The sequence below is a fragment of the Xenopus laevis genome, chromosome 4S, assembly GCF_017654675.1.
Source record: "Xenopus laevis strain J_2021 chromosome 4S, Xenopus_laevis_v10.1, whole genome shotgun sequence".
Lineage (NCBI taxonomy): Eukaryota > Metazoa > Chordata > Amphibia > Anura > Pipidae > Xenopus > Xenopus laevis.
In genome coordinates this window covers 107078421-107139368 of record NC_054378.1, presented here as the reverse complement: position 1 = coordinate 107139368, position 60948 = coordinate 107078421, and the positions used below count along the sequence as shown (strand labels likewise).

At 41.3% G+C, this 60948-nt stretch overlaps 2 protein-coding genes and 1 long non-coding RNA gene across 4 annotated transcripts; 1 reads left to right on the top strand and 2 right to left on the bottom strand.

Annotated features, from left to right (window-relative positions):
• Nucleotides 1-2155: 2155 nt before the first annotated feature.
• Nucleotides 2156-7329, bottom strand: LOC121393358. Its single transcript, XR_005961017.1, has 3 exons — nt 7204-7329; nt 6754-6840; nt 2156-4397 (listed from the first exon to the last, which is right to left on the bottom strand). It is a non-coding gene; the product is annotated as an uncharacterized LOC121393358 (long non-coding RNA).
• Nucleotides 7330-7374: 45 nt separating this feature from the next.
• rrp9.S (to ribosomal RNA processing 9, U3 small nucleolar RNA binding protein S homeolog) lies at nt 7375-21712 on the top strand. The gene is made up of 15 exons (XM_018261323.2): nt 7375-7545; nt 11461-11552; nt 11633-11742; nt 11835-11896; nt 11982-12023; nt 12246-12372; nt 12457-12581; nt 12665-12757; nt 12839-12939; nt 14205-14339; nt 19337-19399; nt 20074-20219; nt 21156-21235; nt 21349-21422; nt 21534-21712. Exons 1-15 carry the CDS (start codon nt 7486-7488, stop codon nt 21616-21618), a joined length of 1395 nt encoding a protein of 464 aa, XP_018116812.1. The 5' UTR covers nt 7375-7485; the 3' UTR covers nt 21619-21712.
• Nucleotides 21713-21863: 151 nt separating this feature from the next.
• Nucleotides 21864-42110, bottom strand: grm2.S (glutamate receptor, metabotropic 2 S homeolog). 2 transcript variants are annotated; one of them, XM_041561693.1, is made up of 6 exons: nt 41661-42050; nt 33361-34198; nt 29279-30342; nt 28581-28749; nt 24386-24451; nt 21864-22355 (listed from the first exon to the last, which is right to left on the bottom strand). In XM_041561693.1, exons 1-6 carry the CDS (start codon nt 41949-41951, stop codon nt 22282-22284), a joined length of 2502 nt encoding a protein of 833 aa, XP_041417627.1. In that variant the 5' UTR covers nt 41952-42050; the 3' UTR covers nt 21864-22281. The 2 variants fall into 2 exon arrangements, with proteins under 2 accessions (XP_041417627.1, XP_018116813.1); XM_018261324.2 differs by lacking the exon at nt 24386-24451 and having other exon boundaries at nt 41661-42110.
• Nucleotides 42111-60948: the final 18838 nt, after the last annotated feature.

The window sequence follows — 60948 nt, the reverse complement described above, 5'->3', positions numbered from 1 at the left end:
TTACTCTTATTGTTTAGACGTTGAAGCCCCCAAGGCGGATGTAGCGTAACCCTCTTCCGTTTTTTAGTGGGGGTGTTTTTGCTTATGTAGACTAGGCCCGAGCCATCCTGGCCGTCCCAGGTAAATTTATTCATCATGGCTGTGGAAAATGTACCTACAAAATCTTTAGCTATATTTTTTGCTGCTGTTTTTACATGTGGCTTAACAAAGTCTATAGCGTTTCAGTAGCGGAATGGCACGGCGCAAAAGAGCTCTAAATACACCGGCAAATCCAGCTCCATGTTGGTACGCACCCCCGTGGAAACCAGAAATTCTGTGACCAGCTTGCACTTTATAATAAGCGCTGTAAATGTTTGGCTCCCCATAGTTTTATATAGCCACCATAGTATATTAATAGATGCCTCCACGCCGCGGGCGAAAGTGTCGTTTCACTATGGCTTTCCAGTATTTAAATGAAACATTTCTGTTCTGATCATTCTTTATCTCTATCGTGATGTTGTCGAAATGATGCTTACTCACAGGAATGTAATCCGGCTTTATAACCTGCTGCGTAATAATTTCATTGTTGATACCTAATATTGGTACGTTCAAAGCAACGTTGTATAGAAATCACCAATCCGCTGGGGTCTGATGATGTCTGAGTATACAAATAACGTGTAAAATCCCGCTTTTATATCCGCGCATACTCGACCATTGATGCTGTTATTAAGATGGTTAGAATCAATACCTAAAATAGCAGTTAATTTATTACTAGCCAAGAATGTGTGTGTCCCTTTTACAGATACTAATCGTTCTACTTCATCGTAACTTAGCTTTACATCGTACACTGGCGATTTTAGAGTTTCAATTTTATCATTTATAGCTTTTATCAGATCTCTTACAGTGCTGTACAAGCCAGGCTTTATATTTAGTTCTTTCAGGGGTCCTCCAGGAATTCCTACATATATGAGTCCTTCATCAGCTTTAATATTGTTGAATATATGAGGATATTGTATTTCGGTCATTTCAACTTCCCACTCGCCTTTGAGCATAACGGGTTTAGATAATTTCACAGTGTAGCTGGATATTTCATTTTGAGGGTATGTGTTAAGCGATGCATTACTGGGTAGTGTTATATAAAATTCACTTTCCTCCATTATCACTGAGATTTAAAAAGAGGTTAGTTGTTGCTTTTTGATACAACTATTGAACTTTGCAGGATAGCCTAACCATTTAACGTAGTAAAGAGTCTGTCCTCTGCCAATTTTCTGTTTCAGTACCTTTTCAATTCTGTATACACGACTGTAATTTTCAGGTATCTTCTGTATTTCTTCAGCATAGAATGTGCCTTCAATTGGTTCCTCGTATATGTCCTTTAACTTGTAGACTGGCCTCATGCCTCTAGTGTTCACAGCGGTAATGATGATGAAAATTTCATCTGTAAAGCTCTGTTCATAACCTTTACTAAAAACGTCTTTGTATTTTGAAATCCTCACGTGATCCCCGAGTTTAAAGGTTGGTTTAATTTTTTTAGATTTAAAGTAACAGGCATATATATTTTTCCAGACCGTAAGTGAGTTTGCATTTATTACAGGCCTGGTGCGTGTTGTTCGATGGACAGTGGGGTTATAACTATAAACTAAGTCCTTTAATATGTATTGTTTTTGTTAAAATAGCGCCACATTTTAGATTTTAATGTCCTATTAAATCTTTCCACAATTTCCGCTTTTACATTATTGTTAGTCAAAAAGTGGTGTATAGCCTGTTTTTTAAATAATGCTTTTACATTCTTATTTAAAACTCTTTAACCACAATCAGTTTGTAGTTTGCAAGGTTTACGGCCACTGTTAAATATAGTCTCAAAAGCGTTTGTAACACTTTTGCCTGTTTTATCATACAGCATAAAGACCCATGCATATTTTGACAAAACATCTATGACTGTATGTATTTAACACCATTGTTGTATTTTGCAAAATCCGTCATTGAGACCAAGTCTGCCTGCCATTGTGCGTCTATATCTGAAACACAAATTCTATTTCTTTTGAAATACTTACATACTGGTTTGTGTAGCGTATACAGATCCTGAGTGGCCAACCACTGTCTTACAGTATTTTGTTTTATGTCTTTATTTTTGAACACCACCAAAACTGCCTGTATTTTGAGGCATATAGTATGCTTTCTTTAACACATCTTTAATGTTTTTCGATAATGACGCCATTTCACAATGTGAAAGGCAGTGTTTTAAAATGTGTCAGTTACTTATCAAGCATTTAGATTAAATGCATAATGAACCTGAAAGCTCATTCCCCCTTTAGATCAGAAGTAGTCCGCGATTGCCTGACAACCCTGTTACATAATGAACTGTGCATTTCAAAAAGGTTCACAAGTAATTGCCAAAGCAGTCAATAGTTTTGGAGGAATAAAAACAGTCCTTGTTGTTTTTTTTTTCAGTTTCACAGTTGCAGAGCAGTCCAAATGTCTTGTTTTCTCGTAGTTATTTTCACATTGGAATGTGTTAATTTAAAAAGAACAAACATTTAAGTAGTTATCTGGTTTTTTTTGGGTTTTTTTCTGTATTCATCGGTAGTTATAGCAATAACCGCATCATGGCCCTCGCAGTTACTCAGTGACCACATATAGCTCTTGTAATATCAAACATAACCACCTGGTGGCGCTCACAGTAGAAGATAGCTAGGGTTTATGGGCATTACACAAAATGGCAGCTGCACAGTGGGCGGGGAATGCTTTGCCGCTGGCTAGCTAGGGTTTATGGGTATTACACAAAATGGCGGCTTAATTTCACAAAATGGTGGCTGCGCAGTGGGCGGGAAATGCTTTGCTGCTGGCTAGCTAGGGTTTATGGGTATTACACAAAATGGCAGCTGCGTGGGCATGGCTATATCAGGTCAGAAAGACCAGATCAAACTTAGCTCCGCCCATTAGGGGCGGTCCGATCTGTCAGGGGGCAGGGACCTGTCAAGTTGCTTGATACTGTAGCTGTATCTACTACAGGCTGCAGAAATGCAGTGTGTATGTATGGGAAATGTGATGCACAGGTTACAGAAATGCAGTGTGTATGTATGAGAAACATGATGTACAGGTTGCAGAAATGCAGTGTGTATGTATGAGAAACATAAACATGATGTACAGGTTGCAGAAATGCAGTGTGTATGTATGAGAAACGTGATGTACAGGTTGCAGAAATGCAGTGTGTATGTATGAGAAACATGATGTACAGGTTGCAGAAATGCAGTGTGTATGTATGAGAAACATGATGTACAGGTTGCAGAAATGCAGTGTGTATGTATGAGAAACATAAACATGATGTACAGGTTGCAGAAATGCAGTGTGTATGTATGAGAAACGTGATGTACAGGTTGCAGAAATGCAGTGTGTATGTATGAGAAACATGATGTACAGGTTGCAGAAATGCAGTGTGTATGTATGAGAAACATAAACATGATGTACAGGTTGCAGAAATGCAGTGTGTATGTATGAGAAACATAAACATGATGTACAGGTTGCAGAAATGCAGTGTGTATGTATGAGAAACGTGATGTACAGGTTGCAGAAATGCAGTGTGTATGTATGAGAAACATGATGTACAGGTTGCAGAAATGCAGTGTGTATGTATGAGAAACGTGATGTACAGGTTGCAGAAATGCAGTGTGTATGTATGAGAAACGTGATGTACAGGTTGCAGAAATGCAGTGTGTATTTATGGGAAATGCAATGCACAGGTTGCAGTAATGTAGTGTGTATGTATGTACAGGTTACAGAAATGCAGTGTGTATGTATGGGAAATGCGATGCACAGGTTACAGACATACAGTGTGTATTTATGGGAAATGTGATGCACAGGTTACAGAAATGCAGTGTGCATATATGGGAAACATGATTCTCAGGTAGCAGAAATGCAGTGTGTGTATACTGGCCATGTTATAAACAGGTTACAAAAATGCAATTTGTAAATATGTGAAACATGATTCACAGAAAACAGAAGTGCAGTTTGTGTGTGGATACTGGCAATGTGATGCAGAAATGCAGTGTGTAATTTATTGGAAATGTAATGCACAGGTTACAGAGTGCAGCATCCACGCGAACCTCTGTTTCTCGGTTAACGGACCAAACGTTCAAGATTTTCAGTGCACAGTAGAGGGGCCAGTATCCACATAGGTTTGTGGCAAATTACAGTTCAGTTACACAGACATGTTTACTTATTGGCTGAAGTCATGCTGCACCCCCAAATTCTATATGTTTCACCATGTATTCTTCAGACTTGGTATCCAGGAGACTCAGATCACACTTGAGGAGCCCATAATCAACATCCAAACGGTGGGGAACTTCTTGTTCATTTTCCTCCTCCTTCTTCACCTTGTCTGTCTGCAGGGTCTGAGCTAGCTCTATGTCTGCCAGCACCTTAGGACAACAGAGTCTGTTACTGAGCTATTAAATAAGTATTGAGACAGAGGTTGTATGGGATAAATTACTGTATTAGATAGACCAAAATAAAGCAATTCATATATTGCACACACAAGTTGCACACAAAACTTGCACACTCAAGATGAAAATGGTTTATACTGCCCCTTTAATATTAAAGTGTTCTGCATGAGAATAGAATGATTTGGGGTTATACTGTAATTCCTTCTTGGCTAGGCGCACAAAAAAATCATTTTGTGCACACATTTTATACTTGTGTGCACAATTTTTAAAAACTGTGTGCTCAGGTCAGAACTAGTACAAAAACAGCCAAACACAAACGTCTATTTTAATGTAAGGGGAATAATTATAACTGCAGGAACAACCTAACTCTGATCACATCATGCACAGATACCATAAAGTGCAGTGTAGCATATACATTTCACTTTAAAAAGCACAAATAAACAAGAATACTGATAGTTAAGTGTACTTTTAAAGTGGAACTAAAGTGCCGCAGTGAATATGGGGAGAGAAAACACTGTACAATACTGTAAGAGTGCTGCCTGCAGCTCGTCCAAAGCCTCAAAGCCATTTGCTATCTGTGACTTGCTCAGCTTCCCCAATGGCATCTTTTTAATGTCTGCAAGCAGCCATGTCTATCACCAGTGACCCCTTCATGTCTGCATGCCACTGTCCCTGCTGTACCCTTCCATGTACACTTGTACTTTGTACTGATCTCAGTGGAACTCTAGCGCTGTAATTATTTTTGATTTCATTATGTCTACATATCATTGCATAATTAAAGATGATTAAGAATTTTAATAGACAACGAAGTATAATGCATTGGGGTTTGGCAATATGTTATTTACCACCCAGCAGGCCCGGACTGGCAATCTGTGGGATCGGGCAAATGCCAGAGGGGCTGCTATAAGGTGCCATAGAAAGTCAGTATTTAGTGGGCTGTTTGGGCCTCTGTTTGGGCTGATTGGGCCTCTGTGTACCTGAAATGCCAAGTCTGGACCTGCCACCCAGCAAATTAAATTATGTTTTTTGCCAAGGATTGGTGCTCCCTTTACGTACCCCACATCCAAGTGAATTAGTCTTTCTTTGCCACTGAAAGTTATGTGTAAATGTAACTGATATTGAAATTGATGTGTAAATATTGAAATTGTGTGTAAATGTAAATGATATTGATGTTGAAAGCAGTATCTGAATGGCTAATCTCTGCACTTCTGGCTAGTACTCAGAAAACAATGTAGCCGATGCCAGCTGAATAGCAAACCTGGAGGAGAAGTGTTTTAAAAATCAAGCCTTTCAAAGCCAATACTACCAATATTACTTTGATTACAATTAGCTTTGAAACTATTGAAACATGCTTAGTATAGGTATGGGACCTGTTTTACAGAATCCTTAGGACCTGTGGTTTTCTGTATAATGGATCTTTCTGTAATTTGGATCTTCAAGTCTACTAGACATCATGTAAACATTAAATAAATCCAATAGGCTGTTTTTTCTTCCAATAAGGATTAATTCTATCTTAGTTTGGAACAAGCACAATGTACAGTTTTATTATTACAGAGAAAAAGGGAATTGTTTTTAAAAATTTGGATTATATGGATAAAATATATCTATATTATCGAGTATATATTGATATGCCTTTTTACCGGCCTGGCCGGTAAAAATGATGCTTGACGCCAATGTTATTAATAGGAAAAACAGCAAGAATATAGGAAGGCCGGTATTTTTTTCCAGAAAAGGTGGCAAACCTAGGCCTAGGGTTGCCATCTTTTCTGGAAAAAAATACCGGCCTTCCTATATTCTTACAGTTTTTTGCTATTAATAACATTGGCATAAAGCATCATTTTTACCGGTCAGGTGGCAACCCTACCTAGGCCTCACTGATACTATCCTGGATACTCTCATTTGAACTGCAAATTGCAATGAATTACAGAGCACTAGAGCGAGTGTGAAATGCTAATATCACAAAACTGCAGTTTAATGGCACCTGAACACAAGTTACAAGATAAACTGGAAGGGCAATGTGCAGTAATCTTGGTTAGGCTGATTGGGCTCCATTCCTGTTGACAAGTGAGCTGCAATTTTTAGGACTGACCCATTTGTGGTGGTAGAGCCTTTGAGCAAGTGCCCCAGCCGGCATGAAATGCGTTAGGCTTGTCCTTTCACGTCCTAATAAATGTTTTAGTAATTTTAACTTTTTCTGTTTATATGTTTTTCTAAGACTCGCACCTTTGTTCTGTTTTGCTTCTACATAAGCACTTGAGGACCCATGATTAGCGTGGGATGAGTCACCTTTAAATGAACTTAGACATCCATATTTTAAAACATTGGCAATTACCTTTTCATTTTGGAATGGTTTTTAATTATTCAGCCTTTTGTTCCGCTCCCAGCCAATCCCAGGTTACCCTAGAAACCATTAGAGGGCCTGAATAAAAAGAGAAGCAATAAAAAAGTGACTATCATAAAATTGTAACCTTTTACAGGCTGTAGTTTTTTGGCTACTGGGGTCAGTGACCCCAATGTGACAGCTGGAAAGAGACAGGTGGGGTTGCCACCTGGCCAGTATTTTATCGGCCTGGCCAGGAAAAATGATGGCTAATCCCAATGATATTAATAGGGAAAAAAGATAAATAAATAGGCAGGCAGGTATTTTTTTCCAGAAAAGGTGGCAACCCTAGAGACAGAAGAAAAAGACAATTCAAAAACTATAAGGAAAAAAATGAAGACAAACTGAATAGCTGCTAGGGCATTCTATAACATACAAACTGTGGTATTATTATAACATTACTGTTGCCTAGTTACTAGGGGTAATTAGAGCCTTGGGTTATTAAGATACTCGGCAATTTCCGCCCCTAACTCCAAATCCTTTTGGATATCAACGTCATGAACGAGCGTTCCAGGTCTCTTTCTCACTGGCCAATGATTGCCTCCGGAAAGAACCAGCGCACAGGACACAGACAGTATTCTACTAGAGCGGATTTGCCGCGTTGTAGCCAATAGGGTTGGAGTGGGCGTCACCGGAAGGAGTGTGGACCTTTCTCACACGTGGGTTCGGTGCTGTCTGTTGATCATGTCCGGCCTTTTCATCAAAAAGAAATCTGGGGTAACCCCGCGGAGGCGGCGGGCAGAGGTGAGGGGCTGTATGTTGCCAGTCGGAGAGGTGACATGAGCTGTGGAAGCGGGCGGCACTTCTGGGCGCTCTTAGCCTTTAGACGTAGCACCCGGCCGCTTATCATATACTGTTAATACGCAGTAATCGCTTGTAGGGTTATTCTATTAAATGGTACATTGGGTAGGAGGCAATGTATAAAGGTATCCGCTTGGAACCGTAATAGGAGTAGTGGGGCTTTCTGTGTGGTGTCTCAGCTGAGCAGGGTTGCCAGGTCTAATTTTCAAAACCACCTACAAAACTAGCTAAGAGGCAGTTCAAAAGCAGCCCAAAAATAGCACAAAAGCTGCAGTGAAAAGAAATATGTGAATATACGCCTTTTTCAAATTTTCACTGATTTGCACATTTTTCCATGAAGTAAAATGGGACAGATTTGCCTTGTCCCTAGGGCGTAACTACAGAGGGGGGCCCAGGAGGTATAAGGACCCCATAAGTCCCCAGAGACTTGGGTACAGAGCCCAAAATCTGGTAACCTCTACACTAGTAAGTCCCATTGCATGCTGAGTATTGTAGTCTTGCATTAAACTTACATTAAACTTGGCAGTTGGCACATTGTTCAACAAAAACGACATTACCCAACATGCATTGGGAGATACGGGCATGCCACATTAGGGCATCAAAAAACTTTGGCTGGTTTGTACTTTGGAAACCAACCAAAAGTTTTTTTTTTTTGCTGCCCTAATGTGCCATACCTGTGTCTCCCAAGGCCCAAAAAGCAGCCCAAATCTGTACCTTGGCTAGTTTGTACTTTCAAAACCCGCCTGGGATTTAAATTAGTAGCCCAATTTGGCTGGAAACCTGCCGACCTGGCAACCCTGGCAGGGAGCACACTCGTTTCGACGTGACACCCCCTTAAAACTAAAAGCACATAAACCACGTACTAAAAAAATCTGATTGGCTGGGCAAAAAGGACTGCAGCCTTTCACTAGTTAAATAGCTGATTATGCAGATTGTGGATTTGATATGTGTCCATCATGTGTCGTTTTAAAGGGATGTGATCTTATAGCAAGATGCTGATTTTAGTCTGAATGTGAGACCTTCAGTGCCTTTAAAGCCATGGCTGGGGGTACTTAACCCGTTCTGTTAAAGAAACTATAACTTTGCCCCCTTTATCCCAGGGTAAGTTTAACATCTGGGCATAGATTCCTTGAAATCTGATTTGTAGAAGACATCCTCTAGTTAAAAGGCATGAAAGGAAGCTGTATACTGAAAGTATATAATGATGCCATTGATGTGTTTTGGAAGTGTTTGATTAAAGAACAGATCCCTCTATAGAAGCACCATGAAGTTGATACACAGTCATATTACATTAACATGACAGGAATATGAATAATACAGGCAGGAAGGTTTAGCACAGTGTACATGTTTATATCACCCCAGTGGTACCTGGCTCAGGGATGTATTCGGTATGGGATTAAGATAAGGGACATATGGGAAAAGGGGTTGGAAGGACTCCACAATCAGAGGTGCTTGTGGCACCACCGTGTATAATGGATCTACAGCTGGAAAACAAATGTACATTTATTAACGTAGGAGCTTTCATAATGCTTGCTTTGACAAGATTTAAATGAAGGATTGCATATCCACATGGATACCAAATTCATGCTGGACATAGATGCTCCAGTCATCGGGTCGTAATAGAAATTCTTTATATAAGACACCAGGAGCTCCAGAGCCTTTCCAAACAGGAACAAAAAGCCAACTGTTAACTCAAATAACATAACTATAAAACCAGCAGACAAGGAGGAAACAGGCCTCATCATGGGAAAAGTGGTTAACGTACAAGAAGCCCATAGGCTGTCTAATAGCATGCACTACTGTAAACTGCAGGAGGATCCCACTGATCTCTATAAAAAGGCAACTAAAGAACATAGTGAACAACATATCTCTAATATCATGGAACATATAAACTCTCTAATTCCTGAAGATCAAAAAAAAAACAACCCTGATACATGCTAAAACCATAAAGTGGGCAACCCAGGAAGCTTATCAAATCTGAGGAAATGGCATACTTACAGAGAATATCTCTGGATGCATCCTAAAACACACCCAGCTACATTCAAGACACCATTGACCTCCTTAAGCTTGCTGCCTTAGATCCTATATCCAAGGGATCCATCTTGGCAACAGTGGATGCTGAGCCTATGTACACTAACCTCCTCCATGCTGAAGAAATCCAGACTGGCCAATTTTACTCACAAGAACAACGTTTACCTGCTGAACCAATCATACAAATGATACTTCACTCACATAAAGCATTTTCAGGAGAGGAGAGCTACTTACAACAAATGGGCACTGCCATGGGATGTCAATTTGCGACACAATACACAAATGTATTCGTGGGCAGATTAGAGGAGAAATTTGTCATCCTGCACATTAAGCCATTGATTTTTCTCTGCTACATTGATGACATCCCGTTAATCTGGACTGCCAGAGGACCTCCTTTCCTTCCACAATCCCTACAAACCTCTCCATCCCACCATAAAACTTAGTATTGCAATTTTTTATTATTTACCGTGTTTGAGTTATTTAGCTTTATTTCAGCATCTCTCCAGTTTGCAGTTTCAACAATCCGGTTTCTAAGAGTCCATATTACCCTAGCAATCATGCATTGATTTGAATAAAAGACTGGAAAATGAATAGGAAAGGGCCTGAATAGAAAGAAAAGTAGCAATGACAAATATACATTTGTAGCCTTACAGAGTACTTGTTCTTTGGTTGGGGTCCATTTAGATGGATAGGGTCAGAAGAAAAGGAAAATTATTCGAAAACGATAAAGAAAATAATGAAACCCAATTGAAAAGATGCTTGGCTATTTTAAAATATACTAAAAGTTAACTTAAAAGTGAACCACCCCTTTAAATTAAGTTGATAAAATACAACAGGCCGAGTACTTATACCACAGTGCCAGCAGGAACACAACAAAGGTATCATTCTTCTGAAAGTCATCCAATATGGACCTTATCCTGTGTGTGAAATACCCAACTACAGGACTATATGTGCGTTTAACTGGACAATGCTAAGAGCCCTTACACTTGACTCAGGACTACCGTCACCCCACAACTAGGTGTTAATTACATTAACTTCTACAGAGGAGCCTGGCTGAGGACATTAATAAAAAATGTTGGTGTTCATCTGAAGGTAGCCAGTCAATAGAGGTATCTTATCTTAATGTTCCACACCCCAAGTGCTGGGCAGTAGTATCCAATGTTGAATCAGAGACCAAAGCAACATTTGAGTATTCAGAGTCTCTTTAAACAATAGCTGCATTTCTGCTCTTGAATAATCTGATCTGCTGAGATTTATTATTTAGTTGGACATAACCAGGTGAATATGCATGTGGTTACATTAATGGGCTTATTTATCATAATTTGTGAGGGTTTTTTTTTCTTTGAATAAACTCACAATTGAAAAAAACACGTTTGCTTATTCATGAAAAAATCAGAATGTAAAAAAACTCGATCGAATACAAAAGTAAAACATACTCAAATTTTTTGACTTTTTGGCTTAAACTCAAATTTGTGAATTTACAAACTCGAAAACTCAAATTAAAACTCGAATGAAAAAAATGGTTTTGAAATGGTTCTTAGGACAGCTCTCATTGACTTCAACATAAACTTGCTAACTTTTTAAATGCCAATTTTTTTTTATATTTGAGTTTTTGAGGGGTTTTTTCCTAATAAATACCAGACATTCACATTTTTTAAAATTGAATTCGAAATTGTGATTTATTTATTTTTTTCTTTTTAAGTCACCCCCTTAATGTTTGTATTCAAGATACCAATTTGAGTATGGGAAATTCATATGCATTCCACTGTGAATGGATGGTTTTGTTGTATGTTTGTTTAATAAGGGACTACTTCCATACTGTTTCAGGGTAATGATGCCGAAGCTACATCTCAGAAAAAAAAGAAACCAAAAGACACTCATCTAAGGGAAGAAATTGAAAGTGATTCAGACACTGAAATGTGAGTGATCTGTTCGCTTTGCTTTGTGTCTGGTCTTTCTTTCTCTTGCCTCTGACAAACTCCCTTCCGCTCTCCCATAGTGCCCCAGCTCGGACAAAACCTCGGCAAGATGAGGAAGACTTGGACGAGACTGCTCAGGAGAAGAAGCTCCGGCTGGCCAAAGAATATCTAAAACAACTGCAGCAGCAAGGTGAGTACATTAAGATACATTTTATTGGCACCACTTTGCAGTGGTTTTCCTGTGTCAGTTTGCACTGTGTTAATGTTAATAATATTCTTCAGAGGAAGAACAGAAAGAAGACGAGGATCAGGATACCATTGCTAACAGACTGCAAGAGGATGTGGTAGGTTCCGTGACAAGCTGACAGATCGGGTCTCTTGTATGGGAGATTTGTTTCATTGGCTGAATTATATGTTTTCTCTTGGTAGCTTGAGCAGCGAGGAAGACTTCAGCGTCCCTTGGCCAAAGAGGTAGTTCCAAAATCATATCTACTGCTGTTATTTCATCCAATGTCTTATTTCAACCCCAGTGTGTCTCTCTTTTTCTGTGATACCTTAACTCACCCAGGTCTGCCTTTCAAGCATTCTGTTTTTGTTCTTTCATTCCCTTGTTTGCCTTTCTCCTTCCCCATATTCTATACCTGTTATAATTGTGTATACTATAAACCTTAAACTTCATTCTCTACATTGCAGTTGCTCCCTCCAGAGCCTTCAGAAATTCGCCTTCTCCGTGGTCACCAGGGTCCAATTACCTGCCTCGTGATCTCTCCTGATGACAGCTACCTGTTTTCTGGCTCCAAAGATTGCTCGATCATTAAATGTAAGTTAAGTGGCAGCTTTTACCAATTAAGCCATAAAAAGGCCTCAGCAACAACACCCACTCACTCAATTGACGTCTATTCAGGGTCTGTGAGTGATGGGAAGAAGATTCACAAGATCCCAGGTGGAAGGAAAGGCACAGAGAGCACGCATGTAGGACACACGGGTCATGTATTATGCATGGCTTTGTCTTCAGATGGGAAGTACCTGGTATGTGCAATGTGATTGGTGTTCCTTGGTTTTTTGTGTCATTCTTGGCAAGTTATATGCTCAATTCCTTATTTACCTATTAGGCATCTGGTGACAGGAACAAACTGATCTTTATCTGGGATCCCGTGACATGTCAGAACCTGCACAAGTTCCAGGGACATCGAGATGCAGTGTCTGTGAGTGTCGCCTTTCCTCCCACTTCGACATAATGCATTTGCAGGTTTCCCAGTGTTCTCATGCATTAACTTCCTTTGCAGGGACTCTCCTTTCAGAAGGGAACCCACCAGCTGTTCAGTGTGTCACATGACCGTTCTGTGAAAGTGTGGAATGTAGAAGAAAATGCTTACATTGAGACCCTGTGAGTTTATTTTTTTGGGGGTGTTGTATAGATTAATAATCCTGCTTTAATTTCTACTGTCACTAGTGAATGTTTGTGTAATCCTGTTGTCACAACTGAAGCGCAGGTAAAGTGTAATTGAATTTAAAAAAGTACCCCTGAACACGTATGTCCTGCCGTTTCAAGCCAGAAAGGGACTGATTATAAGGCTCAGTATTATAAACATTCCTGTTTTTGGATAATATTGTGAAAAATCCACCTGAAACGTGCCCTCTCTTTGTGTAATGTCCCTCTGCTGTGGTTCATTGATTGCCCATATACTGTTTTTTTTTTTTTAGATATGAAATGTTCTGCAGAAAAATACTAGCCCATGTTTATTACTACTGTAATGTTAAAGGACAAGGCAAGTCTAGTCAACTATGGGGTGGCACTTTTTCCCTGGGGCTGTTATTTTCTTTAAGAAAAATTACACCTTCCCAGAGTCCTGTCTATGTCACACTTTTCCCAAGGAAAGACTAGACTTGCATGTGTGCAGTACGGTACATTTTTCTATATGAACTGTACAAGTTTGCTATGGCGCTAGGGATCCCTGGGAAGATGGTGGCGTGGTGCTTACAAAGAAAGAACCTCAGACCGGTCCATGTTTTTTTTAATTTATGTATTAGTTTATTTATTTTTAAGATGTTACCATTTTAATACCTATAGTTTTTAAAAGGAAGGATGTGTTCATATCAAAGGTTCAGAATCAATATTAAATGCCGCAAGGCAAACCAAAGCCTTTGAAGGAACAGTAACACCAAAAAAATTCAAGTATTTTAAAGTAATGCAAATATAATGTAGTGTTGCCCTGCACTGGTAAAACTGGTGTATTTGCTAATTAAACTCTACAATAGTTTATATAAACAAGCTGCTGTGAAGCCAGGGGGCAGCCATTCAAAGCTGAAAAAGGAGAAAAGGCACAGGATACACAGCAGATAACAGATACGCTCTGTAGTATACAATGGGATTCTTCAGAACTTATCTGTTATCCATTGTGTATCCTGTGGCTTCCTCCATGACTACACAGTAGCTTGTTGATATAAACTATAGTAGAGTTTCTGAAGAAAACACCCCAGTTTTACCAGTGCAGGGCAACACTACATTATCTTGTCATTCCTTTAAAACACTTTCAGTTTTTGGTGTTACTGTTCCTTTAATATCAAGTATAAGAAACACGTTATTTGAGTATTGTTCTGACGACCATTTCCTTTTTAATATATGGAATCATATTGCACTTCTGTCTCCAGCTTTGGCCATCAAGATGCAATCACAGGTTTGGACAGCCTGAGTCGGGAACGCTGTGTCACTGTGGGAGGCAGAGATGGAACCATGAGAATATGGAAGATCGCAGAGGAGACCCAGCTAGTGTTCAGCGGCCATGAGTGAGTAGTCAGAATACCTGTTGGGAAATGCATTTCTGTGCTCTTTATGCAGTTAAAGAGCTCTCTGTAGGACTGTCTAAAGGGCTGGGTTTGATTTTTTTCCTTTTGCTAGTTTGCTTTTTCAGACAGGTTGCAGTAAAGTTTTAAATGTGGTTGAGGAATAGGCAAGGGTGAAACAGACTGTTAGGATAGAGTAACAGTACCCAAACCTTCTTTCACGGATCTCGAAGCTTATGTCTCTCCATTTGGAGAGCTTAACAAAGAGGATGCAAATCTGTCTTACTCATTTAGTCTCTTGTGTGTCTTTAGCTTGTTGTTGTCCATTCTACCATAGTGGCATTTATTACTATTAGAGCTTATTTCTGCCTATGGCAAAAAGGTACATTAGAGACTGGGGGTTGTTGTATGAGAATGGGGATGAGAGTCTACAAGGATGAAGGGGACTAGAAAGAGAATGGGTAAGGAAGGGCATGTGGTTTCCAAGTGGCACTCAGCAGTCGGGGGTTACATAAATAACTATACTTGATCTAATACATCTTAGTCCTATATATAGTGTAATACAGTTACTTGGGATGGGTTGGGAGGTCATGAGTGATCCACTTGTCCCAGGTTTAAAGCTTCTCCTGTATGTTTATATGTATAACTATTTGTAAAGCACTGTAAATGAGCCGCAGCGCAGTACAATATAAATAAAAGTACGATATCTAAATGTACACAATAAATATACACAGAACTCTTATAAGGACACAGAGCTTTAAGTGCTATGTGGTAAGAGACACAGTGGGAAGTTGAAGGGAACTTTAGATATTTGCATCAGTTGTGTGCCAAGCAGGTTTCAGACATCAGTATTCGCATAGTTTTGTTTTTTTTTCTCTCTATAGCTCTGTGATTTCATTAAATGCCCTGGAGATGGCACTCTCCCCTCACATAAAAATATTTTGAAATATTGGCTTTATTTAGTCCACATTCATTTGCAAAATGTAGTGAGCTGATCAATTTGAAAAAAAAGGTGCATTGTCCCTTTATTAGGATTTGTTTGTCTTCCCTGTGCAGTATATCGAGCTGTTAAGCTAAATACATGTAATAACTATTGAGGTCATAATTAAAGCTCCAGGAAAAAACATCCAGTGCTCCCAATGGTTTCTCTCAATTTTCTATCCATTTAGAGGGAAATGTGCCGTTGTTTCACATAAGCCCAATAAACAGTAAATGCTTTCTGCCTATTATTTTAAATAAAACAAAATCTTAATTTTGGTCGTTGTATAGAGGATCAAGCTTGAAGGCAAAGTCTTTGTCGCACAGGGTGACCAATGCAAGTCCACTGACTGGTGGATCGGCAAGAAGGTAACGACTCCACTTGTCAGTGTGGTTAGGCGCCACCAAAGCTGCACCACTGCACTGTGCGGGTCTTTGTAGGTGCTAATAAAGCAGGACCGCCATCAGAAATCACAGGGCCCCATACGACAAAATTTCCTGGGCCCCCTGAGCTGCGCCCACCGCAAGCACCACCCACAGGTCCTCCCCCCACCATACAGTAAAAAAACAAAAAGAAATATTGGTGGCTAGGGTTCCCACATGTTAAAAATAAATAAAAAGATATCGTGGTCAGGGCCCCCCATAAAAAAACATTTGTGGCCAGGGCCCCCCATTAAAAAATATTGGTGGCTAGGACCCCACATGAGAAAAAAAAATTGGTGGCCAAGCCCCCCCCCCCTCCACATTATAAGAAAATTGGTGGCCAGAGCCCCTTAAACATCCATGCCTTCCCGAAGTCAGCCGCTCTCAGAAAGATGGGGGCCCAGATAATCAAGTAAGTGTGGTGTGGCCGGGCCCCCCCCCTTACCCTCGGGCCCCCCTACAACTCTCCCCCCTGTCCCCCCCTGATGGCGGCCCTGTAATAAAGTCACCACAAAAATGATATTAAAGGAACAGTAACACCACATTTTTTTAAAGTAATGAAAATATCTTGTATTGTTGCCCAACACTGGTAAAACTGATGTGTTTGCGTCAGAAACATTACTATAGTTCATATAAACAAGCTGCTGTGGATAGTGGATAACAGATAACACCATTATGTTCTACTTATTTAGATAAACAATAGTAGTGTTTCTGAAGCAAACACACTGGTTTTACCCGTGCAGGGCAACAGTGCATTATATTTTTATTACTTTAAAACTTTTTCATTTTTTGAGGTTACTGTTCCTTTAAGCAGTACTGAGGAGCTTTCCTGGTTGATTTTATTGTGAAGACTCTCATATGTTAAGATGGAGAATGCAAGATACTGGTGGAAAGAAGTACTATAAAGTGTCTGTAGTCTGTAGGTATGCTCTCTGAGTAACTCAATAATGACACCTAAAATATCAGATATCAGCTGGGGCTTATAACACACAGCATTTTATGTGCACTGTCCCTATGTCAGGGCAAATTAATTAGGGAAGCCCATGGGGAGTTTTGTGCTGAAGGAAAATGTTGGTCAATACTAAAGCTGTCACATGATGCCAAAACGTTATTTTTCAGTTTGATGATGAGTTACCTTTATAAAATCGGAGTCTGAGCTTGAACTGTGGATAATTGGTTTAAAACTAACTTGAACCTCCAAGTTTAACAATTAAAGGAATTGTTCAGTATAAAAATAAAAACTGGGTAAATAGACTGTACAAAATAAAAAAAATTCTAATATCGTTAGGCAAAAATGTAATGTATAAAGGCTGGAGTGACTGGATGTCTAACATAATAGCCAGAACACTACTTCCTGCTTTTCAGCTCTCTTGGTTTCCAGTGACTTGAGGGGGGCTAAATGGGTCATAACTGTTGCTTTTGAATCAGAGCTGAATGCTGAGGATTAATTACAAACTCACTGAACAGATATGTACCATGTGGCCCCTCCTTTAAGTCACTGACTAACTCAGAGTTAGAGATCTGAAAAGCAGGAAGTTGTGTTCTGTTCTGTTAGACATCCAGTCACTCCAGCCTTTATACATTAAAATTTTGGCTTACTAACTATATTAGAAACATTTTTTATTTTGCACAGCCTATCTATTTACCTAGTTTTTATTTTTATACTGAACTGTTACTTTAAGAACCATCTGAAGCCCCTCAAGGGGCCAACTGTGACCATTGGTGCTCTCTGTGGCCCCCACTTTATTAACAGTCTCTTTCTGTGCTATCTGCTTTATCTGTATTAATACTGTAGGCATAAAGCCCAACTGTCCCGTTTTTAGAGGGACAGTTCCTCTTTTGACATCTCAACTCACAGTCCCTCGTTTGTACTGTAAAGTCCCATTTTTCTCTGCACTGAACAGCCAGATAAAGAAACAATGTTTCTAACTTAATTGGCTTTCGGCAGAGAGCCCACAACCAGAGAGCACACAACAGCCACATCTTCAGATAAGATTCTTTTGTTACAGTTTTGAGATAAGAAAATAAGTAATTGTAACAATATAAGATAACTAGTCCCTTAGGAGAAGTTACTCACAGCTTAAAGGGCAATGCACCTTCATTAGCAAAACGGTAATAACTGAAAAAAAAGACAAATATGTTCAAACTTTCATAACCTGGCAACATTTTAGTGGCCACAAAAATTGGCGTGGTCAAAAAATTTTGACGTGCCAAAATGTTGGGAGGTATGCTGTATATTGCATCACATATTGGGGGTTTTACATTAGAATCTATAATAATAATAAAAAAGTACTATATTCTTTATATGTTAAAGTACTATATACAGTATTATCCAGAAAGCTCTGAATTATTGGAAAGCCATCCCCTATCACAGGGCTGTCCAACTGGTGGCCCGCGACCCCCCCCCTCCCTTATTTGTCCCCCCACCTATTTGCTGTGTCTGTTTACCATATGTAAACTTTAAATGGTATCACTACAGAGATTAACTGGCACTAGCATTGTTTAAACCTCAAATTTAGACTAATCTCCTGCATTGTTCACATTTGTGACACCTCTATTGTTTATATCCTAAAGCCTGTACTGTTCACACCTGAGACCCAGACTGAAACTGCCCACATTGTTCACCTGTTCACACTTTATACAAAATGCTAATGGGGCACCAGCACTGTGTCATTGTATGTAGTACATATTAGACTGGTCCTGATCAGCGGAAACTGTCTCCTGCTCTGTTCTGACTTCCCTATGCTCCCTGTGTGTGACATACTCTGCCTGTGTGTGACATACTCTGCCTGTGTGTGATCTCTTATTCAGAAAACCCCAGGTCCCAAGCATTCTGGATAACAAGTCCCATACCTGCTCTTTACTGTGTTGGTTCGATCTATAGCATTAGTATTGCAAGAGTCAAGTATACAAACAAGGCACACATTGCTGTATGTTCCATTGAATCTTCTGTTTACCTTCCCAGTCTTAAAGCAAAACTGTAACACACCATGAAAGGTTCAGTGTTAATTCCTGTAAGATAGAAGCCTCCTTGCTCCTTTGTAGGGTCTATAAAAATGAGGCATTGGCAGAACCTGATTCCTACTAAAGAAATTCTGCTAGAAATATGAGATGTGTCCATGTGAAGCCTGTTCTTCTGCACCATCATGCTCTTTCATGGTGCAGTGTTTGTTGTAGGGGGCGCTGTGTAAAGGAACTCAAGTCATCCTCTCCAGCAAAGAAAGTAGTTTAGTTTTCCAGATCACCAGCATTTTTCATTATTTGAACCCCTATATGTTGGCACAAAGACACAAAAGACTTGTGTGATTTCATTCCCTTTTATTAAAACAAACATTTCAGCAGTGTTTTGGCACAGACTTGAAGCACCTGTAGGGATCACTTATTCCAAAAGTCAGTCCATTTAGGGATCACTTATTCCAAATGTCAGTCCATTTAGGAATCACTTATTCCAAATGTCAGTCCATTTAGCGCTCTCTTTAGCTGAATGAGAAACTAATACAAAAGAAAAGTGAGCTTGGCTGTTACTTTTGTTTTACTTAGGGGATCCATGGATGACTCCCAGGCTTTATTTAAATTCCACCCTTCTTTTCCTTTCCCAGAGGCTCTATTGACTGTGTGCGGCTCATAAATGAGGAACATATTGTGACGGGAGCAGATGATGGGTGAGCACCCCTCTTATGTGACTTTTCTTTTGTATTTTGTTTTTTTCTTCTTTCTGGGAACACGCCTTTTTTGCATAACCCAGAAATACTCATGCACCTGCTGAAAGCCCAGAGTTTGCACTTAGTCTATACTTAATACTTACACCACATACCATTTCCACTTTGCTTCATTTTTTTTTGTCTAAATATGAGACCCGTAGAGACATCACAGGTTGAAAAATAAAGTGCTACTTGCACCTGCAGGTATGTTTAATACATTGTTTAGATTTTATTTTACAATTGTTTTTTACATTTCTGAATTCAATTTAAAGGAGAACTAAACACTTAAAATGAATGGCTAAAATGCCATATTTTTTACTTTTTGTATCAGTCTAAAGTTTCAGCTTCTCAATATCAGCAATGATCCAGCACTTCAAATTTGTCACAGGGGGGTCACCATCTTGGAAATTGTCTGCGACACTGACATGTTCAGTGAGCTTTGAGCAGCTGTTGAGAAGTTAAGCTTAGGTGTCATATGAAATCATCAATATCATTCAATAAGAGGATAGGCAAATCCAAACACCTACTGTGTCGAAGCTCGTGATTTGTATAGTGGCAAATGGTGACGACAACAACTCTCCTTTTACTGCTTCTTAGAATCCATTTGTTATTAAATGTTTGTATTTGTTGTGCAGTTCTTTAGCGCTCTGGACAGTGGGCAAGAAAAAACCACTGACGCAGATGAAGTGTGCTCACGGGAGCCACGGGGACGCTGGACTGGAGCAGCCATACTGGATCTCCTCTATAGCAGCTGCTCTTAACAGTGATGTTGTGGCTTCAGGTATGAATTATGTGCAGCCAAGGGGGAATCATGGGGCCAGCTTGTTATTAATAGATAAGAACAGATGCAATTATTTCTTTGTGGATTGGAAGGCTCCCTAATGACTCCAAACAGAGAGGTAAGAGAGTGTGAGTGCTTTATTACTTTATTATTTGTATTCAAGTTGTAAATAATCTTTGTTCATGATATGTGCAAGACAAGTTTCATTTTGTGTATTATTCATCTTGCTGATGAACTCAATTATATTGTGACCAGATAACTTTCCTACAGCCTGTAGTTTTCCTGAGGACCATGGGCACATCCATTCCTTTGCTCGCAGTTCCTGCAGGCTTAGTTATTTCTGCAATGTTGCCCACTTCATCTTTCAACACTAAAACTCACTGCTCTCCATCCCCCAGACATCAGCTCCAATAGTTCTTATGTGCTTATAGTTCTTATATGCTTCTTATGTGCATCGCAGTGGGGTTGTTATGAACTGCTTAAAGGGCATGTAAAGGCAAAAAAATAAATTCCCATTTTTACTTTCTTTAATGAAAAAGAAACCTATCTCCAATATACTTTAATTAAAAAATGTGTACCGTTTTTATAAGAAACCTGACTGTATGCAGTGAAATTCTCCCTTCATTTACTGCTGTGGATAGGAATTGTCAGATGGTCCCTAACTGCTCTGCAGGGAAACAATTAAAGTTACAAGATGGTGACCCCCCTGTAGCCAACTTTGAAAGCATAAATTATTTGTTTGATTAGGCTTGTGGTGCAGTAAGTTCATGTTTATATTTAGTATACAAAATACAGAATTTCTAGCCTTATTCTATTTTAGACTTTACATGCCCTTTAAAGCATCCTGGAGAACTGGAGGGAAGCAGCTTCTGGGAGCTGGTAGAGGGGTCATGTTTTGATGATGCAGAACATCTAAAAGTCTATCTCTTTCTCTAGGTTCTCATGATGGATTTGTACATGTTTGGCGCTGTGGGGAAGGATTCCGCAGCCTGAGCCCTCTCTTCACAGTACCCGTGGTGTGTAAAACTGCACTCTTCTATGTATATTTATTGCCTTGATATCTTCTGTGTGCTACTATGATCCTCTTGCTCTTTGTCATGTCTTAACATCCTTCTCCATGTCTTCTCAGGTTGGCTTTGTAAACAGTCTACAGTTTTCCTCCTCTGCAAACTTCTTAGTTGCTGGTGTTGGCCAGGAGCACAGGTAACCCCATTGGTTTTACAGACGCCCAGAAATCTCTATCTTGTTTTTCATCCATTTTTTCATCTGTTTTCTTGTTCACAACGTGTCCTTTCATTCTGCTCATTTTTGCAGGCTTGGGCGTTGGTGGAGGAAGAAGGAGGCCAAAAACGCGCTGTGCATAATTCCCTTTAAGAGGACGCTTGTGCTAGGCTCTTGATTCCATGCTCCCTTCCCTTTATAGAGGCATATTTTGTTGACCCTGTTGCACCCTGATTGTTATATTTTATAAAACTCTGTAGTTTTCAAACTCAGCACGACCTTTGTTTTTTCCATTGAGAATTTGTGTAGTCTGGCTTACTTGTGTTCATGATTGGGAGTTTGACTGCTCAATCTACAAACAGAAAATGTATTTACAGAAAATCGTTAGCAGCTTTACCACGCAAACTGAATGTGATTCCTACAACACCATACAACCAATGGGAAGACAAACTTAGAACTTCAAGGCTGGCAGCAGCCATAAAGTACAAGGCTGCAGTTACATCCAATGTATTCTTGGCTTGCTTTTACAGACCTCTGCAGAAGCTAAAACAGGCTTCCCAAAATTTCCTATAGGGTGTCCTAGTTTTGGCATTTCCAATAATCCAAATGTGAAGAAAACGCCCACAATCACATCCAGTTTCGTACAGGAAAATATCCAGTGCTGAGTTTCAGGCCCACCTGACCTGTCCTTTCTAGGTCACCTTGTTACAGACAGAATGCTCTTGCTCACTGTGACTATAGATGACCCTGTCCTCGCTGTAATATGCTGTTAGAGAAGAGCCCCCTCCTGCACCGATGACATCAGTACGCATCACATGGCACCCCCTTTGTTCTGATTGCATCACAGGGAGGAAGTCGTCGAGTCCACCACTTCACGCCCATTACAGACAGTTGGGACATACTGCACAGCTGAACCTGCAAACATACAACATGTAAAGTTTTATATGAAGAAGTTGAGCATTGTACAATACCAATACACACCCTAAATAAATGCACATATATTAAGTATTTGCTGTAGAAACATGGTTGAAAACGAAATCGTTATTAGGGTCTCATTGTTGGAGATTCTTCCCAGAGCTTAACTAAAAGGCAGAGAAATACTCAGCATCTTGTTAACTCCCTGGTTAGTGAGGATGTGGAGTAAATGGGAAGCCAGAAGCTTCTGTAGGGATGTGAATCTAAATCAACCTATTAAAACAATCCCCGGGGGTGAGAGATTCATCAACCAGGGAAGGTGGATAGGAGGTCAGCAACAGAATGCTTGTTAGGTAGAAATGCTAAATAAGAAATTCTTTTCATTAATGGTAACTGAGCATGAGATTGGTGGAACAGAAAAGTAAAAAAAAATATATATAGTACATTTTCAGCAGATTACAACATACTGAAGCTTGTACAGTTGCTTTGCCTATTGGACTTCATCATTTGATCTCTGCTGCAGATGTGTAGATAAAGGAAAAGCTTGTCTTCCCTTTTACTATACCAATGGGCAGCAAACCACAAATGAGCCCAAGTATATCTATGATGTTAAATAAATGGTGTCACTTGGACTACTGGTCCAGTCACAAGCCAAATAAAAACTGAATGAAAACGTATCCAGTTAAAGAGAATTTAAACCAGAAAACTTACTCCATGCCTTTGCAATTTACATGCATTTCTTTTTTTGTTGTTGTGTGATATTAGCAGTTTTATAACAGGTCATCTGCTCAGCAGCCCTCTCTGTTACAGTGAGAGTGTCGGTAAACTTAAAGGAACAGTAACACCAAAAAATTTAAGTATTTTAGAGGAATGACAATATAATGTACTGCTGTGTTTGCTATAGAAATACAACTACAGTTTATATCAACAAGCTCCTGTGTAGCCACAGGGTCAGCCATTCAAGCAAAGAATACTTAGTTAAACTCTGTCGTATACAATATTATTCTTCATATCTGTTATCTGCTGTGTAGCCTGAGCCGTTTCTCCTTTTTCAGCTTAGAATGGCTGCCCCCATTGCTACACAGCAACTTGTTTATATAAATTATATTTGTGTTTCTGAAGCAAACACACCAGTTTTACAAGTGCAGCACAATACTACATTGTATTTTCATTTGTTTAAAAATTTTTTTGGTGTTACTGTTCCTTTAACTGATTGTGGGGCATCATTTAACCCTAAAGTTGCTGACACTGGCTCTTGAAAGCTGTTCCAGACTGACAATGCAATTTCAGCATCTCTACTATCTCAGAAGCCATTAAAAACATTGTATGTATATTGCAAAAATAATTAGAGGTTTTCTTATGGAGAAGGACTCTACTCCATACTCTGTTACAGTTAGGTTGGTGAGCACAGAAGCCGCAAACACAACACTTCTATTAAGAACAAATTAAATGTGTGTGAGGAATGGGTTAATCATATAAAAAGGAATGGGAAACACAAGGCAAAAAGATGAAAGTTGTGCCACCATTTCTGCGGTAATGAATGTTTCCTTTCCAGGTTACTGTCAGAGCAGTGGGTCACATGAATGTAGCCCCCCCTCGTTAAATGCACAGTTAATTAGAAATCAATTCCCTCCCCCAACCTTCCTCTGCAAGGCTTAAGGCAACCCCTTAAATACTATATAAGGAGTTAAAAAAATATCATGTATTTCACTGACGTGCAGAGATTGCTGTTAGAAACAAAATAGAGTGGAAGAAATGGGTTGGGGGGAAGCTCTAATGAGCAGGGCCCTCTATGCGCCTGTATTAGTCAGTATTTGTGAGTAATTGTATATTTCATTAAGGCAACATTCTATTGTACAGCCTTGGGAAATATGTTGCCACTGTATAAATACATGTTAATAATGGGGGTAATAAATCATTCATCCATGAGTGTAGTCTGTCCCATGCGGTTTGATGACTCTTGGGATTGTTCTTTTTCATTCATGATACATAAAGACAAATTGGGCTGATAGCTTTCCCTTTAATCTTACTTTCAGGCCTTTGTTGCTCAAGGGAGTTAGCTGACCGATCAAAGTGCTCATTAGAAGAACCCCTCCCTGAAAAAAAAAATTAAATTAGGTTTTTTTTTTTAAATGACCCACCTGTCTGGAACGTACAGAATCAAAATCTCCACCTTGGGTAGAAAACATGCCTAGGAGAGGGGTAGGTCTGTATTCAATGTGATTTGTGTTAGCTAATTAGTCTTGCCCAATCAGTGAATGTTATTTATATGAGGCCAGACGCTCCAAGTCAAGTAGATAACAGTGGTAAGGGCTCTTACACATGAGCGTTTTTACCTGCGCTCCCCTGCGTTCTGTTTTTCGGCGTTCAGCCGCAGGGGAGCGCAGGAATAGACGCAAATTTCATTTTTTCAAATGGGGCTGTACTCACACAGGTGCATGTAGGCGCCGAACGCAGGTTGAGACGCAACATGCTGCATTTTTCCTGCGTTCGGCGCCTACATGCGCCTGTGTGAGTACAGCCCCATTTGAAAAAATGAAATTTGTCTATTCCTGCGCTCCCCTGCGGCTGAACGCCGAAAAACGGAACGCAGGAGAGCACAGGTAAAAACGCTCATGAGTAAGAGCCCTAATGCTCATCTTCTTCCTGAGTGATTGAATGATTATATAGTGAATAAAGTACCCCCTTTTGTAAATTATAATAGGGATGCACCAAATCCAGGATTCTGTTCAGGATTTGGCCTTTTTAAGCAGGATTCGGTTTTGGCCGAATCCTTCTGCCAGGCCGAACCGAATCCAATTTGCATACGCAAATTAGGGGCGTGGAGGTAAAAAGTAAAAAATGTTTTCCCCTTCCCACCCTTAATTTGCATGTGCAAATTAGGCTTCGGTTCGGTATTTGGCCGAATCTTTCAAGAAGGATTCAGGGGTTCGGCCTAATCCATAATAGTGGATTCGGTGCATCCCTAAATTATACGGATATTATAAGTTACCAAGGAGTTTCATGACCATAGTGTTTTTATACAGGTCATGGTACTCCGAGGTGACTTCTAATATCCTTATAATTTACAAAAGAGAGTACTTTATTTATTATAATACACAGGTTTTAGGGAGTCGTGACAAAAATGACATCACTACTCACCATTTATAACTGATGACATCAGTACTCAATGTATATAAGGATATAATTTACAAGAAATTCATGGCTTTTGTGTATTTTATATATAGTATATATGCAATATGGAAACCAGTTTTCTCCTCAACCAAATTTGGATCACTGCTGTAACTTGGACTTGATTATCCCTGATCTTCCTTGTAGTTTTTGAGCTAAATATGAAATGGGAAATTCAAATGGAATGTCCAGGGAAACAAGAACATGCTGGTTTGGGGACAGTCAGGATTTTGTTATTTGTTGATGCTGAATTATTCTGAATATTTGGTCGGTCATTGGTTGTGTCCCTGTAGGGTTAGTTCTTGAGTCATGGCCGAGTAACATAATACTTGCTGATAGTTGCCACGGGGGCTCTTTTCGAAATGATTTTTGATAGGAGGAATAATGTATGTGCTAGAATCCTATGTGTCTTCAAAACTTGCCCATGTAATCTCAGAATTTGGTACAAGTCTACTTTCAATTTATCTGCTCAGATGAATCGTGTTTACTGACTGTCTCTCTTGGAGATGTTGGAAGGCCTACAGAAGCAAAATTCAGTGTGAAGTGGCTAGCCCTAAGGGAAATAATAATTAATACTTGACCCAAAATGTACATCTTTGGAATCTGGGTGAAGCCTGAGTAGTTATGTTGCCTTTTATAATGTACATCCAGCTGGTTAAGCAAATCTACATTCCCTACACTTACCCCCTTATGTAATTAAAAACAGCTAAATTTGCCCAGGAGCAGTAACCCATAGCAACCAATAATATGTATGCTTTTAATTAGGTGACCAGAAAATGCTACCTGCGGATTGGTTGCTATGGGTTACTGCCCCTGAGCTAACTTACTGTCTTATATTATACAATCCCTGTGTATGCTAGCAAGGCTACTTCATTGGCAGCATACCACTAGGAGCAAGTCCTTATAATACTAATAGGAAACAAGTAAGGAAAAGATGTGTATTCCCTGTGGATTGTGTGATTTTAGTTAACAAGGGAGCAGTGTTGTGCTCTCAAGCCGAAAGCCAAGCCAAGAATCGGTATCTCTCAAAATATCCACCATTCCTGTTGGGGGTCTTAGTCTGAATGTTTTGTCATGGCAATCTCTATAGGAGAGCTGACCCCCTCTCTTTTGTCTTCCTCTAACTATATTAACAAACTCTAGGGCTTGTTTTTTAATGCACTGCGCACCTGGCCCCAATGCATTTTTTCTGCTCCTTTAATAGAATACAAATATTTGCACATCATTCAGCATGCAGCAGTGCCTGGGACAGAGATGTGTGCTGCAGATGGCCACCCCTAAGCGGTGCAATTTTATGCCCCTTGGAAATCCAGCACTTTTGCCTGTGCCATTGGTAAATGAGTTCTCAAGTGTTAATTAACAGTGTTGATTTGTATTAAAAAGGGCATCCAGATATATAGAAACACGAGCAGAGTCTTCACTGTCTTCCCTTAGTGTTGGATTCACTAGATCTAAATAGAAAATCTAAAGGTGGCCATACACTGAGAGGTGGGAGATATCGTGCTAGGCCCAACGATCGGATCATAAAGAAGGTTAACAGGGCAGTCAGATCGTGGGACCACATCAACAAACAGATGCGGCCGCAATCCGACAAGATTTTTAGTCCTGTCCGATCGACATCTGGCCGACTTTAAGCCAGATATCGATCAGGGAAGCCCGTCGGAGGGATCCATACACGGGCCAATAAACTGCCCACATGGTCTGTCGGCAGCTTTTATCTCCCTGTGTATGGCCACCACCTGTATTTCCCAGGGCCTTATGTGTTTGGACTCTTTTACTGAATGGTCATATTCTTGGGCGGAGTTGGGACGGGCAGAGTCGGAGTGGGGTGGAGGTGAGATGGGAAGTGGGCGGGAGCAAGGAGATTAGAGTGCACCGGGGCACTTTGAAGATTTTTTTGCAACGGGTCGGCACAGTCTAGTTATGTCACTGACCAGGGCTCATCCACATGCATTCTGGGTACCTGTCAAAAAATAATACATAGGAACCAAATGGCATTTCACTGGTTTCTATAGAAAAAGCGATGTTGATCTGGTTGCCTGGCAACTCCGTTTTACCTAAGAAAGGCTAAAACTGACTTAAATTTTTTTTATCACACTTTAAAACTCTTCCCACTTCCACTACTCATTAATTAACACAGTAATGACTTAAAATAGCCTTACTGATGTAACAAAATGTTTCACCATTATGCCTACATATTATATCCTTAACAAATTACACCGGAATGGTAAAAAAAAAAAAAAAATTAAAAAAAAATCTAAATTTGTATGCTCTGTTTCAACATTGTTTGTGATCTACAGTAATATGTAACGGCCACGGGCAAAGCACACACACATGCACTCTTGGATAGGCAATATCCAGAGTATTGGAACACTAGGTATACATTAACAGAGACAACATATAGCATATGCTGTACATGTCCCCTAACATAACCACATAACAAACCACAAACCCTGACAACCACATTACGTTTTCCGTTGCAGACATTGGATAGGTTGTATAGGAATGCTAATAGTTCTATTAAAATAAAAAATAAAGACCAATTGATAAGATGCTTAGTATAGTAGGCTGTAAAACACAGTAATACTTAAATTATATTATATAAGTGACCCTTCTTGTTCGTTGAACAACATGATAAACACTGTTGCCTGAAGTTAGAGGTCCCATAAATGTATATAGGCCAAGTGAAAAGTGGTGGAAGTAAAAGGAGAAAAAAGGGGCATTTGTGGAGAAGACTATTTCAAAGGAGATGAAAAAAGTATGAGGAGTGGAAGGTACCCTGACTGTACATGGTGGCAAAGATGTTTCTCAAGACCTTGATGACTAACTTTTTATATAATTTATACTTGTGCAACCACAATGAATCATTTGGTCAAGTGCAATAGGAATAAAGAATGCCTGTGTTGGATTGTTTTGAGTAACTGTACCTATTTCACTAATAGAGGGCCCATGTCTCCTGTTCCTCTTACAGGAGGAAGATCATGGAAAGGCGAATGCAGTTTCACTATACCTTGTATGTACTTGTATTATTAACTCCTCTTTTATTTCACTCACCATGAGCTCCTCCTGGCCCAGTGGCACTAAATCGGTTGGTGGCAATGCGATGACTGGTGACATTTTTCTGTGGTTGGAATATAATGATGTGGAGTTTTGGAGTGAAGAGACAGCCGAGTACCACCGAGCCACTCAGACTGACTGAAACGCAGAGAGTGGTGGTCTGAACCTGTAGGATACAAGAAATGTGTAAGGTAGACATGGAGAAGATCAAGGGGCTTCAGATATTGTTAGGAAGTTTAGTACAACCTTATCTGGATATCAGTAGATGCTATGACAGTGTATACTATGGCCAGTGTAAAGGCTGTACACCTTGATGATTTTTTATGTAGAACTAGTAAAAAGCAAACACACCGGCACACGAGACCTTTGTTGCAGGTATACCCGTGCAGAATTTTTTTTTTAATGCAGAAAATGCAACGTTTCGGGGCACACACCTTTGGCGTCCCCCGAAACGTTGCATTTTCCGCATTAAAAAAATTTCTGCATGGGGATACCTGCAACAAAGGTCTTGTGTGCCGGTGTGTTTGCCTTTTACGGATATTTGGAGGCTGCTGTCACGAGCACCAAGCTAATTGCCTATTAATTACATTATCCAGGTGTGCGAGAGCTCTCCCCCTTTTATGTAGAACTAGGCATGGAGGCAGCAGTAGAGTATATGAAGAGCAGTGTAAAGTGAGTGATGTTGTGTGTCTCACCCGATAGTCACTGGAGGTCACAAAGTAGATTGGGAGGAACGCCAGCCAGATAATACACGTGGTATACATAGTAAAGCCTATGAACTTGGCTTCGTTGAAGTTCTCTGGACACTTGCGTGTCTTAAATGCATAAAGGGTGCAGAGCAATACAAGCAGTACATTGTAAGACAAGGATATCAACATGCTCCCATCACCACTATTGCATTTCAGCGTCACAATGTATCGTTTATCTGGAGCGGTGTCCTTTCGGGTTCCAGGAGGTTCAAAGAGCAACCAGATGACTACCACCAGCAGCTGGCAGGAGATGAGAACCAGGCAGATGCCCACTTGTGAGGCTGGGCTGATAAAACGAGGCCGCTGGACACCATCTCGTGCTCCACTGAAGATGCGGGCTATTCGATTGGTCTTGGTGAGGAGGGCAGAGTAACAGATTGCAAAAGAGGTGCCCAGTCCAAGTCGACGAAGGGTGCAGACAGAGGTGGATGGTTTGGAAATGAATATAAATGTCATGGCATAGCAAAGAAGCACCCCACACAGTAAGATGTAACAAAGTTCACGCCCTGAAGCTTTCACAATGGGCGTGTTGTTGTTTTGCACAAACACCCCAATTACATAAAGAGTAGAAAGAAGGCCTAGGCAGGAAAGACAAACCGGGCCTACAGCCCAAGCATCACCCCAGCGGATGTACTCCTGGGGAAGCTCATAGCAGCCAGTTAAGTCCAGACTTGGCCAATATCCCATGCCGCAGTCCTTACACGTAAACTCGTCTAAGAGGAACTCGTACGGCTGGCAAGCAATGCAGATCCAGCAGCACACATCTCCCGGCTGCATGCTCTTCACCTCATTCTTCTTACAAGGGTCACTGCACTGGGACACAGGCACTGCATTTTTAGCCCATGGGATTAGACTGGTGTTGAGTGTCAGCTCCTCAGCCCAATACCCGACCTTCTGGTAATGGTAACGACCTCCTGTGTTTTGAAAATTAAAGATGTTGTAGCGACCAATTCCATCCCCGTATTTGTCAAATCGGACTGTGCTTTTTGTGTCCGGAGGGGGGAACGGAGCTGAAAAAAAAAATAGTAGATAGAAATACAAAACACATTCATTTACTACAGTTTAAGTTAGTTTAGAGTAGTCATTTGTATTCTTATAGCTCATAAAGGAAGTGGATAGTTTATATTTATGATGCGGGTATGTAGATTTAATATGTGCCCAGTTTTTATGGATTAGTAGGGTCCTCAAACCACTAAAACTGTCTGAAAGTGAACGTTATTCAGAAAGCATTTACCAATAAAATGTCATTAGAGTTAAACCTAAATCAACTGATATATTTGTTTTGTGTATTATTTGCATCGCTTTTTGCAAGCTGATTCTTTGGGGCAAATTTACTAAAGGGTGAAGTGGGCGTCGATAGCGAAGATTTGCCAGAAATCCCATCAGCAGGGACATCGCCAATTTACTAACAGACATAGAGGACAATTTGCTAGTGAAAGAGCTCAGCGATAACAAAGTTTCGCTCCCTCCCAGCAGGCAAATTTTTGCCCAGATGAGCGATCATTACTCCGCAAATTCACTAAAGTGTGGATTTTCCATTACGTTACCCCATTGGCGAATGGCAAAGCCTTCCAAGGCGAAAATGTGTTCATTAGTGAATTTGCCCCTTATCACAGCAGGCAGCAAGCCAAGCTCCCCTGACTGAGAGGGAAGAGAACAGCCCAGAAGACAATAATCCTAATGCAGACTGCTATTATTGTGAGTTCTTTTTTTATGAGCTGTTACAATTGCAGTCTGAAAGAAGAGGCACCTCATATCCCATGGTTATAATTATGGAACCAATAATGTGAAATAAAAAGTGTAAGGCAAATTTATGTAGGTTCATTAAGAGATAAGAAGTTTTCAGCTAGAGGCTTACAGAACCATTAGAGCCAAATTTAACTCTCCAACAGATTTTATTTCCCTTAGGGATCCATACACATAATTCATACCTCCCAACTGTCCCTTTTTCGGAGGGACAGTCCCTCTTTTGACAGCTCAACCCGCAGTCCCTCATTTGTACTGGAAAGTCGCTCTTTTCTATGCACTTAACAGCCAGAAAAAGAAACAAAGTTTCTCACTTAATTGGCTTTTAGCAGAGAGCCCGGAACAGCTAACAGGTGCAAATAAGATACTTTGTAACAATTTTGAGACACGAAAACACAGTTTAGATAAGGAGAAATATTTTCAAACTTTCATAACCTGCCAAATTTTGTAAAACAAACACGGTAATTGGGGGGGTGTGGCCACAGAAAGGGGTGTGGTCAAAAAATTGCTGCACTACGTGCGGGAAAAATTTTTTTGTCCCTCTTTTTACTTCCAAAATGTTGGGAGGTATGATATTGTTTTTAATATAATTCACCTTTCAATGTTTCTTGATGGTTGAAATGGCCAACCAGGATAAAGAATGAACTCCTAGTGCACCCAACTTAAACAATTCCCATCTGCTGCTTCATATTTGCACCACATGCCTCCCTAGAACACAAAGAATTTAGCAGTGTCTCCATCTTATTCTTATGAGAGTGGGCCCTGGACCTCAGGTACCCCGGTGGCCCTAGAAGACCTATTCCAACACAGCCTTTACAAATGTAGCATGTCTGACAACAGGCCTACTACACTGACAAAGTTGGACGTTAGCTTCTACAGATTTGTTTTACACCACACTATTGCCAAAAACAGCCACATTATACCTGGCATAGTTCATTGAAGTTTACGGCACAAACCCAGGCAGCACAGAATTCCTGATGTGAAAAGTAACGTTAGAGCTCACACTTTTTCTAATGTCAGCATTCAAAAAATTACAGTATTTAATTACAGTAATTTTCTTGGATAGCATGGCATTAAACTGGTGTTGTTTGGGCTATATCTTTGTTTTTCATAATAAAAATATAAATCCCCCCTGGTTACAACTAGCAGAATGTATTAGGTTGAACTGTGTCAGGAAAGCAGCTTCTCATTCTGGTCAGAGAAGATCACGGCAGGGACCAACAACGTGGGCGCTTCCTACTCGTAAGGAAAAAAAGAACCTGTTTGATAATTAATGTATTGGGGTATTTCTTAATGCAACCAAATGCCTCATACTGTTTGTTGTTGACAAGCATCATGAATCAGTGTTTGCACTGGGGATGTAAAAAACAGAAAGGCTGAAGGAGCACATTAATAAAACATAGAAGGGGGAGTGAAATGGAATGGAGCAAATACTGCCCAGTGATTGCAATTAGTCTAGTTTATACCATCTGGAAATTAAGATGCATTTGCTTTACCGAATATGTTTTTACAGACATATTTGCAGCAGGTTTGCTTTAGTGTTCTAGTAATGGTATGTACCAAAGTCATCACAATGTCATGTGATTATTCTTTGAAAGCTTGTGAAACAGAATAACCTGATGGACAGGTAGGCTTGCTGTCAAATATAGCTCCAAGTACCTTTCAAGAGCCAAGGACTGTCAGGGGTGCTTAGAGTTGTAGTCCTTCAGAAGCTGAAGGTTCATAGGTTGCATGGATCTTCTTGCTAGGTATAAATTATGGACCAACAAAATATGTATTGCCTTGGGGACCCACCTAGTATCAGACTGGGCCTCCAGAAACCCTGATATCAAGGGCCCACTCTCATAACAATTAGCAGGAGACCGTGGCAAATGGTATAGGACAGTGATCTCCAACCAGTAGCACACGAGCAACATGTTGGTCAGCAAGCCCTCTGATGTTGCTCCCAGTGGCATAAAGACCATGTGAAGTACCAAGCAGAACCACCTGCCAGACCACATAGGGGCTATGAAATAGCAAATTACAGCCTTTACTGGGCACCCCTAGGAACTTTTTTCATGCTTGTGTTGCTCCCCAACTATTTTATATTTAAATGTGGCTCCCAGGTAGAAAAAAAAGTTAGGGACCCCAGGTATAGAAGTTATATAGGCTTATGGTGGAAATTGAGGCCCACCTGGTGATCCCCTGGACTATAGCCTGTTAGTAACCATTTCTGCAGTGAGCCCTAAAGCTCACAGCGGGACAAAGCTTCACAACCAACACCCTGTTTAATAATTTCTTACCATTGAACTTGACATTCAGGATGTAGTCACGGTAGAAGCGTTTCCCATTGGGTGGGTTCATGTTGACACAGAGATGAGTTGAGTTCGGACATATGGCATGTTGCATGTTGTGCAAGGCATGGGCCATGGCGTACACCGCATTAACCACAAACATGATCTTGGACTCCTGTTCAAACTTAACCTGTCGCAGTGAATGTTCAGAACACTCTGGAGATGAAAGGCGACACTGGAATTTATTTTCCCAGAATTCCCGGAACCAAGGGTTGCGAGTGTTATTGTCAGGATGCAGTGACTGGAAATACTCAGAGAACTCCATGAGAGGGTAAGACGCCAACTCTATAGTGATGGCCCCTTCTGCCACCTGCTCACTGCCAAGCACTACACTCTCCAATGCACCCCAACCATCACTGGCCACCCACATGAAGGAAACATTAAGCTCCTGAGCAGCAGCTAACAACTCTCGTGCATCCTCTATCTTTGTGAAGAGAACAACCACTCGAGCACTGGGTTTCTGTTGCAGTGCCCTAATTACACCAGCAAAGGTTTTCTTGTTCATGGACCTTCCAACTTTTTCAGAAGTGGCGATGCAGATGTTACGGGCTCTGGCCTCCTGCTCAAATGCCTCTATACCTGTTTCACCATAGTCACCCTCAGATGCAACAGTGGAGACATAGGTCCAGTTGAAGTAGCGAAGGATCTCCGCCATGGCTTTAGCCTGGTAGAAGTCAGGGGGGACTGTGCGTGCAAAGAAATCATAGCGGGATTTGTCACTTAGTTTGGCACTGGTGGAGGCATAGCTAATCTGTGCAATCTGGAAGAGCCTCAAAAGGTTGGCAACCTAAAAATAAGAGAAAAATAAGGAGGTGGGAATACGGAAACAATGCAAGGAGAGCTAAACCCTACAAAATGAATATAACTAGAAATTCATATTTGATATACAGAGCCTATCATTGCCCCCTGCCTAAAGGTTTGAAATATCTATTACAGTAATGATCCAGGCTTTCAAAGTCGTGCACACAGGGTCACCATTTTAGATTTTGTTGGGAGTGTCAGTGACACACACAGGGCAGCCATCAGGGGGGGGACAGGGGGGAGAGTTGTAGGGGGCCCCGAGGGTAAGGGGGGCCTGGCCATGCCACACTTACTTGATTAGCCAGGCCCCCCATCTTTCTGAGAGCTGCTGACTTCGGGAAGGCATGGACTTTTAAGGGGCCCTGGCCACCAATTTTCTCATAATGTGGGGGGGGGGCCTCTGGCCACCAATTTTTTTTTCTCATGTTGGGTCCTAGCCACCAATATTTTTTAATGGGGGGCCCTGGCCACAAATGTTTTTTTATGGGGGGCCCTGACCACCAACATCTTTTTATTTTTAATTAACATGTGGGAACCCTAGCCACCAATATTTTTTTTGTTTTTTTACTGTGTGGTGGGGGGGGCGGACCTGTAGGTGGGGCTTGCGGTGGGTGCAGCCCAGGGGGCCTAGTAAATTTTGTCATATGGGGCCCTGCGATTTCTGATGGCGGTCCTGGACACACACATGCTCTTTGTGCTCTGGCAAGTGAAGCTTAGGGGTTGTCACAAATCATCAAGCAGAAAATGAGGCAGGTCTGTTGTACAAACTAATGCTGGAAACATGGAAAGGTACAAGGTAACTCTGTACTTCACATTAGATATTGACTGGGGTATAATGTGGCGACATGGAAATCAGTGTAAATCCAAATGAACTTAATTGAAGGAATAAGTGAACTCAGAGAATATAAGATTTTAAATGATTTAAAATTGATAACATTTTCAAAAGGTAACTGACTAGTTTTATCTATAGAAAGTCCTGGTGAGACTACTGCCACGGCACATAGAACTTCTATATACATTATTTTGCCCTTTGGTCTATGAAACCAAATCAGTAATTTTCCTGAAATGCTTATTCTGTCGTTAAAAGCCCTTGCTGTTACCTTGTACGTCAACTAGAATTATTCATGTTACAAGTCATGTCCTCAGCCCGGAGTTAAGTGTTCTACAACAAGGTTAGTAGAGAGAAGGGGTGGGGGAGCACTGGACCCCAAGGGTAGTTAGAGAATGGGAGGAACGCAGTCTCCACCAGGCTTAGTAGAAAGATGTGAGAGAGAAGAAAAGGAAGAAGGCATTTGCAGGTATTAGTTAAGAGAAGGGTAGGTAAGTACTATACACTATGTTAGTTGGGAAAGGGGAAGAAATATTGGGAGAAATTGTGCGACAGTGTTTATTTGGAGAAGGGGTAGGTAAACCAGCATTAGTAGAGTAGAAAAGGAGGGATGCAATATACATAAAAGCTAGCTTGTGAAAACTGGTGGGTAGCAAAATACACCAAGGTGGGAGACAGAGTGAAATATATAATGTACACTGTTATTGGCTGGGAGAAGGGGAGGGAGGCAATATATAGTTATCTTAGGGAATGGGGGAGGAAAGCACTACACAAAAGGGTTGGTTTGGAGAAGTTGGCAGGATGCTCTATATATCAAGATTAGCTGGTAAGAATTGTTTATTGAGTTAAATAGGACCGTGCAGGGCTGGACCAAACTGACCAGTAGCCTTAGGCTGCACTCTAGGCAGGTGCCTCTTCTGCCTACACCTTGTTCCGGCCCTGGGGCTGAGTTGGAAGAGAAAAACTAAAGACCATGGTTAGATTGGACAAAGCAGCTGGAAGCGCTTAGGAGGTTATAAACCCTGTATACCAAGTTTGGTAGCGAGACAGAAAAAGAATAGCATTTTACATTTAGTTTAGTGATAAGGTCTTGATCTGTGTTATTCCTCTAGTCTGTTTCTCACAATGTCACTGCCTCACAGTTATTGCCCCTCTGCCCTTTCTTGTTCTCTAGCAGCCCCTCACCTTTCTCCCTTCTTGTATTCCAGTCCCTTCTCTCAACCTTTGTTTGTTGTCTTTTGTTTTTAGGGGTTCTTTCTCCATCTCAACAACCACAAACAGTGAGCAATGAATTACTGCGACACCTCGTCTTCAGTGATTTCCCTATCAATTCCTTAGTATAGTATAATGAGTAGGTGATCGCAAGAAATGAGATGGAAATTTTTCAGACTTATTGTAATGGGAGCAAGTGTGTGTGCTGCTTGGAAGCCACGGGAAAGATAATATCCAGGTTATTTGAATTCACTCTTTTTTATTCTTTCCTTGAACAGCAGCACAGTGCCCCACTGAGATGTGCAAATGCAAAACTGAATGTGACAGACTGGATTATTAGAAAATAATCCAAAAAGGCTAAACGAGAGTTTTCTCTGGGGAGATCTACTGTATAAATCTAGATATGTCCTGCTTTGTGTCACTTTTACAACAATGTAAAATGTATATATTAAGAGCAAATGGGCACCAAACTAGTGTTGCCACCTTTACCAGTGGCTAAACCCGAAGAAAAGGGGGTGGGGCGGGCATGATGACATCAGAGGAAGGCACAATGATGTCGGTGGAACAATGATGCCTGGTCGGGGTTATTGCATCACTTAGATGCAAATGGCACGATTTCTGTTCAGTTTCTGAATATTTTAAACATGAAAGAATGTCTTAAATGAGCAGTCCTTTGAAAAACTGAAAAACTGAGATGTCCAGTTTTGGAAACCAGGTCTGGACTGAGAATCAAAATAAGCCCTGGCAGGTACCCCGAGGCCCCAACAGGCCACACAAAGGCCCAAACAGCTCCCCGCCGGCCCACTAAATAGTAAATGTCTATGGTATATTACAGCAGCCCCTATGGCATTTGCCAGAACCCACAGATTGCCAGTCCGGGTCTGGTGGAAACTCTATCTCTATCTGTATTCTGCCTGACGAGTTAGCCCAGACTTCTAATTACAAGGTATGGGATCTATTATACAGAAATCAGTGATCAAGAAAGGTCTGAGATACAAAAATGTTAATTTAGAAAAAGATTCTTATTTTTAATTGATTGATTGGACATTGGTAATTTTTCAACCCAACTTTGTAACAATGTAACTATTACTTGCTTTTTATTTTTTGTTTCTGTAATGATAATAGCTAAGCCATGTTGAAGTGAGTACCTTTAAATGTTTTTATTTATTTGCCAGATTGTTGTTTGAGTTTCACAAGGCTGGAAACCAAACAGAAAGTTGAGATCTGAACAGGCCTTAGAAAAACCAAACAGAGTAATGACAACAGGGGGGGAAATATTGTTCAGCACGGCACACTCTGCTCTCCTAAAGCTCTAGCCTGATGCTCAGCCAAGGGGATTGGCACCCTTCAATGTAAAGCTTGAAATTGTTGAGCCAGCACAATTGAATTGCCCTGTTGTGCCAGTTCAATAATTTTAATAACAACAGCATTTAACAAAATACAGCCATACAGTACATGGTAATAGCCCCCATCTTGCCTCTCTACTTAAGGTACTGATTCAGCCATGGCATCGCAATGCAGAATGGTTGCAAGGTAGTGTATAATTATTTTTTTCCCTGGATGATGCCACTGATATGACCTTGCCAGTCATTAGGGCAAAATGGTAAGATTTGTCTATTGACAATGTGCCTTGGATTAAGATCGGTTTGGCTCTACAATTTAGGGGATTCTCAACCTATTTAGGGTCATTAATAGGCTGTGTTCTGTTGTATGTTCCAGAAGAAAACAGTGTAATATATAACAGCTTTCATCTGCTGACTTCAAGTCAAGTGGAAGAACCATTGCCCTAGGTCTAGGGCACATCTTGCTAGTAAACAAACACTTGAAAGTACTGACGGTGAAGAGGTCCATTCCCTGGGAAGCATTCACCTGAGACTAAATGTGACTGGTGAAGAGTTGACAGCTCCCCTGATGGGAGTTTAAATTCGTCCTGTAGATTAGTGTTGGTCCACACGCTACTTGTGCTTAAGGCTGCCGTTTTTGCACCTATTTTGTGCAGGTTAACTGTCAGACAGTCATTGGGCTCAGTCCCACATATTTAGGCTCTAATCAGGGCCTCAGCAACCTAATATTTAGCAAATGATGGTAATCTAATGCCAAGGCTGAAGTGTACATTGATAACATGAGCCCCAGTCTATGAGAAGTGATTGGCAAAAAAATATATTAGGAACACTAGTCACAATTGTTCTACCTGCAATTTGTATCTTTATATCTGAGCTTGTCATGAGAGTTTCTCATAGATCTGTTTTGCCTTCACTGATTCCAGTGCACCATGTTATACACGTTATACCATATGTTATGTATACATGGACAAAGTCTGCCATAAGAACATACACACTAAAACTGGTCGTTAATGTAGTTGGCACAAACACAAAACTTGAAGATATATTATTTTCTTATGGTTTTAAACATGTCCGTATGTCTTTCTCAAGCAACCAAATTGCTACCCTCACCTACATAAAGTAAACAGAGTGCAAAATTTAAAGTTTGCACAGTGCATATTTATTTGAAAATGGCTGTATTGCCCATGCTTTTTCTCAAATGCTAAAATATTGCGTTGTCATTTTTCTCAAATAAATTTTTCGTAAATGGCTTGGAAATCAGACGGGTGTTTCGTGAGTGCGTCCACAGTGCTAGGTTGTTGCGTGAAAATAGCGATGACAGTAACTTAAATTCACAATATTGCGAATATTTTCTCCACCACCAAAGTCGTGGTGTAATCCAGATGTAGAGTTTGTGCATAAATATTCGCAATTAGCAATATTTAAAAAGCACTAATGGACAGCCCTGGATTTGTGGTGAGGCCACAAAGGTCCAGGCATAGGGCGGCAGAATTGGAAGGGCGAGTTTAGGAATGAGCACATGTATGACAAACATATCTTGTCTTCTGAGGGTTTCTGCATACAGCATAATGTGTGGCATGCATCAGGGAATGCCGTGGTTTAATACAGGAGAAATATTGTATCTCCTTTAGTAGTGAGTAATGAATATGTGATGCTGTTGCTACCTGGTGTCATGACAAATCAAAGAGTAGCAAAGAGATGTAAATTACTGGTTAAAGGAACAGTAACACCATAATATTAGAGTGTTTTAAATGAATGTAAATATAATGTGCTGTTGTCCTCTTTCTATATATCCAGCCTTAACTACCAATCATGAGCCATTTGGAACAATGAAAAATATATAACACAACAGTCATGCACAGAAGGAAACCAGAATGTCAAAGGTCAGTACCAATAGTAAAGGTTCTTACACCTAATGTATTTGAAGAAAGTGGTGCAGAGGAGCACATTCTGCCTCACTATCCTCATAAGTTCTGATTGTAAAGCTTTTAGTAAGGGGTGAACCATTTATAGTCTACTGAACATTTTTCTAACGTACCAAAATGTATGACTACCTGTCAGTCATTTTATTTTAGCCAGATATTGATTATTTAGAATTAATGACCATAAATCTGAGCTTCACTTCCTGGCCTTGATTTGTTATTCCTGTTATCTCCTTCAATTAAATTCTCCCCTATACATAACCAGGTGTCGGGATCTGCTTGGCTGTGAGACAGTGTAGCCAACTTACTGTGCAACTCTGTAGTAATCGGGCCAGTCATTATTATATTTTAACATCTATTTATGCAAAATTAATTCTTACCAATCCACTACAGTTTGGTTGCATGTATATATAGAAATATATGGGATCCAATATTCAGAAATCCATTATCCAGAAGGCTCTGAATTACAGAAAGTTCATCTCCCATAGACTCCATTTTATGCAAATAATCCAGATTTTCTAAAAATGATTTCCTTTTTCTCTGTAATAATTAATCCAGCCTATTTGGTTTACTAAACGTTTACATGATTTTCTAGTAGACTTAAGGGATGAAGATCCAAATTAGGATCAGTTATCTGGAAAACCGCAGGTCCCAAGAATTCGGGATAACCGGTTCCAAACTTGTATTTGTTCCCCTTTAAGGTGCTTGCAATCAGGAGCACAAGTAAGAAAAGCAAAGATCTAATTCTAGAAGTGCTGAATTTAGCACCTACAGTAGCATAGGAATAGTTTGCTTGGATGCATGTAGGTGCAGGCAGCAATGTGTTGGTTACAGGAGGCATTTTCATAAATATTAATAAGGGGGACTTTGCATCAGTTTAACAGGGCAGAAGAGAATACTGAATACCCAGAGGTAAATCCCCCCAAAAATATTATAATGGGGGGAAAACCCTTTTTGCAATATACACATTTTTGTTCAGGGTTTTGGCTCCTCTTGTAAAGTTACATTTACTAATTTCAGAGCAAAAGTGGAAATGTATAATTATTTTATCATGAATATATACTAATATTGTAATCCATTGGCCTCTCTTGGAATTCATCCCACACCTCTGTCAGAATGGCCCAAGAATGAAATGAATTGTATTCCACAGAATAAAATGCCGGATGAACTATAAAACAGAGGAATCTATTCATTTTGTCCACTAGGTGGCTTAATCATTGTCAGTGGATGGATGTGGAAGTTTGTCGCTCTGTTTCGCTGGAGGAATGTTGCTGCCTATAATAATATACCAAAGTTCTCATGGTGAGAACTGTAAATAATGTGATGGCATGGCAAAGGCAAATTTGCCCTAATTATTTCTCTTTAAAACTTAACCATAATATTTTGCAGAGTTAGTGGCAGATGTGCCCATTGTACATGTATGAGAGCTAAATGGTGTATGTGCAGTATATTGGGGGCTTTATTGGGAAGGCAATTGACACTGGGATAGAACTTTTACTGTAATGCACTGCTGCACATGGAAAAGTAAACACTATCTATATGAAGCATCATAAAGAAATCAGCAAAGATTTTGAGTTTTTTTTTTACTCTTTGCATGTACAGGTATGGGACCTGTAATGCTCAGGACTGGAGTTTCCAGATAATGGATCTTTCTCTAATTTTCTACTAGAAAATCACATAAACATTAAATAAACCCAATAGACCGGTTTTGCTTCCAGTAAGGATAAATTATATCTTAGCTTGGGTCAAGTATATTACAGAGGAAAAGGAAATCATTCTTAAAAATTTGGATTATTTCGATACAAGGGAATCTATGGGAGACAGCCTTTCCATAATTTGAAGCTTTCTGGATAAGGGGTTTCTAGATAACAGATCCTAAACCTGCTTATTTTCTGTATATTTAGATTTTCCTTTTGTCTGCAAAGCAACTCTTCCAATTATTGATAGTAACTGGCAAAGGTTTAAATGTAAAGGGGGGGGGTTGTATTGATGATCACAGATACTCCCATGCAGAGAACAAGTTTAGAAGAATCCCAATGTCATGATCCTATCATGAAACAAGTACTTGAAATTCTCTTCCAAACCAATATTGTTACTTCCTCACTTAGATCCCCAAATTATACCTTCCTACCAAGAGTTTACCTGGATGGATACATCACTGTATGAGCCACCGATCACTCCACTGATTGCAGTAGGCGACTCCCCATGGATGGCATAAGACCCATCAGGACAAAGGTGCTGAGGCCCATCAGCACGTGTCAGAGAGCCTCGAACTAGCTCCAGGGCTTGCTCTAGTGCATATGTGTCTTTGGAGCAGGTATCCAGAATATGGGCCCCAAGATGAAGCCCCGGAAGAAGGTGTGGATCTCTGTTAATGGCATCTAAGGCAAATAGCATGGCCTCCAATCGTTGCAGACCACGGTGTTCATTCATCCGCCCACATTCAGCCCCAGGTCCACCCTTTTCATGCACTGGGAAGAGCCCACCAATCACAAAATCTCCATCCACACGGATTTCTGGCCGAGGAGGGCCACCACCACTATCAGTTTCTAACACTGGGAGAAGAAGGAGAGCCCAAAGCAATGAGGCCATCAGCAAATCTGTTGGGTCAGGTGTAAGTGACAAATTCAGAGTCCCAGAAGAGCAATGGAATTGTATAAAGAAAGCAGGGAAGAGTCACCATCAGATGTCCTCTGGGGAGTTCGAAGGTCACTGGGAATCACACTGTATCACAAGGTGAATCCTATAAAGTACAATCAGAGACAGTGTTACAGGTGAAAGAACAGCAGTCTTTATCTACAAACTATAGAGATTAATATATGTGATCTACAATGCTATTTACCTAGATAAGAATTCATACCTTCTCTTGGCCTTTCCTGCAAACGCTATGCATTGATGATGCCATTAATTTATACCATTCACTCGTACCATTCCACAAATAGGGATCAACCTCAGCGGTTTCTAGTCTCATAGACTTCCCTGGCCTTATAAAGTAACACGGGTAAAACTAGACATATATTGTGCAAAGCTGGTACATATTTGCTTTCCCATGGGGACCAGGAGGCCTCCCCAAGTGAACGGAGAGAGCCGATCATAACATTATCATCAATAAAGCTGGGAATTTCCTTTTTTCCTTTTCCAAGTGACAAAGTTGCTAGACAAAATCTTAGCAGCTTACGGTATTCAATGCAATCAATAAAACAATCACACATGAAGTCACCCAGGGTAAAAATGTGATTTCCTGGCTCAGAACGGGAACTTAGCAGAATCATTTACATATTTGTTTTGTGTTTATTGATGGGAGCTGAGCCATTATCTGCATCTTGTATTGCTGCCGCTCTTGGCTCACGTCTTTAATAATGAGACTGCACCTGTTATTGGCATCCGACTGATTCATAGAACGGCCTAATAGCAAAGGCTCTATTTCAGAAGTGGGGGTTGCCGCCAATTTATTTTCACTCACCCAGACATTAAAGTATGTATTTATATACCAAGTGAAGTATGTTAAAAAGGGCTTATTAAACCTTGAGCACCAGCTATGGGAGGATCCAAAGAGTAGGGGAACCCACATAAAGGCTAATAAGCATGAACTTAAGCATGAATGTTGAGCAAGATTTTATTTTTTTACCTCTAGCCTTGTTATGGGAGGCCAAAATGTTGGCAATCAACAGAGAGCTGGAACCCAAGAAGTCTGAAAAGCAATATATCCCTCTGTTGCAGCCAAATTATAGAACTCTTTAAAGGAGAACTAAACCTTAAAACTGAATATGACTAGAAATACCACATTTTATATATTGAACTGATTGAACCAGCTTAACGGTTCAGCATCTATATAGTAGTAATGGTTCAGGCCTTCAGAGTGTTCACAGGAGTTTGCCATATTAAATTCTTAGTAAAATCACATGCTCAGTGGTCTCTGAGCAGCTGTTTAGATGCTAAGCTTAGGGATCGGCACAAATAAACAAGCAGAACATTAGGTTTTCTGATGCTAATTGTGCTGGAATGTTCCAATAATTATTTACCAATCAGTTACAGCCTTATATTGTGCCATTTATAATATATATATATATATATATATATATATATATATATATATATATCCTGTATATTGTGCATCCATCCCTAAGCTCAGTAAGTGACAGCAGCACAGAGCGTGTGCAGTGAATTAGCAGAAAAGAAGATGGGGAGCTACTGGGGCATCTTTGCAGACACAGATCTTTACTGCTAAAGGGCTGTGGTTGCTTTGGGCTGGTACATAAGCCCAAAACATAATCTACAACATTTCTAGCTACTTCTTTAGTTAGGCTTTAGTTCTCATGAGAGCTGGTAAGGATTGGCTCATTGTGGTTTGAATGCTTTCCTGGAAAAAAAAGGCAAACATACCGGGGTGCTATGCAGTTTGTAGTTAGGGATACTCTATTGTTTCCTTCTTTTGCATCAACATGCATGTGCTACATAAGGAAGTAAATGCTACAGAGGAAACTCAAGGCAATTGTAATAAATGCCATAGGCATCATATCAATTGTTCCTAAGTAGTATAACCCCATGTGTTTACAGACCCGAGAAAGCATCTATATATCCCAAACCTCCCAACTGTCCTGTTTTTTGCGGGACAGTCCCGATTTTGACAGCTCAACCCACAGTCCTGGATTTGTACTGAAATGTCCCAACTTTCTCGTTGATCTTATGCACTAAACAGCTAGAAAAAGATACAACGTTTCTAACTGACTTGGCTTTTGGCAGAGAGCCCTGAATAGATACTTAGATATTTTTGTAACAATTTAAGATAAGCTGGTCTCTTGGGGAAACTGTGATTTACAGCTTAAAGGGCAATTCACCTTCATTAGCAAAACACATAAAAACCACAGAAATGTGTTAAAACTTTCATAACCTGACAAATTTTGTAACATGGATATGGTAATTAGGGGGAGTAGTCACAAAATGGGTGTGATCAAAAAAATTTGCCACGCAGAGTGCAACACATCTTTTTGCCCCTCTTTCTATTTCCAAAAAGTTGGGAGGTATGATATCGAGCAGGGACAGAGTAGACAGAGGTGGCTGCCATAGTCACATCATAGCAAGGCAATATCAACTTTCTGGCATGTGGTTTGATATCTAGGTGCAAGAGTTACCCTGAAAGGAGTAAGACTTCATGAATACAGATTCACACTGAGCACATAGATTAGCAGGGAAACCCTACACTCTTCCAGTGTTACCCCCTGACTATTAGGTGCAGGCAGTATATATACAGAAACATTGTGTATGTTAGTGATGGGCGAATTTATTCGCCAGGCGCGAATTCGCGGCGAATTTGCGCGATTCGCCGCGAATTTGCGCGATTCGCCGCCAGCGAATAAATTTGCGAAAAATTCGCCGGCGTCAAAATTAATTTTTTCAAAAACTGGACGCCGGCGTCAAAAACGGGCGCCGGCGTCGGAAAAACAGGCGCCGGCGTCGAAAACGAGACGCCGGCGCAGTTTCGCAAATTTTTCGCCGTTTCGCGAAATTCGGCGCAAATTCGCCCATCACTATGTATGATGAGTACATATGGTGCCATCAGACCTTCACACTCTTTACCTGCCATAGTGCTGCCCAAAGAACTGTCTTTACTGGAAGGACTTGACATCTTACTGATCAGTGGTGGAAATTGCTGCCCCGGGTAATGTCAGACTATGCTGGAAAAAGACAGACCAACTAAAAGGTCACAGGTTGGACACAACTGTCCATAGACAATGTGGCAATGATAGGCTTAGATAGAAAATGGTACAGCACTGGCATCATTCATACAAACAAACAAACAAACAGAGAAGCAAAATACATCTCCTATTTTATCTTCCCACCTTCACACTAGTAACCACACCCATGCCTGCATAGCAACAGGGCTGGTCCAGTCTTGTGCACCCAATGCAGGGAACAAGAGGCGCCTGGCTAATGTCACACCTGACAGTTTTACCACTGGTACCAACTTGTTTTGGCTTTTGCCATTTAAGTGTTTTTTTAGGTTAAAAATTGCCTGTATGAGTGACAACAAGCTGTTTCCATTCATCATTACCATGATATGCATGTCTTTCTGCCATCTGAAAACTGCCAGGTGTGACATTAGCCCATAATGTTGATGTAAGGCCCTGTCTTTTTAGGTAGCTAAGTAGTTACATCTACATACATGTGCAAATTATATTCCCACATCTGCCAAGCCAAGTACAAGATATAAACTGCCATTAACTATCCCCAGGACCCAACACTGGCACTGACATTCATAGAATATTCCATATTATTAAATACCAGGGCCCAAAATATTGCTCTGCTGCCTGTGTCCTGCAAACACCACAATAGTTTAGCCTGGGGATGGGGAAAATCATAAACAAACACACACATATCTTCCTTCAATGTTGAAAGGGGGAAAAAAAATCATAGGGTAACCATGGAAACGAGAATTTAAGAGCAACAGGCATGGGGGCTTCTTTAATACAGAAATACAGATAACTAGAGACAGAGGGGACAGAGATGCGGTATTCTTAAATATCAGACTTCTTGCATACTATCACTATCTTGTATGGCTATCTATCGATCATCTATTATCTATCTATCTATCTATCTATCATCTATCTTTCTTTCTATCTATCACTCATCTATCTATCTATCTATCATCTATCTTTCTTTCTATCTATCTATCATCTATCTTTTTATCTTTCTTTCTTTCTATCATCTATCTTTCTATCTATCTATCATCTATCTATCTATCTATCTTCAATCTTTCTATCTTTCTTTCTATCTATCATCTATCACTTATCTATCTATCATCTATCTATCTATCTGTCCGTCCGTCCGTCCGTCTATCTATCATCTATCTATCTTTCTTTCTTTCTATCTATCGCTCATCTATCTATCTATCTATCTTTCTTTTTTTCTATCTATCATCTATATTTCTTTCTATCTATCTAATACAGATAACTAGAGACAGGGGGGACAGAGATGCGGTATTCTTAAATATCAGACTTCTTGCATACTATCACTATCTTGTATGGCTATCTATCTATCTATCATCTATCATCTATCTATCATCTATCTATTATCTATCTATCCATCCATCCATCCATCTTTCTATCTATCTATCGCTCATCTATCTATCTATCTATCTATTTATCTATATATCATCTATCTATCTCTCTCTCTCTCTCTCTCTCTCTCTCTCTCTCTCTCTATGACCTATCATTTACTTTATCAATATATATCATCTAATCTATGCCTATGAATATATTTTTTAAATCTATCTACAGTATCTCTATCTATATATATCCATCTATCTATCTCACAATATCTATCATCTAATGTAAGTCTATCTATCTATCTAATTTATGTATATCCATCTATATATAATATCGATCTATCTCTAATCTATTTTAATCTATCTATCATTAAATATATGTCTATCTATCTATCATCTGTCTAATCTATGTATCGTTATCTGTTTATCTATATATCATCGATTAAATATTTCCATTTCTGTTTATCAATAATATACAGTATATCTATAATTCTATCTATCACCATATATCTGATTGATATCTATAATCTAAACTATGTCTATCTATATAATATCTATCTATCTATCTATCTATCTATCTATCTATGTATCTGTTGACAGAATCAGTCTAGCCATCTGTTTACTGGTAATTTAGTTGCAAGCAGTGTATTAAAGATAGTTATCAATGTGAGGAATGAATGTAAGGAATAGCATATGCCTTTGTTATGCAAATTCCTTTAATAGAGCTCTCATTGCAAAGTATATATATATATATATATATATATATATATATATATATATATATATATATTATACTGCATATCATAAACCATTACCAAATGATGATATAAGTCAAGCAGAGCCACATATAATAACAATGCCTAATGCAATTGAAACAGATGTGGTACAGGTTGTGCTATGATATCCAGTAGCTGTTGACCTTGGACTTACACCAAGTGATCACACATCTGTGTTATAACCGAGTAATTATAAGCAGCGCTGGCCATATCACACACTGGTATGAATGACTAAATTCTATAGGTGTTTATGGCTGATACTTTAACTCTGTAGAGGAAAAGGTGCCCAGCAGCTCTTCATTATCCCTCTCACAGCAGTCTCTCAATCATTCTTAATCCTTATATCAATTGTCCTTGTTATTTACTGGGCTTGTCTGTAGAATTAGGTCACTATTCTGTTTTCAGTAAGACCTAGACTTCAGGTAAGGAACAGATGAAAGGACAACATTTATTGCAATAAAGGGGTTTCCCAAGCAAGTTCATCTATAGCCTACTGGCATTATTGGAACATATTGATGTTAGCCACGCCTTCTTGAGTCATAAAGTACTGGATCAGTAGAGTTCTGTCATCAATCTATAACAGCCACAGTCTAAACACAGGCAAGATATACAGTAAATGTAGTGCAAGCAGCAGCTATTCTTTACTGTCCCCCTGAATGCAGGTGCAAGGTTAGAAGGTTGCTCCTCTGACAAACATCAAAGTAGTTCTAAAGTTCTACAACACTGTGGCCCAGGAGCTTGTCCTGTTTCTATAGAGAAGGCAGCTCCCACAACAACAATGACCAAGACTGAAAGCCATGGAGGTTTTCAGTGGAATTGTAACCTCAGAAGGTCTGGGAGAAGGTTTGGACCATTTGGTTTGGTCAGTAAATTACTGAGCAGAACTCTAGCTCACACCCACCTGGGGGTTTGGACCAGCACTGTAAATTTCTGTATTACATTTTTGGTTAAATTCAGCAGATTCCAATTGTGGAATGTAAACACCCATCTACTAATTAAGCTTATTGAACCCAATAGAGGTGCATGGGCTGGTCAAAAACCAACAGGTAGGTAGGACCAACTGCGTGGCTCTGGCGTCTGCCCAACCAGAACTATGAAGGACCACCTGTTGGTTTTGGACCAGCCCATGCACCTCTGTTGACCTGCAACCCAACATGGACCGCTGACCCACTAAACTACCTGACCCCACCTGCACTACTGGTGCCTTTGGCCCAACCCAGGAAACTGCTGGGCGGAACTGATATCACTCTGGAGGCAGATGAACCTAGGGGAGTTGGGGGAATGGGGACCTGCAAACAACCCAGGTACACAGGCAGTGTACCCATGGACTACAAGTTTGGTCAGGTGATCAGCAACTTTCCGTCCGAAACCTGACCACTTTGCTTTTCATAATGTGGAGCATAATCTCTTAAGGCTACTAAAATCATTTCAGTATTAATAAAAGTCAAATACAGTTGCTTTGTCACAAAAACAGATGAATGTATTTACCATCAAGAACAAGTAGATAGGGATGCACCAAATCCAGGATTCAGTTCAGGATTTGGCCAGGATTTGGCCTGTTTCAGCAGGATTTGGATTCGGCCAAATTCTTGTGCCTGGCTGAACCGAATTGGAATCCTAATTTGCATATGTAAATTAGGGGTGGGTAGGGAAAACACGTGACTTTTCGTGACAAAAGAAGAACTTTTTTATTTTCCTTTCCTGATTTGGTTTGCTATTCGGCTGAATCTTTCACAAAGGATTCTGGGTATTCAGCCAAATCCCAAATAGTGGATTTGGTGCATCCCTAATTACAGGAAAGTAAATCAGCCAAAAAAAGGAACTGCATATTTAAATAGGAATGGCATTATTGTATTTGGAGCTTTCTACATAAGGTGTTTCTAAATGATTCTAGTTTAAAACAGGCATTATAAAATGTAAAAAAAGGAGAGAGATCACAAAGAAAAGAACAAATGGGATGAAGCTTCATCTTCAACATGCTTAAAATTTAATTTAAAAGCAGTGCATTTCCCCTTCAAATAGACAAGGGACTTGTCTATTGAACATTTTTCAGTGGGGACGGAGAAATTTCATAATGTAAAGAAGACACTCCCTTAATAGGGGCCCAGGAGACATTTCAAAAAGAGATGGATTAATAGGCAAAAAGAAAGCTTCCAGTGATTAACCGAGTGTCCACGCTACAATTGACAGTGTATCCTTTAAGTGCAGCAAGATGCTTGTTTGTCCTTCAAATGAATCCAGAGCCATTACCTTAAATACAGGCAGCCCATAACTGCTTGCTATTGAGACTGCTTGTGTCCGGCACAGAACCTCTGGCTCAGTACAATGAAATGGAACACAAATGCCATTAGTAATGGTGGGCCTGGGGCAATATAGACTTTTCATGGACCATCATTTATATCAAAGTGGGACTGTCTAACCGATGGCTGCATGCAGGGTCGCCGTCAGAAATCGCAGGGCCCCATACAAAAAATTTCCTGGGCCCCCTGGGCTGCGCCCACCACAAGCCCCACTTACAGGTCCGCCGTCCCCACCTGACAGGTCCACCCCCCACCACACACTAAAAAAAAAAAAAACATTGGTGGCTATGGTTCCCACATGTTAATAAAAAAATATTGCTAGTCAGGGCCCCCCATTGAAAAAAAACATTTGTGATCAGGGCCCCCCATTAAAAAAAACATTTGTGGTCAGGGCCCCCCGTTAAAAAATAGTGGTGGCTAGGACCCCACACGGGGAAAAAAATTGGTGGCCAGCCCCCCCCATGTTATAAGAAAACTGGTGGCCAGGGCTCCCCTTAAACGTCCATTTAAAAAAAAACTTGCCCCCCCAGAAGAAGGTGCCCAGGGCCCCACCACACAACAGGGACCACAAAAGGTTACCTTTAGGGGGGCCCTGACATGTTGCACTTACTTCATTAGTGTGGCCCACCTGCTGTCAGTGAGCTGCCAACTACAGAAGGGAGGAGGGGAGCACAGGTGGCTGAATCTTCTTCCAGTGACAGCATTTTCTTCCCTTATTGGTCACAGAATTTCAAGTCCTGGTAAAGCTGCATGGTGATTGGATGAGCTGGAGGAGAAGTTCAAACCTCAGCTATCCAATCCCTGAGCAGCTCACTTAAACTCAGTGACCAGTAAGGGGAAGTAATGGACAGAAGATACCTCCCCTTGTGGTCCCGCCCTGCCTTCCCGAAGTCAGCAGCCCCCCTTACCCTCGGGGCCCCTACAACTCTCCCCCCTGTCCCCCCCTGATGGCTGTCCTGGCTGCATTTAAGGTCCCTGGGTAGTTGTCACTGTTGAACCACTCTGAGCTGGAGAATGGGGGTTCAATGAAACTATACACCCTGAGATATACAGTCCCAATTCCTGGCTCTCTTTCAGACCTGCACCAACAGCTTCTGTATGTTAACTGCCACTACCAACATCCCTTGGGAATTTTCCAGCTATCTCACTGTCTTCCATTCATTACAATCTAGATTCATGAGAGTTTCTGCTCATGCATTTATTAGAAGTCTTTCATTAAGGGAAAGTTTGTAGCAGACACGGAGCACCATCGTATTAAAAACATCCATTTATTAGAAATGCATTAAAATATATGAGAGAAAGTACAACAGTACTACTGCAATATATTCATATCTACCGGCAGCCTCCTCCACAAAGCTTCCCATCTAATTCTCCCCATATGGCTATCCCTTCCATGGTTGTCTCCCCTCCTACTCTACTCTTGAGTGCCATCCCCCCTGCCTCTTTTACCCATTCCTATCTATATCCTGGCATCACACACGAGGGGCACCCCACTTTCTCCCACTAACAGTACTGGCTCCCTCACATATTATCCATATACTCACATTCTGTTTTATAATGTGAAACTACAAATTACATATTATTATTTTATGTCTGATAACATGCTTGCTAGCATGACAACAGTTTGCCATTGTACTAGAATCCTATAGAGTTAATAAGATATTGTGATACAATAGATAGATGCATTAGCAAGTAGAACACACAAGCAATAGCCTATGGCAATGTTATAGTGATGTCAAATACAAAAGCTGCCAATAATCTTATTCAATGGTCTTAATGATAGTAGCAGCTACTTGTCATGGCCACAGAATAGACAATAGTGATAACTGTTTTAACTAAGACAGTTTGAAGAGATAGTTCTCAATATTGTCTATGGCAGGGTATGTTTTGGCATTTTGTAGCAATAACAAGAAACTGCTACTAGTAACTCTGCGTGTCTTTACCCTAAGTGCTTGGTGATGGCATCACTGCGAAAATGTGTACTATACTGAATTATCTGCTGTTTGCCTCAGAGTTCCACTATCTTAAAAAAAAGCACTTTGCCTGCAGCCCTTGTGGACGTCTAATAAACACATTTAACTATATATATATATATATATATATATATATATATGTGTATATATATATATATATATATATATATATATATATATATATATATATATATATATATATATATATATATATATATATATATATATATATATATATATATATTGTGGGGGTTCACTCGCTGGTAGGCTGCAAAAGAGGCGACTTCACACACCAGGAACGGTTTAAGAGCTTCCTGCCCGCATTTATTTTCCAGTGGCAGCAGAAGTTTCCCCTCGCAAGGGGGAAGGTAACCGAAAAACCAGCAGTTTAACAGAAATATCCAGCCTCCTGGCTAACACAAAATAAATGCTTTGCTTTCTCTCTTGAAGCTGAGCAATACCAGCAGTTTGTCTCACACACATTCAGCACTGCTGCTCAGCATCAGGTGTACTAAATAGGCCTAGGGCCTCTTGAAAACCTGGCCTACGGATTTGGGAATCCGCCCCACCCTACTCTTGTGGATTCCCAGTAAGACCAGTCCCGGATCATCAATTACAAAAACCTTGCAGAGAGACATAGTGTTTTCTCTGCTAAGAGCACTACTGGTCTCACCTCAGTAACAATATCTGAGAATCCGTGGCTCAACATACATACCATCAATCACTTTTCCCCAGGAAATTGGGGACCTTTTTGTCACCATAGCCCGTAGGGCTGAGCACAGTATGCCACCAATGCATGTACCCTGGAGAGAGCATCTGCATTCCCTTGCATCTTTCCAGGTCTATGTTCTACTGAGAACTTGAAATTTTGAAGGGACAAGAACCATCTGGTGACCCTGGCGTTCTTTTCCCTATTTTGGGCCATCCATTTAAGTGGGGCATGGTCAGTGACAAGTTTGAACTGCCTCCCTAACAGATAGTATCTCAAGCTCTCCAGTGCCCACTTGATGGCCAGGCACTCTCTCTCTACAATGGCATACCTGCGTTCAGCGGGGGTTAGCTTGCTGCTTAGGTATGCTACTGGGTGTTCTTCCCCATTCACTACTTGTGACAGAACAGCCCCTAACCCAACTTCAGAAGCATCAGTCTGTACAAGAAACTCTTTCTTGAAGTCAGGAGCTATCAGCACAGGGTATCTGCACAGGGATTCCTTCAAGTTTAGAAAGGCTTCCTCTGCCTCTGGGGTCCATGTAACTGTTCCAGCTTTACTCCCTTTTGTGAGGTCAGTAAGCGGGGCTGCTAGGGTGGCAAAATTGGGGACAAACCTCCTGTAATATCCCACTATCCCAAGAAAGGCCCTCACTTGCTTCTTGGATTTGGGCCGGGGCCACTCCTGAATTCCCTCAATTTTGGACACCTGTGGCTTGACTACCCCTCTTCCAATAACATACCCCAAATAGCGGGCCTCTTCTAACCCCATTGCACACTTCTTGGGATTTGCTGTCAGACCCACCTTCCAGATAGAGTCAAGGACCGCTTGTACCCGGGGCAAATGACTTTCCCAGTCTGGGCTAAAGATAACCACATCGTCCAGGTAAGCCGAAGCATATCTTTGATGTGGTTTGAGAATGCGGTCCATCATTCTCTGGAACGTTGCTGGGGCCCCATGTAAGCCAAACGGTAAGCGTTTATATTGCCACTGCCCCTCAGGAGTGGAAAACGCAGTCTTCTCTTTGGCCCCTTCAGTGAGGGGTACCTGCCAGTACCCCTTGGTAAGATCTAGGGTGGTAATATAGCGGGCCTGCCCTAGCCTTTCTATCAATTCGTCAACCCGGGGCATTGGATATGCATCAAACTTGCTGACCTCATTTAACTTTCTGAAGTCACTGCAAAATCGGATGCTACCATCCGGTTTTGGGACAAGGACAATGGGGCTGGACCATTCACTATGGGACTCCTCAATTACATCCAGCTCCAACATCCTTCTAATCTCCTCTGTCACTGCCTGGCGTCGTGCCTCGGGTATCCTATAAGGTTTAACATTGACTTTAACCCCAGGTCCAGTTATAATGTCATGTTTAATAACATCAGTAAGCCCAGGCTGGTCTGAGAATATTTGTCTATTCCGGATCAGAAACTCTTTCATCTCCTGCTTCTGACTGTTAGTGAGGGTCTCAGCCACTTTTAACTCAGGCACCTGTGGGATCTTTACCTCTACAACTGCAGGACAGGCGGACAGCGATTCCCTATCCTTCCAGGGCTTAATTAAGTTAACATGGTAGAGCTGCTCTTTTTTCCGCTTGTCCGGTTGGGACACTTTATAATTAACGTCCCCTACACGTTCTATAATCTCGTAGGGGCCTTGCCATTTGGCCAGGAACTTACTTTCCACCGTAGGAACCAGGACTAACACCCTGTCCCCAGGATGGAAAGTTCGGACACAAGCCGATCTATTATATATGCGGCTTTGAGCTTGCTGGGCCCAGGGCCGGATTTACATAGGGGGCGCCCCTAGGCCCACTGCCGTTCGTCGCCTCTGTCAACTCCCCTTTATCGTTCAAATTTTCGTCATCAATGGGGATTGGTGCGTGGGAAATTAAAAAAATGATTGTATCTTCAGCGCATCCCTAGTGTTTTTGAACCAATATGGGTGTGGTTGGGCAGCATGCCGCCCCCTTAAAATCCTGCTGCCCTAGGCCCGGGCCTAGGTGGCCTTTCCACAAATCCGGGCCTGGCTGGGCCTGAAGCATATGTTCTCTCACAAGGGGCATTACCTTTGCAAGACGGTCCTGCATGTCTGCAACATGCTCTATGACACTTTTATGTGGGGTGGCTTCAGACTCCCATGTCTCCTTTGCCACGTCCAACAGCCCTCGTGGGTGGCGGCCATACAACAACTCAAAGGGTGAAAACCCTGTAGAGGCCTGTGGGACTTCTCTAATGGCAAACATGAGATATGGAAGTAAACAATCCCAGTTCCTCCCATCTTTATCCACCACTTTTTTTAACATCCCCTTAAGGGTCTTATTGAACCTTTCCACCAACCCGTCAGTTTGGGGATGATACACAGATGTGCGTAACTGTTTTATTTGGAGAAACCTGCACAATTCCTTCATCACCCTCGACATGAAGGGAGTCCCCTGATCTGTAAGGATCTCTTTTGGAATTCCTGTGCGGGTGAACATGTGGAACAGCTCTCGAGCTATGGTCTTTGAAGAGGTGTTCCTTAAGGGGACAGCCTCTGGATACCGAGTGGCGTAGTCCATGACTACCAAAATATACTGATGCCCCCTAGCAGATTTTATTAGTGGCCCTACCAAGTCCATGGCAATACGATCAAATGGGATTTCGATTACGGGTAAGGGAACTAATGGGCTGCGAAAATGTGGCATTGGGGCCGATTTCTGACACTCGGGGCATGATTCACAATAGTTCTTTACATCTGCATGTACCCCCGGCCAAAAGAACCTCTGTAGCATTCTGTCTTTGGTTTTCTCATACGCTAGGTGGCCACCTAGTGGATGAGAATGGGCCAGATTGAGAACTGTTCTCCTATATGGCTGTGGGACCACTAGCTGTTCCACAATCTCTCCTCGAACCTTATCCACATGGTAAAGCAAGTAATTTTGTACAGCAAGGTGGGGAAATACACATTCTACCCCAGGATTTTCGGGGTTCCCATTTTTAACCTTGACATTTTCCCAAGCTTTAGTGAGTGTCGGGTCCCTTAGCTGGGCAGTTCCGAAGTTATCCCGGGAGACCTCTAGCTCAGGCATGCTAGGTTCCTCAATGGTCTCCGCAGTTACCTCAGATTCACCAGCTAATACAGCTAAGGGAAACAACTCACTATCTTCCAACCCATCCTCGGTACCACTTACAATAACACCTGACATGGGTGGTTCTGTTTTATCTCCCCCAGACACTCTATTGTCCTTAACAGTTTCTATAGAAGTATCCAGTTCAATAGGGTGGGGTCTCACCTCACCATGCTCAAAACTTTTCTCAGTCTCTGGAGCTTGCTCCTGGCACAGTTCACGAAATAAGGGAAAGTCTCTGCCCAAAATTACACTGTGCAAGAGTATGGGAGACACTGCCACTTCATGGCACACAGTCCCTGCGGGGGTCACAAAAGTCACTAAGGCTGTGGGGTATTTCTTACAGTCCCCATGTATACACACCACTCCTACTTGACGCTGTGTTAAAGGACAGTCCTTCAGGAGCTGTGTGTTTACCAGTGTGACTAAGCTACCTGTGTCTAATAGTGCATTCACAGTGCGCTTACCAATCTGGACGACACAAGTTGGTACATCAGGATCCGCAACGAGACCTGGTCGAGCGAACAGAGACAACTTCCCCTCCGTTCCACACTCCATGGGTTCTGGATCAGCTGGGCAGTTGGCGGCAATATGTCCCCACTCTCTGCACCTCCAGCACTGGGGAGCTCCTCGGGTCTGGCGGGGGCTGTGTCCACGGGGTCTTCCTCTTGTCGAGTCTAGACCTGGATTACCGGGGTTCTCTGGGCTGAGCTTTTCCACTGTAGCCGACTTCTTGGATCGGTCCACTGCAGGAGTCCTCTTCGAGGTGGGCACCGCCCGCGTAGTGAAGTCCTCAGCGGCAAGGTATCGCTCCACCAGTTCCACCAACTGGTCTGCTGTATTTGGGTCGGCTTGGCTTACCCACCGGCGTAATTCAGGTGGAAGCGCTCTCAGGTATCGGTCCATTGTGACCCTTTCCAGTATCTGAGGCGCGGAAAGCAAGTCTGCCTGTAGCCAGCGTTTCACAAGGTTAATAAGATCATACATCTGGGAGCGGGGTGATCCCTTAACCTTAAATTCCCAACTGTGGACCCGCTGTGCCCTTACAGAGGTGGTTACTCCCAGTCTCCGCAGGATTTCAGACTTCAGCTTGTCATAGTCCCTTGCGTCCTCAGAGGACAGGTCATAAAAAGCTTTCTGGGAATCCCCCACTAGTAGTGGTGCAACAATCATTGCCCATTGCTCCCTCGACCAGGCTTGCTGCTCCGCCGTTCTCTCAAAGGTACAGAGGAAGGCCTCCACATCATCCTGCCCAGTCATTCTCTGCAGGAGGTGGCTGCCTGGGATGGAGCGTGGCACTCCGGGGACTAGGGCAGAATCCCCAGAGACCCTTGCTGTCAGTTGTTTTACCACCTCAATTTGCAGCTGCCGATCTTTCTCTGCAGCCTGCGCAGTGATCTGGGCCTCCAACAGACGATTTGCCTCCTGCTGTGTGGCGTTACACTGCTGCTGTAGCAACTGGCTCTCCTGGTGGGCCTTCTGTAAAGTTGCAGTGCACTGCAGCAAAGCCTTGCGGACATCCTCCATTTCACAACTTTTAAATGCACTGTCTCTTTAAATCCCACTTATAAGCTATACAGTCCGCACAATACCCACAGGATACTTACTGTGGTTAGGCAACTTCCGTGTGTGGCAATCGCTGCCCGCATCCGAAACACCAATTGTGGGGGTTCACTCGCTGGTAGGCTGCAAAAGAGGCGACTTCACACACCAGGAACGGTTTAAGAGCTTCCTGCCCGCGTTTATTTTCCAGTGGCAGCAGAAGTTTCCCCTCGCAGGGGGAAGGTAACCGAAAAACCAGCAGTTTAACAGAAATATCCAGCCTCCTGGCTAACACAAAATAAATGCTTTGCTTTCTCTCTTGAAGCTGAGCAATACCAGCAGTTTGTCTCACACACATTCAGCACTGCTGCTCAGCATCAGGTGTACTAAATAGGCCTAGGGCCTCTTGAAAACCTGGCCTACGGATTTGGGAATCCGCCCCACCCTACTCTTGCGGGTTCCCAGTAAGACCAGTCCCGGATCATCAATTACAAAAACCTTGCAGAGAGACATAGTGTTTTCTCTGCTAAGAGCACTACTGGTCTCACCTCAGTAACAATATCTGAGAATCCGTGGCCCAACATACATACCATCAATCACTTTTCCCCAGGAAATTGGGGACCTTTTTGTCACCATACCACAATATATATATATATATATATATATATATATATATAATATATATATATACAAGAGGCCCTCTGCACTCACTCCATTATCAATACATTTAGATATTTAGGACATTTAAATGTTTTGTGCCTTAACATACTAAAAATGCCTTACCCTTTAAACAAAACAGGGATTGTTTGTCCATATATTGCAATATATTTAAGCTGGCAAACTACATCAAAGTCATCCCATATCTGGCCAGTCCTACACTCAACTTCATTAAGAATTCTATTGCTTCATTATACATTTTACCTGCAACTCACTTGCCATTATAATATATATATTGATACAGGTACACAGTGCTATATCAATGATACCATAGGCATGGTACACAGTATATTACAGTGCCAGAATAATATAGCAGGTGTTATATTGCAGTGAGATAATAGAGGGCTACATACACTGCGTAGAAGGCAGGCTGACTCACATGGAAGAAGTGATCTGGTCTATAAGAATATCTTATGTTTTTTTCTGTTCTTCTCCCTTTTTCATCTCTCCTCTCCCCACTGCCTGTAGCTGTCACTCTCCTTTTCTGTCACTTTATATCTATCACTGTTTCCCTGTTGCCATACATGACTTTGCCCGCTGTCACTTCAGCATATTCCGCATTGATCTCCCCAAAACACACAGATTCATATTGAAATGCATATTGACACACTCTGATAAATTGAGGACAGTTTCAGTAAAGACAAGTCAATGGGCTGCACTGATCTCAAAGTAATTGCATTTGAATGAAAGCACCAGTAACATGATAAAGTGTTTTAATTTCCATTAAAAGTGTATCTGATCATCCAGCACCTACAAATAGACTTTTTATTAGTAGAAATGTTCTGATTTATATGAGAAAGGTTCTCATTGTATATTCCTGCAGAGATACATCAATGGCTTTTCACTACTGTTTATCTGCCTGGGTAAGAGCAGAACCATTGTATTTTATACTGTTTATTAGCTGCTATATAAAAGTGTGCCCTAGAGTCCAGTTTCAGCTTCAATGGCATCCCCCATGGATACACAGATTGTTTCCCTAAACTGTAATAGTGCAGTATAATTATATGTGAGCATAACCATTTCCTTTATTGATCCTTTAAATGCAACCAGTGCAGCTCTCTTCATTGGTTGCAAAAATCCAACACATATCCAAAGCAAACAACCCCCTATATGCACAACTCCACCAGCAACAAAGTCACACATGCGGCACATTGTGCTCCCTCATTCTGTGCCTCTCACCTGCAGGTCGCTGGCCAGAGTGCTGATCCTGAGAATCACAACTGCAAGTCGCTGGCCAGAGTGCTGATCCTGAGAATCACAGCTGCAAGTCGCTGGCCAGAGTGCTGATCCTGAGAATCACAGCTGCAAGTCGCTGGCCAGAGTGCTGATCCTGAGAGCTGGCTCTCGGGTTCCTCTGGGAGAGGCAGCGAATGGTGGTCTGTGAGGAGACAGGATAGTGTTGATACAGAGGGACTGTCCGGTACACACCCCACTGGTTACTACAGTATTAAATCATCTTTTTTCCCTTTAATTTGCTTTCTGTGAGATGTGCGTTTTTTTTCTCTCCCTATTATCGGGGTTACTATACTAACTGGCCATTTCTTCTTCCATCACCTGGTACACTGAGTGCAGCTGGGATATACATAGATACTGAGCAGGTGCCTTAGATCTAAAGAGCACCAATAAGGCGCAAAGGGAAGACTGGGAAGTTGGTTCCGACTTTGGCGCAGGTGCATGTGTAGTATTCTGCTTTGCGCTCCTCTATGGAATGCAGTGGGACCAGCTGGTCAGGGTCAGCTAGGATACCTGTGCAGAAGGGAAGGCAATCATCTTTGGAGAATGGGCTGCAAGGAAGTTCTGAAGTAATGTGTGCGACAGTGCGATAGATTTGTATTAGAGAGGAAGAAGTTCCAAAATGTATATGAGATGTGTGTAGGTGTGTACTGGAAAGGAATGAGTTCTACTATGTCTATATGAGATGTGTGGAGAAGACTGTACTGGAGAAAGAGTCTTGGTGAGTGTATATGAGATCTTTGCAAATCTGACCTGAAGAGTCCTAGTTAGTATATATGAGATCTCTCTGTGTCTGTTTTGGGGAGAAAGGGTCCCGATGTGTATATGGGATTTGTGCAGGTCTTTACTGGAGAGAAATGTGGCCAGTGAGTATTTGAGAGCTGTGTATGTCTATACGTGGGAGCAAGGAGTCCTTTGTGTAGGTCTATATGGGGAGAATGCAGTCCCAGTGTGTATATAAGATTTGGAAATGATGGATCCCAGTGTGTGTTTGTGTATATGAGATCTGTGCAGGTATCTAAGGGAGAAGAAGAGGTCCCTGTGTGTATATAAGATCTGTGTAGGTGTATAATGGAGAGGATGGATTTCCAATGGGTATAGATGAAGTCTGTACTGGAGAGAACCGTGTCTAAGTAAATGTATATGTGACCTGTGTAAGTCTGTACAAGGGAAGATAATATTGAGCGCTATATAAGTTTCTGCTGGAAAGAATGGAGTCTCTTTGGCTGAGCTCTGCTCTGGGCTTCACTGGAGAGTACAAGCTTCTATTGTGTTTGTACCTGTGCAGTTTCCCACTGGAGAGAAGTAGTCAGTGAGCACATGAGATGTGTGCAGGTCAGTAGAGGACAGTGTGGGTTTTATATATATATATAAATATAGGGTATACTGTATATGGGGTATATATATGGGATGTCTGTATGTGGCAGTCTTGGTCAGTTAGGAGTGTGCAGCAGGGTGTATGTGATGGGTGGGATGGGTGGGATCTCTCCTAGTACCTGTGTATAAGGTGCAGTGAGTAGGTGGCTGTATCTGGGTGCTGGTAGGTTCCGTATATCAGATCTTCTCTGGCTGTTCTTTATCTCCCGGACGCAGAGGCTTGTGCTCAGATCTTGTCTCTCGCTGTCTTTCCACGTGAAGTTTCTTCCTCCGCCCCCGTCATACTCCTTCTCAGGCAGTGTCTGCATCTGTCCGTGTGTTTTCTTTACAAATCTCCCCCTCTGTCTGCACCAGCCCCTCCCTCAGTGCTGCTCACTGTATAGAGCCCACCTTAACTCTGTCCCCCCAGCTCTCCCCTCACTTCTTCTCTCATGCTTTGCTCCTCTCTGACTCTTGTCGACTCTCTCTACTTACTCTGACTTCAATATTATCTTCCTAATAAACAACCCTGCTGTTGTGTATTTTCCTTATTTCTTATACATTTTCCCTAAAATCTTATTTTTACATTCTCCTGCATGGGAGCTCCCCGACCTTCTTACACTGTACACAGAACAGCCCTGTTTATTTTCTCCATTATCTCTGCTCGTTTCTT

Coding starts and splice junctions, on each gene's coding strand:
- grm2.S (XM_018261324.2), bottom strand. CDS start 42,110: ATGGCCTCATTGCTTTGGGCTCTCCTTCTTCTCCCAGTGTTAGAAACT. Junction 34,199..41,660: donor ACAGTGATGTATCCATCCAG/GTAAACTCTTGG, acceptor TCTTATTTTTAG/GTTGCCAACCTTTTGAGGCT. Junction 28,750..29,278: donor TGACCTCCAGTGACTATCGG/GTGAGACACACA, acceptor TGTATCCTACAG/GTTCAGACCACCACTCTCTG.
- rrp9.S (XM_018261323.2), top strand. CDS start 7,486: ATGTCCGGCCTTTTCATCAAAAAGAAATCTGGGGTAACCCCGCGGAGG. Junction 12,582..12,664: donor CTTCAGATGGGAAGTACCTG/GTATGTGCAATG, acceptor TTTACCTATTAG/GCATCTGGTGACAGGAACAA. Junction 19,400..20,073: donor GTGACGGGAGCAGATGATGG/GTGAGCACCCCT, acceptor TTTGTTGTGCAG/TTCTTTAGCGCTCTGGACAG.